We start from the raw sequence: 71,512 nt of genomic DNA on the forward strand, positions 1-71,512 counted from the left end.
GTGAATAAATGAGCCGGTTTTAGAAACTCACTGCTCTGCAGAGTTCTGTCGCTCTGCTGTACTTTCTCACTGCCTTGCTGTGTAACCAGGCGCTTTTTTGTGTGTGCGGGTTCTTAAGCTGTAAACCGACCAAACCAGTCTTTAAAGGCTGTCACACCCACTATGGGCTATAAAACCTCTCCTTGTGTCTTCTGTGTGAATGACAAGCTAGTGTTTATAGCATCAAACCCTCCCTGCAGGCATTCATGTTATGAGAAGTCTGTTTTACACATGTTATCCGAGCCCTCCTCCCTTCACATTGTACTATAACCTTTCACTACCATTCCCCTTCCTTTCCTTCCTGTGCTGCTGCACATTTTCTATCGATGTATCCTGCCTCGGGTCCCCTCTTTAAGACGGCCAGAGTTGAGCAGCTTTCCTTGCTCAGAGTGCCTCTCAGTTTTATGCTTCTTGAGCAAGCTCAAGGGAGGTCTTGGACAATTCCAGCTCCTCGGGCAGCGAAAGAGGGGGAGAGCTCTTCATCCAGCTGTCTCCCTGTCTCGGCCGCGCCACACCAGCTGTAGTTACACATCATGGGAGGCTGTTCCAGCTGACACTTCACTACATAAACAATAGATTTCTATTGACTTTCTCTTTATCTAAAACGCAACACACAAAACTCTTGTAATGCAGAGTGGATTAAGGCTGTACATGGACTCCAATACCTGTGTGACTAATGGAAACGTCAGTTACGCAAAGTATTGAAACCTGTCAAGTACTGGAAGTACTGGCATCAAATATCTGTATTACAAGTTCATTGACTGAATGGTTTCTGATTTAAACCTGCACTAAACAGTGTTGAATAGTGTATTAGATTACCATGAGAACCATAGATTGTACATAAATGATCGACACAGCTCCTGGATCCTGAAGTGCCTTAGACCTGCATTCTGCATAGAGGCTTACGGGGAAAAACAACCCTTGGGGCAAACTAGGGAAGAGAGTGGTTGGAGACTGCAGCACAACCCAAATTATCATGAATGTGTGTAATGAACTCCTCACTTCGTGTCCTTGATGGGGTCGCTTCGTAGACAGGGACCATGTCTACGACCACTTGCTGTCAGTTGGCTTCTTCAAAAAGACTTTGGTGCCTTGATGTGGTGATAAAATGATAAGATGGAGTCAGTCTGCTATCAGTTTGCAACTGAATGAGGTCAAGTGGCAGTTACAAGCAATGTGTGAAAATACTGAAATGAACTATAATAAACTGCAAATGTGTTACAATCAACAATGGGAACAGAAATTTCAAACAGCTCCAGAAGGACAGTGATCCAAGTGGAAAATGACCCGCCTGCTGGGCAGCCTTGCTTTATATAGGTAATATAACCAGTATAACGGTCATATTTTGTGTATGACAACTCATGAGTGGGTACTGTCCGTTGATTTTCTGTCAGGTCCCCCCCCCCTCGTTCAGCAAGTCTGTTTCCAAAATGACAATAGCAATGGCGGAAACACACGCACGATGCCTGACAACTGGACTTAAATAAACAATGGGTGGCGTCATGGTGGCGTGGTGTCCATCTTTTGTATACATTTTCTTTTGTGTAAATAAGTTCAAGGAAAAGAAAAACTCACCAAATCCCCTAAGCTCCATGGCTGTCCGTTTTAGGACCTTTCAGCTTCTTGTTTCCGCATTACAGCCCCGCAGCTAATATGTTTTAGTTCAGTTTCACTTTTTTCATTAATCCTTGATTTTCGTCAGTGCAGGCAGTTATATGATAAAGACTGTAATAGACCAGCTGTACACTGAGTGATTATTAAATATAGAATGTACAATGTTCCCAATGGTAGCACACACAGGAAGTGTCACACATGAAACACTAAACTGAGCAGCCACAGGGCTCAGCCAAACTGAGATTAAAATGGCTTGAAATCATGCTGTGCTTACTCCCCGAATCCTGCGACTTCCCCAGGATTCAGGGAGTAATGACTCTGACAAGCTATGAAAGGTGAACGACTGGATTAGCTGACCAGGTCACATGCTCTCACAGCTCATTCCTGTCTCTTCCTTCAAAAGGAGGCAACAGCAACAACAAAAAAAAACAAAAAGCCCATGGACAAACCGGAAGGTGGAACAGCTCACATGAGGATACAGCAGACTGCACAGGTCATGGTGGGTCATCATTAATGGGTCACATGATCGACTGTGGTGTAGGTCTAAGCAGCCGAGCTCTGCTGAATGACAGGCTGTTTGAGTTATGAGGCTAGCTAACCAGCTTAGCTAGCCACAAGCCAAAGCCTCTCAGGGAAAAGGAGGGGGGTGGGGACGCAGGGGTCAAGTGGAAGGCAGCACAGCAAGTACGCGTAACCATGCAAAAGCAAGCACTGTGTACTGTACATTGCTCAGTGACCCGTGCAAGAAGCGCACAGCAGGTGAAAGCAGCTGATTTTTGCCCAGAAATGCACAGAAACAAGATTTTGGTATTGTAGAGTGTAAAAGAGGCCTCACTCCTGGAGAGACTGTGAAGAAGAAAAGACCAAACACACACACACCTGTTGGGTGTGCAGCAGCACACGTGCTGATACGATCTTCGCAGCAGCTGCATCAGCAGCTAGAACAAGGGCTTCCACTGTGCCCTCTGAGACATGACTTTACTTGACTAGACTGCCACCGGTGCTTATACTCACTCGTCCAAGTTTCACAATATGGATGCTGATGAAGCACCGCAGGACATAAATCAGTGCTGAAGTACAAAAAGGAGGGGAAACCCAGCAGCTGAGTCTAACTGAGCAATGCGAAGAGATCATCATCTACAGCAAACTTAGAAAGCAAAGGGTTAACATGGACCATCCTCTCGTTTTCCCCTCGCTGCCGCTTCAAACCGAATAACAGAGCATTAGGTTCTGGATGGATTCTTGTTATCTGCAATCAATTTTAAATGGAATCCAATAAAAGAGAAGCTGACACAGCGACTAAATCAGGTTTGGAGGTGAGTGAGTGCAGATGAATCTACTGTCAGCTCTCTGCACTATAATCTACTGCAAGCCCACTGATTAGCATTTGGGGTAAGTGGAGAGGAAAGTAAAGTTAACCAATCCATCACTGTCAAGATGAAGCACTCAAAGATTCAGAGGGAACACTGATGGTCACGGGTCACCTTTGAAGTCTTTATTTTACAATATTGACAAAGCAGTTTGACTTGAGACACAGCAGTCCTCTCTCTTTTGTCTACTTTTTATTTGGATGAGCATCGGGTGGGCTGGTGGACTGAAGCTGGTGTTACATTTTACGTGAGCAGATTATTCAATCCAGCCTCCGAGCTTCTTGGCAGTACAGCTAAACTGAGCGTACACTCTTCATTCTTTGTTAAAAGGCAACACTCGTGCTGCTTTCGCAATTTTAGCTGAGTACAAACAGACGGCTGTTTCTGAGAATGATTGAACACAGATTTCGTACCCAGGGTTAAGTCTGCAGCTGGTTTTACAGGAACACTTGCACACTGCATAGCAGAGATGTGAGGCTGCACTCACACGCCCTCATCACTGTTCGGAGAAAGAAAAAAAAAAAAAAAAAAAGTACCCTGACGAGTTCTGGGTAGAGTGACAGAAGCCCTGAGGTAAAGATAAAGCCCTTTAGATAACAATCTTTCATTTTAAATCACAAGCTGTGCATGAAACTTCAAGGGGTTTAGACTGAGAGAGACAAACGTATGAAATCTAAGCAAAATTAAAAAAAAAAAAAAAAGTCAAAATCTTTGGCGCACAGATGTGCATTTGGTTCTTCTCAAATCCAGTCACTCTTTAACTTTTAATTCAGAAAGTTGTTTATCTTTTGAATGGTTTCCTCCTGCTGACCCAGAGAATCCAGCAGAATGCCCATAAACGTCTTCTTCAGTCCAAATCCATCCATCTTGTTCTCCAGCTTATTCATCATATTGCGTTTGCGACATGAAGCATGTGCAAATATTACTGAAAAACAAACCCGTAGAAAAATGTCAGCTGTAATATCACACTTTGAGGATCTGGAAAATGTGTTTCATTGATTTTGAAACATTTCATGATGTCACAAATGCAGTGATCATTATGCTCTGAAGAATTATTAGACATTCAATCACCCAATCCCCTCTGAAAGCCAAACTTACAAGTCAGGGGTAAAGTGATGGCCCACATGAATACCAAGATGCTCCCCAGCATGGAAATCAATATGCAGCTGGTAACCATGATCAAAATGATGAACGCTGAAGGTTTCTGCTTCTTAAAGTTGTTGATCGCAGCTCCGTTCTCCCCCACCCACACCGAAACCACGAACACGACCGACACCACGACTATGGCTATGAGCGTCTCCAGAGGTTTCAGGATCCTGCAAGGCAGCAGCATAGAACATATGAGGGCAAGTTTAAATAGCTTTGGCATACTGCTGAACTTGACGCCATGGTAACGACGTACAACCCTTGTGTGCAATATTCGTCTGCCCAACTCCAGGTCCTACCCCTCGGGTTATACCTCCTTATGTGCATTTTATAATATGTAAAATAACTTGTGTAAAGTGCGCTTTTCTACTGCTCAGCTTCACACGATTATGACACTCAGGTATACACAGACATACACAGCCAGTAAATAACTCATGTTCAGTCCAAGCATGCAAAAGGCCCACTTTCACTGTGTACATGCTGCATATAATGTATTTTGTCAGTATATTTATGTGATTTAAGGCTCTTTTTTTTTTTTGCCTTAATGTCGTTATGCTTGCATAATGACAATAAACAGTCCCGAATCTTGAATCTGACATGCAGCTGGAGCACAGGCGCTGTTCTTGTGTGCTAACTGGCTCCATCAAGTGGTCAGATGCTGTGTGTGCAACAGCAACTGCTGAGTGGATCAGATTGGTTTACAAAAATCAAATCTCAGATTAGTTTAATTGTACGAAACAGCAGTAGGGGCAAATCAAGAAAAATTTAGCGAATAAAAAGAATTAGAATAAAGTCAAAATTTCAAGATTAGAGTCGCAATTCTATTTCGAGAAAAAAGTCGAAATGTGGAGATTACAGTTGTTCAAGACAAAATGCCACGGTTGCTCTGCCCTCTGAGTTGGTGAAACTACTTCAGAATCAGTTTTAGCAACAATGAAGGGAATGATTTCTCTTTTGAAACAGCTTGTAATGGACAGTTCGTAGGGCATCGATAGTTTCAATATCAGAGCATGTATGTTGTATCACACGCTGGCTGATCACTAACTCATGTACACAGGCAAACGTGGCAGTTTGTCTTGAAACAACTCCATTTTTCTTAATGTGCCCCTAATACTTATAAGTGTGTGTACACTTGGGATGATTAATATTTTTCCACTGAAACTGAGAAACGCCCCTTGCTGTTTGCAACCTGATGCCACTAAACCTGTTTCATAAAAGAAAAATGGAAAAGTTGTGAAATGCAAACAAAACAAAAACAGACAAACAAAAAAACCCCAAACAACTCTGGTGGAACATTTCACACTAAAACTTAGAAATATGACTTGATAGAAAACAAGCATCCAAAACAGGTTGAGTTTGCCCGAAGTGTTGCTGTTAAAAGATTCAGAGAAGACAGTCCAAAAGTGTGGGGGTGTCACCGAGTTAGCTGTGACCTCTTCAGACCCTTGCGCAACACTGCATAATAGCACAGGAACACTTCTAAAAACTACTGATGAGAAATAAATTTTAAACTGGTGCATCCACAAATGCAAGTTAAAACTGCATATAAGCAAAACCAGAGCTGTCCTCTTTGCGCTGACCACATTCAAGATGGACTGGAAAACTGTGCTGTGGATATTCTCAGGGCTAAAGAGGAAAAGCAGAATCAGTGATGGTATCAAGGTGTGTTAGCGCACATGTGCATGCCTTCATGCATGTGTGAAGGCCCTGTTAACACTTAACGATTTAAATACTTGGAGCAACATATACTGCTATGCACATGATATCCTTTTCTTTTTCTTGTTTCATGGAAACTACAGACAGTGCAAAAGATGCCAAACCACATTCTTCAACAGCAGGGCTGCTAAACTGGCTCGTCGGCGGCTCAGATGTCTCACACACTAAAAACATTTAGAGCACTAAGGAACAGAAAATAGAATTAACTTTTGTGAGGCTGAAATCTTACAAATCCAGGATAGGACAATCTGAGCATTTATTACATTTTCAAAACACAATAACACTTCTCATTGTCCAAATTTGATATAATCACATTGTCTAAGGTTTAAATAAATCAGCAGATTGAAGCATTCTATTCTCATCTCCATCAAGACATCAAGATATCTCTTGTGCCTGTGCAGACATATTTGCTTTGTGATAGATCCAGCCTTGGCACGACGACAGTGATGCCACCAGGCCAAGTCCATGACCTCAGTAAATGTGGCTAGTGGCCTGCTAAGCAACTTAGTCAGGCTTTGTTGGATTACTGGCATCAAAAAAGCTCAAGAAAACTTCAGGAAACACGGCTTGATGAAGGTGGAAGCGGTTAAAATGTAGCATGATCAACTCATTGTCATATGCAGATGTTCGTCCTTTTATAGCAGAAAAGTTAATCTCCACAAAGTCCACAGAGGCTCTTTGGGTATTCTGTAGTACTTTTACTTGGAACTTTTCCTTTTGCAGTGACTTTTTCTTTTAATGTCTTGTTACAGTCACCTCATCTATACTTTGACGGTTTAGCTCTACTTCCTCATATTTAGCTCTATTGTTTAGTCAACATGGAGAGCTGATTTCTTGCTAATTTGTAGGAATGTTGCTCTAATCCTGAAAATCCTCTTCTTCTTGTAGGTTTGGTCTACAGGTATAATACTGAGTACACTGCACATAGTCCCTACTTAATCTGCCTACACTGACTTTTAATACTTCTTTGGTAAGCTTGCAAAAATGCCTTCAAACCGTACAAACAGTATAATATTACACTGATTTATTTTCTCCGAGTTATCATATATCATATACAATAACACTATAAAACAACTGACTTTCACAAACACACAGCACAGAGACTGTTTGCTCTACACTGAATGGAAATAGCATCACAGGGTTTTCTGATGTTAAGTGGTTAAGCCATTCTGTCCAACTTGTTTGAACTTTGACACGTCTGAAAAACCAGACGTGTCAAAGTTCTCCCTGACAAATTTTCCAGTGCTCACTAATCAGGAGACTGGGGGCCTCTGATTAAGTTGCTGTTTTATCACCAGTGCTATCTGCAATATAACAGCTGACCAGAAGGCTTATGGGGCTTTCATGACCACAGCAACAGTGTTGTGGCACAGCTCAGTGGACATCATTATTTTTAGCAGGCTGGGCTTTAGAAGGGGGGGGGGGTAGTGAGAAGCAAAGCCAGGATGTTTTAGATCAGAGATAATATATGTCACATCTACCTTGTATGTAGTTACAAGATAATAGACGACTTCAGAAAATTCCTTTGCATAGGCACGTGTCTGTGCATGGATCTTGTTTTAAGTTATTCTACTTAAGTCCATTCTCAAAATTGTTTGCAGATACCTGTTTCACTGTTTAGAGCAGCCCCCACAAACGCAGGCTGTTTCTCAACTATAGAGTTAATATATGTGCATTTTAACACTGCTTAAATTACATTCTCATTTAATGATCGGTCGTTGGTTCTGGCACCAAAGAAATAAAAGTTCATATTCAGAATATAACAATAGCAGTGCATCACAGTCATTGTACTTTATGCGAGCTGGGTAAATAAACAAAAAAGACGAAGTTCTCTGATATAACATTACTTACCCGACGAGGAGGAAAACGGAGGTGACCAAAGACAGATAATTAGTTTGATAATAAAGCAGGTTGCTGACGACTCTGTTGTTCCATTTCGTAAAATCTTTGTCTGGTTTTGCGAATCTATTTGAGCCCGGAAAGAAGTCGGTCCACGGTCGGAGCGGTGCCACCTCCACCCTAGCCATCACTTCTGCCCCCTTTACTAAATCTGACAGCGCACAGAATCTGACAGACAATCGCCCTTAACTTCAAACCAGAATCTCGCGAGACTTGTTGTTGCACGTTCGTTAAAAACACTGCCTGACGAAACCTCGCGCTATTGGCTAGTAAAGTGCCCGGTATGGAAACTCTTCCGGCCAGCTTTCACGAGAGATAACAGGACGGTGTTATGGGAAATAGTGGCGATTTATGCGCATATAATCTCCTTGTTAAGTTGTAGGTCAGTTTGTCTGTTGTTTTTGGTTACACATACGTTGGCATGGAAAAACATCAACGTGAAATGTTCACGAGAGCTGCTCAAGCGCAGGAGCATGCGTTCAGTGACTCATAGCTAGCTAGCTCGATAGAAGTAGTGATACACAACCAAGCAGCAGCCCGTGACAACGTGTCTTTTGTCTGTGCAGATGTGGAGCAGGTTACTGAGTCCTCGTGTGAGTGGTAGAGCAAGTTTGTGTTGGAGAAGCCTGTTTACCATGCAGCTAAAGACCAGCGAGTTCCAGTCCCTGTTCACTGATGGACTGAATGGATTGGCAGGTGAGGCACAGCTGCGGAAGGACACGTGCTAGCTGCACGGTCACTTAAACCTCTGAGTTTTCGCCTATTTGTGAAATGTTAATACCCGTGCACAATGACAGAGTGACTGACAACTTGATCACTTCCTATTAAAAATAAATGGGGACACTCGGAGAGCAGTTAAGTAACGAAGACCGCCCGTCGGTCTGTTACTTACTTTCTTATACAATTAATTATTAATGCAGTTTTTATTCAACATCGAGGTTTTTTATTAGGTACAGGTTTATTGTTTTAATGCATTGCGCTTCCATGGCGAGAAATTGAGTTTACTATACCGGAAAGAAGGGTTTGATGATGGTTCTTCTATGTTGATAGTAATAATTGCTTTATTTATTTAGTATTAAAACAGAAAGCTTGGAAATTGGGACCAAATATAAAACGGGATTTAAAAAGAAAATAAATATTAAGACAGAAAAAGCACTGCATCAGAAACGTATTATATTGTAAGAGCCAAAAAACACACGAAGCACTCTGAGAGCCCAAATCTCCACCAAGGCAGCTCACTCGCTGGACAGTAAGAAACACTTTTAAATAGCTCTGTGTAGCATTATTATTGTTTTGACCTTCAGATCAATCTACTAACCTTGAATGAGAGGTTTAAAGCCCAAATGGGACATGAAATTCTAAATCTTTATACAGTGCTAACCACACTTGTAAAAATCATAGTTTCTAAGTTATAAAGCTTTTTGTCAGTTTATGACCAACAAGTCATTAAGTTGACCTTGAAGACCTCAGTGGGTCTAAGCCAAAATTTAATGGATATCATAATTAATGTCAAACTTTTGAGCTATCGTGTTTACAGACAGAAATACACACGTGCATAAACAGTACCAGAAACACAAGCTCCTTGAACGAAAGCAAAAGAGAATTAAAAACCAAATGAGAATATAAAGCAGCAATAAGAGGGCGAAAGACAAACCAGAGAGATCAATGATGTCACAAAAGCAAGTTTATAAAAATGTGTTTTTTTTTAGTGATTTCAAGTAGTCACCAATTTTACCTTATCTCCTTGGGCAGATTGTTTTCGAAAGCTTGGGGCTGTGATGGCAATAGCACGGTCACCTTTAGATTTAAGTCTTGACTTTAGAGCAACCAGAAGGGCCTCAGCTGCTTTAAAAGTGACTAGTAAAATAATTTAAAACTTTTAAAACACATTATAAAACATGTAGAGAGGTAGAAGCAGAGCTGCTGCATTTTAATCTGGTTGGAGGCTAGACTGACTTTTCATTTATGCCAGAATGATTGAATAGCCTGTGGATGTTATTTTGAAGAAGCCGGGCCAAATAGGTTTTCAACGTTTGCGTGAAAAGTCACCAAGTTATAAGAAGCTGTCATTCCCTGATGTTGTCCCTCAACCTGCCTGAATAAATCCTGTTGATTAAAACAGCCATAGACCCTTTTTTCACATATTTTGATGGTATGAAAAGCAGAGTTGGATTTAAGTGGGAGTCACGTCAGTAAAACATGATAGTGAACTAATCAAAAACAGAACATACCCCAGAGTGACTGATTTAACTGATATTTGTGATGATGGCTGCATTTCAAACTTCACTTTAGCATCTTTGATGCAGTGCTTCACAGATGATGCAACTGTTCTTTCTCTTCTGTGTCAGAATGTCTGCTTCAGGACCAAAGCAGTGTGTAAAACTTGCCCCCTTTTTTTTAAAGGTATATTTAGACGAGAAAGAGATCGTGAGATGTAAAACTCCCTGTTTTATTAACAGACTAAGGATGAAATAGTTAAAATTTTTAAACTTATCAGGTGATTTGCAAGATAGCAAATACACTGCAGAGGTCAAAACAACCTCCAGGCACAACTTCTGAAAAGTTTCCTGAGTGTGTTTGCACGGTTTTTCCAGAGGTGTTTGAGAAACACCAGCATGAGCTGAGGATAGCTGGAGGTGCTGTGCGGGATCTGCTGTCTGGGAAGCGGCCTGAAGATGTGGATTTTGCTACCACAGCCACTCCAGAGGAGATGAAGCACATGTTTCAAACGGCTGGGATCAGGATGATCAACAATAAAGGAGAGAAGCACGGGACTATCACTGCACGAGTAAGAGGCTCTGCTGTGTAACGCTGATGAAGTCTTTCATTTGTCTAAATAATGCTAAAAGCTGTTTTGAACACAGTGTTAAACTTAACTGTCAGCGACTGCTTAACCAAACTTGCTGTCCTGGTATAGTTATGGTAGCTAATGTTGTTTGAAAGGAACAATAACTTTATTACTGATTTCTTAGAAAATGTATATTTTCTGTCTGTTTTTGTCTAATAGAAAATAAAATGCACTTAAGAAAATAATAAGTATTTAGACAGCTACATTTGAAGTGTACTCTATAGATAGATGCTGGGTGTCATTTTTAAAGATTCGCATGAGGTTCAGATTTTAGAGTTGGTGTTTATGGTAAATATGGGTGAAGGGGAGGTCATGTGAGTTAACAAGGCAAGAATTAGTGAAGCTTAAAAATGCATCGCAAATATTAGAGCTAGTTTGTCCAAATCAACACTTGTGATGATTCTTAAAATAAAAACCAAATGAAAAAAAAACAAGCCAGTCAAACAAGGTTTTAGGCTGAATGAGCTTTCTTCATAATTAGGATTAAGAATTAAATGTTTTAAAATTTAAATGAACAAATCAAAAAGTTCGTCTCATACAGTAGCTGTTTTATATTTTAAGGTAAATAACCTACAGAATTACAAACTAAAAGTGTAATTGTCCAGATTCTTCACATCTGTTTATGACCACGTGGTCATGTGAGGGTCAGTTATAATGGTGGAATAAAGTAAGTGTGCAAATATAAAGTAAATACGTGAGCAAAGATTGTGATGATTCACTGAGCAGCCAGCTGCATCATCAGTCTGATCAGTCAAATCTTAAATCTTAATGGAAAGATTGTAATGGTTGAACGGCCCTGATGCATTGCATAAATAAGCAGCCCACTAACAGGATGATCTTGATGAGTGTTTCCTTTATTGGGTGTTTGCAGCTGCACAATGAGAGCTTTGAGGTGACCACACTGCGAGTGGATGTTCAGACTGATGGACGTCATGCAGAGGTGGAATTCACAACTGACTGGCAGAAAGACGCTGAGCGGAGAGACCTCACCATTAACTCCATGTTTCTGGGTAATTTCCCTTCTTCTCCACTGAGCCTAAAAATGGACTGTACAAAGAATTGATAACACTGAGCTTCTTTCACCTGTACCTTCACCTTCACCCAAAATCTAAAAACCATTTTCATCTAGCACGTTTTATTTTTTTTTAATTATGATGTTTCAAGTATTGTACAGCTGTGATAATGGGACAGATTCACCATTTAAGAAATAAATCTGGTCTCCAGAAAAGTGAAGCCAAAATTAGGAATGTGTTCTTGGTGTTTTTCCTGAAATCTGTTAACTGATGCTTGACAGTGAGTTCAAAAGGAAGCTTAAGCCACAGGAAGCACTTGAGCAGGTTGTCCAGAATTTTCTTGGCAATCACAGAGCAGAGAACTTGAGTTTGTATTGAGAATAAACACATTAAAACAGTTTTGGAAGTACTTAAAATGTCAGAAATTATGTTGCTATATTGATATTTAAAAATGTCAAAACATCAGTGATGTGCATCTCAAACCTGCCATGCAAGCTTAAATTCGTTTTCATATGCGAAATCAATGTAAAAACAAACAAATTAAAGAGAACTAGAAGAAGAGTCGGTCTGAAGTTCCCAGTTTCAACCAAAAAGTATTGTTTTTGCATTCCAATTTTTTTGTGACAAGTTGTGTGACTCTGCTTCCTATAACAGGTCTGGACGGCACATTGTATGATTATTATCGTGGATATGAGGACCTGCAGAACCGTAAAGTGCGGTTTGTTGGCAGCGCTGAACAAAGGATCAAAGAGGACTACCTGAGAATACTACGATATTTTAGGTAACTTTCTCATTTCTTTTTGTATCTACTTGAGACTGTGAAGTTTAAAAAGCAGATTGTCTTCCTTGTTTGACGTGAGCCTACTAACCACCTCACTCCCATCATTTTGTCGCAGGTTTTACGGCCGAGTTGCTTCGGAGCCCGGTGACCACGAGTCTGAGACACTGACTGCCATCAGGGAAAATGGTCACGGACTGGGCACTATATCGGGAGAGCGAATCTGGGTGGAGCTAAAAAAGTTGGCGGTCGGGAACCATGCTGCTCACCTGCTACAGCTGATCTATAGCCTGGAACTGGCTCAGTACCTTGGTGAGAGAGGGAGGGCACGGCTGGGTGTCTTAATAATTAATAACTCCAGATAAAAAATGTTTATATGTTTATGTTCAGCTGTTTTTAAAAAGAAGAAAAGGTAAATCTGACATTTTAAGAGTTTTTCACATTATATCCAGCACTACCAAAGATGAATTAGAAAAATTAATTATTTTAAAAAGGAAATCATGATGGTTGCAGCTCAGATGTCAACATTAGTTTTTCCCTGTAGGTTTTTTTTATTTTTAATTTTATGTATTTATTTAGCTGACGGTTACACATACACTCATACTCATAGAACTGGTTATTATTTGTGAAATATGCTTTTTGTAGACAACATTTTTTACCCAATATGGTCAAATTTGACCTCTTTGTGTAGAGCATGGTATCCCTTTTGCCTTGGCACGGATCCTTCTTAAAAGTGGGCTGAGGGGATGGCAGTGAAATCATTGTTTTCTTAGCATAGGTCTGGACATAATGGATCAAATGTGCCAACCTTTTTCTTGCAATTTGCAGCTGTTTATAACTGGGAGAAAGTTTTGGTTTCCTTCCCTGAGATAAAGAGGATTAAGTGCCTCCTGATGTCTGTGGTCCTCTGAGCTCTATTATTGTCTCGTATCTAATAAGGTTCTATTTCCTCTGATTTAACTCTTGTTAAATTAGTATTTAATAGGATTGAGGGAGAAATCATTCTACCAAACATTTTCTGTCTTGTTACACGTCAGTTCTGGTCACTCCCTCCTGTCCCTGCTGCTCCTCAGGGTTACCTCCAGATGGCGATATTGACGAGATGAAGCGAGTGTGGCAGAACGCCAAAGACCGCTCTCCCAAACCCATGACCATCCTGGCTGCTCTGTTCCGCTCCCCAGAGCAGGTGGAAAAGATGGACATCCGATTGAAGGTGTCCAGAGAGGAGAAGAACCTGGCACTGTTTCTGGTCAAATACAGACGGGAGCTCTGCAAGAGAGAAGATGAGCCAGACAGCCTCAAACCTTTCACTGACTTTATTATTGACGTAAGTTTCTTCTTCTTCCACTCAGTCTGTACAGAGAATATTATTTCCAGACCAATGTGGTCACTGATATTAGTCACATATGTGTTTAAAAAGCCAGTTTCACAGACATTAATTAACCCTTTGAGTCTGTGAATGTTCCCTACCATAGCCTGTGTCGCTAATGTTCAAGAGTTGCCAGCCTGCAGCCGTCATTCACAACAGACTGCAGCATGTTCTCATCCGACTGTTACGGCTTTGTTTTCAGAGGCAGGAAGTATTTAGGAAATGTGTGGCATCGTTAACCAGAGCTGAACCAAAACCACTGCTGATCTTTGATGAAATATTTATCTTTGCAATGTTTGTAGAATAAAAAAAAAATAGTTTCCAAAACATTCTGGTAGTTATTTTTGTAAATGGTGCATATTTCACAAATCTTAGCTGAACCTTAGTTTGTGTTATAGCAGTATTTGTTTTAGCTGTTATTTTAAAGTTGTTTTGTTTTTTTATGTGGAAATGTCAACATAAATCGCTCTGGTGTTTAGATTTGCTAAATTGATTTGACACTAGTTTAAGCTTTGATCATTTTTCGTTACAACCCAGCTCATAAGCTGAAACACACCGGAGAGAGACTGACACCAGAGTTTATAGAAACATCAGTTTTATTTTTAATTAGTTTATAATCTCATCTATCAAAGCCAGCCAACACTGTGCACTGCCACTGCAGGAGAGCAGGGGGTAGCAGAGGAGCCTAGAACAGGTCAAAGAGCCGAACCAAAACCAGATCTGTTAGGGTCAAATACTCTACAGCAGGGGTAGGCAACTCCAGGCCTGAGTGCCGGTGTCCTGCAGGTTTTAGATCCCACCCTGGGTTAACACACCTGAATCAAATGATTAGTTCATTACCAGGCCTCTGGAGAACTTCAAGAAATGCTGAGGAGTCATTTAGCCCTTTAAATCAGCTGTGATGGATCAAGGACACATCTAAAACCTCCAGGACACCGGCACTCGAGGCCTGGAGTTGCCTACCCCTGCTCTACAGCTACCAAAACACTCTGCTAGTTCTTTCTGTAGTTAGTGCATCTTTCACAAACCGTAGCTCAACTTCAGTTTTAGTTGTAGCAGTATTTTTTTAAAACTGTCATTGAAGTTCTTAAAGACATAAATATGAAATTGTGTTTAGATTTGCTAATTAGACACATGATTCCACATTCAAGCTAAAGTATAATAGACAATTTCAACACTATAAAGCCTACATTATTGACATTCTACACTTTCTTTATATTTCCATGTATAACTAGACATACATGCTGGGCAGTATTTATAAGGGAATAGTATTGTCTTTTATATGTAGTTATTTTGTTTTCTTTGTTCTTTTTAAATGTACTTGAAGTTTAGTGCAGTAAAATTAACACATTTTAGGGACTAATTGGAAAAAAAAGTGTTGCCAATGCAAACAAAGGCAGCAGGATTTTACAGATAAGACATTTTATGAAAGTTTAACCTAACTTGACCGCAAAGAGAGATCAGAGGTACAAAGTACTGTGATATTTAGAATCCGTATATCAGTCGCTATATGCTTGTGGTCAGTACAAACAATGGTAGTAAGAACCATAGTTTTAAATGGCTCTATACAACATTATTATTATTACTTTGACTTTAAGATCAGTTTATTGGCCAGGGGTCAAATGCGACATATTTTAAATCTTTCTACAATATTTTCTATATGTTGAAACTACACACCGCACTTGTAAGTATTGTTTCTAAGTCATAAACGCTCCCGTGCTATGGAAATGTGCTTTGCTACCAGCGCGAGTAGTCGTGTCTTGAGCTGGTGACAAAACTAATTATGGAAACTAACAAACATACTGATTGTGACATGAAAGCCTCGTAAATGTCAAGATGAGGTAGATTTTTACAATGTTTTGTACACAGACAGTAAAGAGTATGACCATCAACAGGAAGTATCCTGAAGTTTAAAAAGAGCCATCAAGACATTTATGCAAATATAGCGAGTAAAGGAGGGAGTTGGTTTATTTCTGGTTTATTTAATCCAGTGACTCTTGCTTCATGTCATTCAATTAGTGAATGAAAATCAGCTGAACAAGTAAGAGTTTTAAGTTCCACCATTTAATGGTTGCAGCTTTCTTTAAAAAATAAAAAGTGATCGGTGCAGAGTCAGCTTAGGCCAGGAGGGCTGCCTGGTTTATAACATGCTGGTGGATTCCTGACTGTGAGCGAGGAAGTGAACATGTACAACACCTTGTAGGATTAAGCAATAATTGAAAGATGGCATGTTTACTGAATATATAAAAAGTCAGTTTGGGAGAGACAGTGTTCTGTTCTCACCATTTTTCTAAAGTTATTTTCAAAACCAAATTTAGTCGTTGTATCTTAAGCTGTCACTTTTTTTAGACTGTTTTTGTTCTTATATCTTTTAATTTAATTTTTGTTTTACTCAGGTTGACATTGATAAACAAAAACACAACCCTTCCATCACCAGAGGCACCACTGGATAAAGTAGACGGAGAAAGAACGAAGACTGGTTTCTCTGGTTTCTCACTGGGCTTGTCTCGCCTTATAGAGCAGATTTCTTTATTTGGGTTTTGCTGTGTGCATGTTGGTTTGACGTTGGCTGAGAGTCAGTTGGAAAAATGTGCAGCTGCATATTTTTAACCACTCAGGATTTAAGAGAATTTGAGTCAAAACGGTGGCGACAGTTTAAGATTTGTCTGCTTTTGTTGCCAGACCGCTGTCAGTCAAACCTGATCAGACCACAGTGTCCTGAACAGTTCAGCCAAGTATTTACTGTAAATGGTAAACCTTTCTTACTGTTGCTTGTGACTGGGATGTTCTAGAAAATCCCTCTGTGGTTACTTCGATTCACACACATGTCGCATCCTTTCAGAGTCGGGAGCTGGATTCCCAGAGTAAAGTGTGCGAGCTGCTCAAGTACAAAGGTGAGGAGAAGCTCCTGTCAGAGCTGAGCAGATGGTCCATCCCTCGCTTCCCCATCAGCGGGCACGATCTGAGGAAGCTGGGCATCACCTCGGGCAAAGAGATAGGCGCCACCTTACAGAAGCTCCGTGACATTTGGAAGAAGAGTCATTACCAGATGGACAAAGATGAACTGCTGAGTTATGTAAAGCTATAAACAAGCAGAGGAGCAGAAATGTTTTTGTTGTGTTTAGATGGTAATCACATGGATGCTTGATGCTGCGACTGCACTGCTCCTGGGTATTGTTTGAGCAGCCTGATGCTCAAACAATCAGAAAGGACGCTACGGTGAGTGAGACATGAAATCGGGCGGAAAAATGCTCTTTAGCCTGAGCCTGCAGCCTTGGGCCACTATTGTTGATGCTCAGCCAGTTGAATTCTCATCTTTTGCAGTAAACTCGCTCTGACCTGTAAAGGACGACAACACATGGAATAAATTCAGTTTATTCACAGTAGATGTTTATTTTCATTGTTCACATGATGATAGGAAGCAGAGGAATGTTTGTGTCTGTGGCTTTTTTATGTTGACTGTATTTCTGTTTTCTGTACAGATCATTTTACACTTCTACTAAAAGGTTGTTTTCATGGCTGCCCTTTTCTGCATGCTCTGTACAATAAAAGGTGGCCCCTGTGTGTGAATGCTAATGTTTCTGGCACTGTGAGAAATAAATTTTTCTGTGCTGGAGTGAGATTGCTCCTCCCTCCCACAGAGATGAGACATAAAACCCGCTGATCTCCTTTACTACCGCTCTCTGTGTATGAAGAAGCTCAACAGTTGTTCAGCCCGTGTCCCTCCCACCGTCGTTTTTACATTTCGATGAAATCGCCAAGAGTTTTCTGTATCGTTCACATGCCGCCTCTGCCGCTGGATTCACCTGGAGTGGTTATTTAATCCCCTCTGTGCTGCGCTTGGGTTGAACGCATGGCTTGGATCGGTGTAAATATCAGTAACGTCTCTTCGGAGAGTGCACTGATTGGTGACGATCCTCGGGATGAGCGCTTGGCGCAGGTGGAAATCGCCCTTCTCGCCATCATCTTCATCACAGCGGGGATCCTAAACTTTGGGATTTTGCTGGTGCTGTGGAAGCGCAGGAAGCCGCTTTCCAGAATGCGCGTCTTCGTTTTCCACCTGTGCGTCGCTGACTTGGTGGTCACATTTTTCCAAGTCTGCCCCCAACTCATCTGGGACATCACCGACAGGTTCATCGGTCCAGATGTGCTGTGTCGGGCGGTAAAGTACCTGCAGGTGGTCGGGATGTTCGCCTCCACGTACATGATCGTAGTGATGACTATAGATCGGTACCAAGCCATCTGCAATCCCATGGTAACTTTCCAGAGGCGCAGGGCGCGCTGGAACGGTCCGGTGTGCGCCGCCTGGTGCGTCTCCGTCCTCTGCAGCCTCCCGCAGGTCTTCATCTTCTCTCGGGTCGAGGTCGCTCCCGGCGTGTACGATTGTTGGGCGCAGTTCATCGAGCCGTGGGGACGGAGAGCCTACGTAACCTGGACGACTTTGGTGATATTCGTCCTGCCAATTCTCACCGTGATCGTGTGCCAGGTGCGCATCTGCCGCGCAGTGCAGCTTAACTTCCACATGAAGACGCACCACGTCGGGAAAGCGGTCAGCAAGCCTCCGTCATCGAGGGCCAGCAGCGTGGCAGGAGTGTCCAAGGCCAGGGTGAAGACGGTGAAGATGACCGTGGTCATCGTGCTCGCATACATCCTCTGCTGGACACCTTTCTTCACCGTGCAGCTTTGGTCTGTCTGGGACGACGAGGCACCCACACAGAGTAAGAAGACAGTGATCCCACAACACGCAAAAAGGGCACAGTCTGACATAAAAGTCACTGGAAAGCAAAAAAAAATTGTTATTACTGCAAGTTTAAGTGGCTACAAACGCCATCATGCTCAGGAAAACAATAGAGGAGGAAACTAGAATTTTCTGCATAATTGCTTTGAACTCATTCCACTTATACAATCCCGTTACACTTAATACATCCAGTAAATTACGTTATTTCTAACATCTACACCTTAAAATCTCTTAGTATTACAATGAAAGTGAACTTTAAAAGTGAAATTACGAGGGACGGATGCCCTCTCCACTTGAATGAAGTCACTGTAATCGACAGACAGTACATTAGGTCAAAGGTTAATGGTCCTTAATTTCACAAAGCATCAACAGATAACTTAAAATAGCCACAAATCTGTAAGAGACAACCAAGCCCAAATAAAGTGACTCTCATGTCCTCCTCCTCTATCTCCAGGTGCAACCTTCACCATCTTGATGCTGCTTGCCAGTTTAAACAGCTGTGTGAACCCCTGCATCTACATGCTGTTTAGCGGAAAGCTACCCAAAAGGGTGGTCAGCCTGCTTTGTGTAGGTCAGCCTGACCTGAAGGAGTCCATGCAGGAAGAAGCCACTGTGGTCAGCTCCATGTACATCAGCCTCAAGAGCCTATCGGACTGCAGATGAAAGCCCCGATGATCACACACTGATTACACCTCATTTCACATGGTGTGAAAGTACGGCTCCCTCATGGTAAAGACTGAAACTCTTCTAATAAGTGTGAAGGCAAACAGCCTAGCAGTGTAATGTTCCTACTCTACAGATGATCACTGCATACAACGCTTTCATACAGAAAATGCCAGACACACGATCTTGCACATCACATTTTGAAAACATTTTTCAAATTAAAAGAACAAAAACAATAAAAAAAAAAATAGCTGTGACTGAAATATGTCCTCAAGTACTGGATAAATTCACTAAAATCCCAAATTTGACATTCGTGGTGCTCAGAGGAAGAGTCTCTCTGCAAGCACTAACCTGAGCTTGAATATTACTTTGACTTTATTAGCAGGAAATGCTCAGATATGAATGGTCTCCAGCTGATAATAACTTGAGCAGTAGCGTTTTCGTCTGGCACCGTTATCAGGTAGGAGTTTTATTTTGTCTGAGACCAGCTGACGAGTAAAAACCTCGAAAGCCAATAATCACATCCCCACCAGCTTCAGTTGTGATTTGATTAAAAAGACTGTGGTGTATGACTCAAAATGTTGTTTCTGATATTTTACTGCGTTGAATATTTTCCACAAAAAGGTTGTTTATCAGCTGATCTTGTGAAATGTTTCACCTAAATGCGATTGTTCCCATGTCTGTGTTTAAATATCTCGTATGTCATCTGAATTAAATACTTCAAGCTCCTTTTACGCCCATGTGTACATACGATCATGTGTATGACAGTGTCCGACCTACACTCGGTGGCTGAAATAGTTAACAGGCGACATCAATAGTACTTATTTTCAGACACTCTGTGTTCAGTGCCCCTAGAGAGTCATTGATACATGTTGCCATTTTTCCTTTCATCCCCCAAGAATCTAGGGCTGTGATTTCTGATGACTTGTTTCTTTCTTCCCATCAGCACCGTCACGTTGAGAAAAGAAAAAATCCCTTTGGATTTAAAGCTCAACTGTTTATTTGCACTCGGAGGCCTCGGTTACACATACTTCTGTTTGCTCACTTTATATTTAGGCCTCAAATTTTCTGCTGAAGATCACTTAATAGCGTTTCCATCTTCCACGTGGAGGATGGAATGCAAGCGTATGTAATTATTCAATCGTGCGCTATATATTATTATGCAACATATCATTAGAACTCACGGAGAGCGAGGTGGGAAAGATTAGCAAAAACCCAGCATGCGGCACATCTTTCTGAAGCGAGCGGTTGAAGATGTGCATCTTCTGTGTGTAATTTGCTAGCCAGGAGAACTTAATAAAACATTTCTGTGAAACATCATTACGGCCACAAGAAATGCGCTTCTGTGCTTTCATTAGGCTGCACAGACAAATCCGACACAAATTGTCCAACAATAAATCTGCTTTTACCCTCATCAGCGAGCACCCAGCAGGGACTCGGCAGGGACATTTAACAGTAATAAGAACAACGGCTGCTGGGCGCTCGTGAGGTCATTAATATTTAAACCAATCAGCGCACCCCCTAAAATATAAATGGTTCTCTACACCAAGACCAAAAGTTCACCATAGAACTTGATAAATAAAAATATTGGCCACCCCACTTCAGTTTTCATGCATTACAGGGTCGCATTTCAGTTCTGCTTGGTAGTGTTTATAGTATAAAACACTATGACGTGTCCTTATTCTGGGATTATACTGACCACATACCCAGCATTCAATTGGAAATTACTTACAATAACTGACATAAAATAACGAAACACTGACAGCTCAGTAATGAAATATATAAAGGCCTACTTGTAACAATTGTGTGTTGTCTAGAAAACCTCAATAAAGTTTGTTTGTGCTGGCCTGTGCTCCCTGACTTCAGTTTCTATCATCACATTCATCCGTCGTCGAATCCCAAAGCTATATTAATGTTCTCCAGTGTCTCATGATTGGTCACAACATTTAAACTACTTGTACATGAGGGCATTAAAATAGACATGACTTGAAGGAAAAAAAAAATTATGCACCAAAGTCAGCACACATGTGAATGTGATTAACTCGTCTGTTCACTGTGTTATTCATCTCCGTCCTTTAAAAAAAAAAAAATCAATCTCCGTCCTTTAATGCGAGTATTGAGCTGATTATTCTGTCTGATATTTGCTACTTTTGCGTCTTCTTTGAGGAAGCTTGAATGTGCATGCGTTAACTACTCACATCAGCGAAAACGATAATTATTACGAAGGTTCACTTTTTTCAGCATCCTCCTGTCTGTCTCAGATGTGTTTCAGCAAGAGTTTTGCAGATGCTCAAAACATTCTGCGCATTAAAAACGTACCACGCCTGAGTGTTTTTGGGATATGTAGGAAATGAGCACATCTCAGCCATGTTGCTCAGCCTGACTGTAAACAATAGAGACAACTTTACCTTTGGTCTGTTAGAACAACAGAAATATTTCTGTGATCCAGCCCCTGGACAGGGCTCAGCACAAACAGTGGCCACATGAGGCCATTTTCATGTTTCCATGTTCCTAACAAGCTTGAAAGCCATTATTTGCTATGACCACTTTTATTCTTCAGCACAGTCTGAGCTCTCTTATGTAAGCTTTTCTTGTCTTTTTTCAGTGCTGTGTCAAACTCTGACAGTACCTTTCTGAGTTTGTAATTCCACCAATTTCGACAAGGTCCCCAGCACCACTGATTGACATGCAGCTTGATACCATGATGCTGTTGTACCTCTCTCTTGACTTCCCCAGTTAATGATATTAACAATGATATGAAATAAAAAGGTGAAATTTGGATCAATCACTCCATAAGCTCTTTTCAGCCCAGTGCTTTTGTAATTTGGCATACATCAGGGTTTTTTTTCCCGTTTCCCTTCCATTCAGTAATGGCTTCTGGACAACCACCCTTCCCCTGACACCGAAGTATGCCAAGTTTTCAGTTAATGGCTCTTTGGGAATCACCTTATTGGTGCATCAATACTATTTTATGAGTGTCAAACTGTGTTATCGTTGACACTTTTCATAGATTTATCTAAAGAAAGTGGATATTTTTTCCAACATAGTAACAAAGAGTTAAAAGATACAATTTAAAATTGGTTCTCTGCTAAGTTCTCTGTTCATTGCTTAAGTTAAGGAACCTTGTTTATTACTGAATGATTTGTAGGTCATTGGTGGTCTAAAAAGAAGCAAAAGCAAAAAAACACAACCCCCCCCCCCCCCCCCCGAAAGACCTTTAGAAAGCCTGAACAACTATTGCTTAAGACCACTTTAGAAATCTGAAGAAAATCTGGCTCCTTGGAAAAAAGCAAAAAGAAAGAAATGTGGGTTTGCTACATTCGGCTTTACTATAACTAAATCAAGCCTTATACGTGAAAGAATGACTTCTAGTCTCTTCCTCACAGGGAGGTATGCAGTTTACCGACTTGATAATGGTACATACCCAAAGCCAGGACACGTGTGTGTAGGTAGCACTGAAAAAACATACCCAGGCTTTCTGTCTTCACCCAGTCAAGCCAATCTTCCCTGGCAGAGATCTTCAATACGTCAGACAAAAAGCCTTAAATGACCCAGACACTTGAGATCCAATATGTCTATCTTTGTCACCACAATCGATTCTATCACTGAGCACAGTGTGTGTTCAAGAGGCATTTAAAATTTTCTTTCCTGCCTTTGTCTTCTTAAGGCTGTTGACGCCAAAACACGTAAATCTCAAAAGGTTGATTGAAGAAGGGTGTTATGATCGGGCCATTTACCATATGGTGGATGACAAATGCATTACTTAACAAACCACTTCATGTGCACAGAGAATAAACTGCTTGTGTCCTACAATTTAGAACAGATTTGAGAACAAAAAGCCTCAGAGATGTCACGAAGACACAGAACATATCGTCAACATTATAAAAATAATAATAAAAAAACACCACACTTAAGTGATACCTCATGTTCATATTGTGCGTGAGCACAAATGTGTCAGGGCGTGACTCCTGAAGATGTTTGAAACAGTTGTGAAACTGTGAGTGTGAAATAAAACTTGGTGGAAACCACAAAAACTTCAATTGTTATGGATTATGTCTGGAATTTAAACAGAACCATTTCCTTACTTTCTCCTGTCCTGATGCAGTGAGCCAGTAAACACAACAAACAGACAGAGCACGTGCAGAACAGTGTATACCTGAGATCTATTATAGCATCCAGGACATGTGTCCAGGCTGCTGTCATTAGAATACCATACATAATCAAACAGATGTGCATTAAGGTGCTTTACAATACAACACTTTCCCATCACATGTGCCGATGATATTTGAAATATGGGAAAATTGCATTGGATTATGTAATGGAAGGAAGAGGTGTTTTGATCCAGGTGTGTCATTGTCTGAGGGCTTTTGCTATTGTCCAAGCACGAGTTTCTAATTAAACTTTTAAAGAAAGTGCAAAGATGAATAAAGCGCTTTATAATTCATGTGCATGACCTCAGCTTGATTAAAATAAAATGGGGCTGTGACTCCATAATGGCTGCTAGTCCCAGGAATAGGTCTGTCTTCTTATTATGGTCCATGCCTGAGGGGCTGTGTCCATTTATCAGAGCGGCTATTAGGCCCAGATAAGACAGCTCTATTCAGAGGCTTGAGGGAAGCGAGGTCAGGAAGTTCCAGTGTTGTTAGTATACTTAGCCTATATAATATGTGGAATATGCAATGTGCAATGATATAACCTAATTTTTGTGTTTATAAGAAGCTTAATGTTGAATGTGATCCCATTATTATAACAAGAAAATTTCATACAGATAACAGTGGACTGCTGCACATCTTACTCAACTGGTCTGATGTTCTTCTGGAGTCTAAAAGGTGCATAACACATATTATTGCTGAATAAATGATGTATTCAAAATTAATTTGAAAATCAAGAATACCTGTTTATCAGAGTTAGTAATGTTATGGGCAGGGTCTGCCGTGCATCTCACCCTGTGGTACTCCCTCAGGACACTAAACAGATGAGAAAACAGAGTATTTGCTATTTAAGATACTGCACTGTTTATTGCTTATGAATCATATATAAAGAATTGATGGCACAAATCATCTGAACTCCTTTATTCCTTTTCTTCATGATGTAACCACTGATTTTATATAAAAGATGTGCAAACCCAATAACAATGCCCATTGGTTGTCAATGAGTGGCACTTTTAGCATTTTGGTCATCACCAGGTTAGTTTACAGGGGCCACAAATGACCATATTTGGACAAAGAGGGCCGTACAAATGTAGGTATCTGATAACTAATGCAGATGAACAGTTTAATTTAGTAACATTAAAAATTTACTCACCAAACTCACTGCATGCTTAGCACCCCACAGTAGGCCATATTATTCATCTGATAACTCCAATAAAAATGCTCCAAATGCACTGACAGCACAAATAGGATGCAAAGATTGAGTTCAGTGACTGGAATAAGCAGTGGTGAGGCCTAGCAGACAGGCAACTGCTACAGTTTCTTGTCTCAGCATGCCATAGATTATTAGAGAAGAAGAAGAAGAAAGTGTGTACATTATTGTACTTTATTGAGCCCCGTGGGGAAATTGCTCTCTGCATTTAACCCATTCACTCAGTGAAGCAGTGGGGAGCCATTGGGCGCCCGGGGAGCAGTGTGTAGGGACGGTACCTTGCTCAGGGGTACCTCAGGGTAGCTGTTAAGGGGAATCGAACCCCCGACCTTCCGATCATGGGGCAACCACTCTACCTACTGAGCTATCCCTGAGCATGTGCACCCCTAACCAGCATTACCAGCGTCCGTACAGTTGCTTTGTCACGTCTTTTTTGAAGGACGTTTATCCACAAAAGCCATTTTTGTACCAGGTTTTTTACTGCTGTGAACTTGTGCATTTTAACAATAAGCGAATTGACTCAATTCTGAATTCAGCCTCAAGTGGCCACTTGAGGAATTGCAACCTGTTGATCATTTCTTTTTTTCTTTTTCTTTTTTATCCCACTTGATTGTATTCTTTCTAACACATGACTCAGATGACCATCAGGTGGAATAAAGCAAATAAGTAAAGGAGATTTGTTCTTCAAGTATATGAATATGATATACCGGCCACTTTATTAGTTACAACTAGCTATCACTGGATTCGTCTCCTTTCATCTTCAGAAGTGACGTCGTTGTTTGTGCCATAGATTTAACAAAGTAAGTGGCCTGTATTTGTATAGCGCTTTACTAGTCCAACTGAGGACCCCAAAGCGTTTTACACAACCAGTCATCCACCCATTCACACACCGGTGATGGCAAGCTACATTGTAGCCACAGCCACCCTGGGGCGCACTGACAGAGAGGAGGCTGCCGGACACTGGCGCCACCGGGCCCTCTGACCACCCAGTCTTGCCCAAGGACACAACGACTGAGACTGTCCAAGCCGGGGCTCGAACCGGCAACCTTCTGATTACAAGGCGAACTCACAACTCTTGAGCCACGATCGCCCTGAAGTGCTGGAAACATTCCTCAATCTATTTTACTGAGCTCTGGTGACTGTGGAGCTAACCAGTTGGAGCTCAGTCAATAAGCATACATGAAGTGTTGATCTTTCTAAGTGTACTGTGGCTAATACTGCATGATGTGTGTAGTACTTTGAGGCATTTTAAACCTATAAAACATGTTTATAATTGGTGCTCTTTATAATTAGGTGGCCTTTTGGTTAAGCTTCACTTGTTTAACCCTGTCTTGAGATAATTCAATGCAAGAAAGAACAGTCTGTTTTGCTGTAATTATTTGTCCTGCTTTCAGTGTAAAATGGCAACAAAGAGGTTTATTGTGGCAGCAATAAAGGAAACGCTGCTGCGTCATAAACAGTTGCTGTTTCATGGCAGAATAAGGAGTAAAAAACAAAGCTACTGTTAAATTAACTGCATATAACATTTGCACTTTCTCTGGAAAGCCTGCAGGAGACTGCTGTAAACTTGAGCATTTTAACATTTGAAAATAAGTGAATTGACTCAATTCTGAAGTCAGCCTCAACAGAACCTTGGCAGCTTTTCAGCTTCATCAAATTATTTCAACATAATTCGTTCAACAGTAGATTTTTGATTGATTTTAAAAAATAATGTCTAAAATCTTAAAACAGAATACTTGTGGAAATGGAAACAACCGCAGCTCAGGACTCATTGTGAACAAACTGTATTCTAACACTTTTTAGACCTTGTCAGTCGTAGCACATCCTCTACTGAACACCATCAATGTAATTAATAGACAGTCCCTGAAAAGAATTTGATGGGCTTTGAATAAATGAATGTTCAAACCTTACTTCTTACAAATGAGATGGAGAATTCATTATGAATCTGTGATACGCACTGATCGTCAGCTTCATCTATTACACCGTTTGATGACTGCCTCGAATGCCCCACTGAGTTAAAGCGAGCACGGGTTGAATATTGATACAGATCTTGGCAAGATATAAGAGAAAATATATGATCAATACAAAGACAGCATGAGGATGTCAATCCTCCCTCGACCGTTGTAGACTTTGCACGAATCAGAGCGGTGGGATGGCAATATAATAAGACATGAATTCCAGATGAGCTCTTTCACACCTGAAAGCCTTCTCGCCATTAAAGGAACTTATTTTTTTATTTTTTTCCCTACACAGAGTGATTTTTCTTTTTTTTCTCACGACAAAAGAATAATCGCTCTCGCTTTCTTTTATCGTCACTCACATATGAGATGTATCCACTCTTTGTGCATTTTATAGAGCCACTTCCAGAACAGCGAAGAAGAAATGGCACTACTACCTTTTTTGCAGACACTAAATCAAATTATGTACCAAAAAATGAACAACGGTGACACCAGACCACAAGTTTAGCTTTAAATGTTGTGCAATTGTGTATGTATGTAATTCGGTCCCAGGTCTGTCTTTCCTATCAAGATGTCTTCATACTGAGGCTTCTGTGTTCTACTGATAACAGATAATTTCCCCTCATCTTCATATATATCATGATTTACTTAGTGTAAGCTGCTGCAGTAAAAAGTGAGAGGTCTGTATCCTTGTCATTGTTTTTCAGGTGTGTTGTCGCTTCAGAAAGTGTTTTACCTGCACCTCATTTCTTCACTCTGCATCGAGGTTGAACTGAACTGCTGTCAAGGGGAGGCGCATGCCCAAAAATGAAGCACCAGCGAAGCTAGATTGAAATAGCTGCTGCATATAAATGAACAGGATGTACTCTGTGGAGCAAGGGTTTGTGCATGGCTGACTGAGTGCTGCACAGCAAACATTGACTTACATTTAATGCTTGTGAGGACTGATGTTTTAAACAGAGTGTGGTGCACAGATTTTAGCTTCATTGACAAGATTTCTGCTCTTAAGTTTTCATTTACAAACTCTGTTTTTCAGCTCCCCAGTCTGAGCTCATTTAATCTCCTTATTAAGTGAGGGAGTCGATCATCACAGTCTGCAAGGTGGCTCTGAGACACCGCTCCCACTCACCCACTCAAAGCTTTTTCACACGGGTGTATTTGATAAGCACATTAACTGTGGTTCCCTGTCACTGTGCAAAAGTCCCGAGTCACCGTTCATTTCTTAATGTCTCTCTTGGTTCGTCGGGTTCAGTATCAGAGTAACTTTTGGCTGCTCCTTCAAATTTGATATTGAGCAAAAAAAAAAATGCTGACTTTTAGCCAAGTTAAAGGCTTCTTAGAAAAATGCAAAATTTTGTGGTTTTCCTTCTTGGCTGCTGTAGTCATCATTTTGCATTCTCTTCTATGTCTATTTTTAAGCAAATAAATAAATATATACAGTGGGGCAAAAAAGTATTTAGTCAGCCACCGATTGTGCAAGTTCCCCCACTTAAAATGATGACAGAGGTCAGTAATTTGCACCAGAGGTACACTTCAACTGTGAGAGACAGAATGTGAAAAAAAAAAATCCATGAATCCACATGGTAGGATTTGTAAAGAATTTATTCGTAAATCAGGGTGGAAAATAAGTATTTGGTCAATAACAAAAATACAACTCAATACTTTGTAACATAACCTTTGTTGGCAATAACAGAGGTCAAACGTTTACTATAGGTCTTTACCAGGTTTGCACACACAGTAGCTGGTATTTTGGCCCATTCCTCCATGCAGATCTTCTCGAGAGCAGTGATGTTTTGGGGCTGTCGCCGAGCAACACGGACTTTCAACTCGGACGATCTGATTTCCTCGTGTCAGCATTGTTCCCACATCATCATAATTAATGTTGTTCCAGGTTCAACATGGCAAGTGACCAATCACCTTCTTGTGACGTCATTCCTTTGCGACTTCGAAATACCCGCCTTCGAGTATTTCGAAATACAAGTGAAGAAGCGAAAAACCGCCGCCTGTCCGCCGAATTTGAAGTCAATTTAGGATACTTTCCTTTAATAAACGGTAAGCATTATACATATGTTCCTCACTTGGCTTGCTGTTTGTTTGCTAGTGATAGGCTACTTGACGACAGCATTAGCTAACCAGTGTTCTCTAGACCAGCGTTCCCCAACTTTTTGGGTGTTTCGTGGTCCGGGGGTTGGGTCAGGCAAAATTGCAGTAGCTTCCCTGATCATTTTACAAACATAAGTGAAGAGAATCTGGACTAAAAGGTAGTGATGGGCAGATGAAGCCCCATGAAGCACTGAAGCTTTTCATCCAATTGGTTCACCCCAACGCGAAGCTTCATGAAGCTTCATTTGCTCTAGCAGGACACCTACTGGACGTAAAAATAATAGCTGGCATGAATTTGAAGAGTGTGGCATTTTGCACACAGCCTGTAAATGTCAACAACAAAAGGAGTGTGTAAAACACCTATAGTGTAGTGATGGCAGTATACTGTGTATATTTATGCTGGCAGTATGGAAAATGATTATTTGCGGCAAAGTTCGAACCGCTTCATGAACCAGTCACGTGGTACAGCCGGGCAGCGAGGCTTCGGACGTCATCATTTTCAGCTCCTCCCATAAATGAAGCAAGCCTCGATACGCGCTTCGCGGAAACGCCCCCTCCATTACTCGACACACGCTCCGAAGCCTCGATACAGAACGTCCCATCACTACTAAAAGGCCTAGACTTATGGTTGTGTGCTGAATCTATGAATCAAACTATCACCTGGAAACATAATTAACTGGTCCATAGCTGTGAAACTGGACATGAGTTCTTGATTCTATGGAGATTAACAGTAATCCAGAAATTTACAAATTTGTCCTGGTACATCGCGTAAATGTTGTCCCTGGGACATCGCGTAAATGTTGTCCCTGGGACATCGCATAAATGTTGTCCCTGGGACATCGCGTAAATGTTGTCCCCGGGACATCGCGTAAATGTTGTCCCCGGGACATCGCGTAAATGTTGTCCCTGGGACATCGCATAAATGTTGTCCCTGGGACATCGCGTAGATGTTGTCCCTGGGACATCGCATAAATGTTGTCCCTGGGACATCGCGTAAATGTTGTCCCTGGGACATCGCATAAATGTTGTCCCTGGGACATCGCATAAATGTTGTCCCTGGGACATCGCATAAATGTTGTCCCTGGGACATCGCATAAATGTTGTCCCTGGGACATCGCGTAGATGTTGTCCCAGGGACATCGTGTGATAGCTTGTTAATAATGGAATGAAAATTTTTGATTGTTATTAACTTGTGAAAAAGAAGTGTAACAAATCCACATGTTATGTTCTTACACCCTTACAGAAACTGTGACTCCTTCACAATGTCAGGTAAATGTCAACTCATGTTGAATAATCAACCAATCAAGCCTTTTATTATCACATGCAATGTTACACGTACAACTGCAATGAAAATTTCACCCCCTTCTGACCATACATATATTGCTTAAACATCACATTGGGAAGATAGGTCGGAAACAGTTAGGAAGGTCAGAAAACAATTTAATTAATAGATGAGGGGAGAGGAGGAGAAAAAAGAACTACAACCAGACAAAGCTCCTAGAAGACTGAAATGGATGATGGTTGCAGCATGCAAAAAGAAAATGATATCTGTTGACTACAGCATATGCTTTCTCACAGATTACCTTGTGGGAGTAGCTGGACCAAACTATTGGTATTTCAAGTTTGAAATCCCTGTTTGACCAGACTAACATTTCAGATGAGGTACCTCTTGACATAAAAATCCTTTTATGTTGTCATAAAACTAATGTTAAATTCTGCTTTAAATACACTTTATTGTACAATTTACTTAATGAATCGTATTCCTTAGTTCTGTTTTTATTTATATGTATTTATTTATTTGTTTTATAAGGTAATAGATGGCCTAATCTATTTGCAGTGTGAGGTATGTTGAAAAGCTTTTTTGATCATAATGACATAGCATGTTTACGTTTTTTGTAATGTATTTGAAAACATAGGTGTATTTATGTTATTTTTATAGAATTTCCCTCACATTTATCCAATACCAAGCCAAATCACTGGAAAAATTTTGGATGGGTCCACAAGAGCACAAAGTGCATACTTTTTGAAGGTATGACTTGGACTGTGGTAACTATGTTCTTATCACAAAGGGTTTATAAGTTGCCACTATAAACAAACAGCATTTTCCAAAATTGAAGCCTTGTCAGAAGAACCTGAAAAATACCTTTCTGAAACCTTTTCTGTGTAAAGACTTGTTCAAAAGCAATGCACACAGATTAAAACATTTCTGTCTTGGCCAACTGATAAAGAACACCAAAAATTGAGTGGTGCGTGTTGAGTCTGTGGTCTTGATTTGTTTTGTACACACTATAGAAATTAATTAATGTAAACAAAAAATGACACTTTCTATATGTTTGTGTATCTGCAGAATTAATTACAAGTCTCACCTGACAAGCTTTCGCAGTTTTGCAGTGTCATTCTTGACAGAAAAACATACTTGTCACATTCTTTTTATTTCCAGAAAAACATCTTTCAGATGTATGAGAAATTGATTGGAGCCTGTCTGGAAAACGGCAGCCACTGGACCTTGTTTGTAAGTTGCACAGATTTTGCACTCTCTCTTGTGCATGATACTTTTCAGTGTCCCTCATTAGGAAAGCTCAAGGCCCAAGCCTACCATATCCATCTTTTTACAAAACAGTTTTGTGATATACCCAAGAGGACCATAGTCTATATGAATTCATTTGGCGAGTCGGAGGTCAGAAAAAGTGCGGTGTTGAAAAACTGGAGGTAATTAATTAACATATTTAACATAACATATTTAATTTAATTGAAATCATTACCGAACGTGGTTATTGATTTCTCTATATGCTTTTTATTTGTAATAACTGCGATCTCTCAACTCATTTGCTTCAGCAAGAGGCTACGCTGGAGAGTGGACCTTGTCACATGTGAGCCACCCACATCAACAGGATGGGAACTCATGTGGAGTGCATGTCATAATGGTACTGAAAACTATAGCTTTAACCTATATAAGTAATGTTTACATTTTTGCCTATTCAGTTTTTAAAGCCTTAGAGGCAGGATGGTAAAATCTCAATTTTTTTTGTAGATTGAACCATTTCAGCAGTAATGCTTTGCTTTGGTTGCTCTGTTTTTTTTTGTGTGTTTTTTTCTCGGGGGGGTTAAAAACAAACAAACATTTCTTTGTTAATCTAATTCTTTTTGCTCTTTTTTTTTTTTTTTTTTTTTTTCCTTCGTCAATTATTAGTTTGCCCAATCTCTCATTGACGGTAAAACACAAGTGGAGGAGTACAACACTGAAGTCACAAAGCTCAGGTCCCGACTTTGCCACTACTTATTTTCCTCAATAGGTAAAGATAAAATTAGCCGCCTTCTTTTTCTCTAACATTGGAAAATGTAACTTGTACTTAAACAAATTATATTTTGCAGATCGAACTAGGAAGTGCAGTCAGTGCTGGTGTGTGATTGCAGCCAAAGACCGGGTACACTATGACATGTCCTTAGCCATATAGATTGTTTATATAATGGACTTTGTTCATTTGTTTTTTGTTTGTTTATTATTTCTTCTTCTTCTTCTTCTTCTTCTTCTTCTTCTTCTTCTTCTTCTTCTTCTTCTTCTTCTTCTTCTTCTTCTTCTTCTTCTTCTTTTTTTAATTCACAGGTGCAGTGCCAGAAATGTGGTGCCTACAAGCACATGCGTTGTTCAAAGTCTGGTTGTGGCATCTGTATCTTCTGTGAGAGTAAGTCACAATATAACTAAACAATGTCCAAAAATGTTTAAAGTGAAATTTTTTTTCGTAATTTTGCCTTTGCACACCAGGACTGTGTTATTAAAGTGGATGTTTCAAGATCCAGTTTTTACACAAAACTATTTTAGACATAACTGTGTCGTATTGTGGGGATTTCTCTTCACAATTAAATTGATATAGTGCTGTTTATATCATTCTTCTTTATGTAACAGCACAGTGCAGCACAGCAGAGGGAAAGGAGTTGTGCAGCATAGTAGGTGGCTATACAGGAGGAGCAATAGAAGTAGCCAGTGAAGAATGTCATCAGGGAAAGCATCAGGCAGCGAATGACAAAGGAAAAGTTCCTAAGGGAGAGAACATCTGCAGCAAATCGACAAGTAACAGTGAGATAGGAAGACTGACAGTCAGAGATGAAGGTACACAGACTGAAGACAACGAAAAAGAAGCAGAAGTATACAGCACAAGTCTGAGTACAGATAATGCTGCTGCTGATGATGTTGACAGGATCGATGCAGATACAGAATTCCAAACTGATTCAGAAGGAACTAGTACAGTTTACAGAGTGCATGGTCGCTTATCTGTACCAAAAAAGAAAACCTACACAATAACAGAAGACGAGATCAAGCGCAGAATCAACGCAGAGAACATGTCAGTTCATGTTTTCAGAGGTTTGATTGGGGTAGGTATACATTTCGTGATTTTGATGTCACCTGAAATAAATCCGGGTTACTCGTATCAATGAAGTGACAATGTGGCTGGAAATTGTGCATTTGCTGCAACATATACACAATTACACCATGTAAACAAAAGCATTTAACTTTGTGCGCGTGTGTGTGTCTCTCTCTGCTCTTTTGGTGTTTGCACTTTTTCTTTTTTAGGGCCGTAAAGCCAAACTGCCCGCAATGATTCTTGACAGGCCTAAGAAGGCCAAAACTAAAGTAACAGTGTTTAGTGTTCTGAGTGAAGAGGAGGCTGGGGAGCTAGCCCTCGGGTTTGCCGGAAGATTGGCCTGCGATGTCACAACAGACATGGTCTGTAAAGGCATCGACCATTCAAGTGCTGATATGACAAAGTAAGTTAGTAAAACAGTATGAAAGTTGTATCTTTTTTGGTATTATTTGTCATTTCCCCGTATTTGGGTTATTGGTGTAACATTGTTAATCTTACTTTCTAATAACAGACAGACTCTTCTCAAAATCCAACACAACCTTAAACAGGAACTGACTGATTCCTCAACCTTCAGTTTGCTGACACACACCTTTGGCCCCGCTGCACTGGATTCTGTCATTTCATTCCTGTGTGAAAAACTTGATCTTGTCTCTTAAATAATGAAACCTTTTGTGACTTTTGTTTGTTCTGTAAATCAGAATCTTGAAAATTGTTCACTGTTGTTCTAAGTTTGTGTTAACTATTTGGCAAAAATGATTGGTTCCTAATCCAAACAGCATAATGACTGTTCTAACACACATCTTAAAAATGCTACAAAGAAAGAAAATTATCACATATGTTTCAATATGAATGTAATTGTGTCACACTCGGTTTGTAGTAGCTTTCCTGTTTTATTTTGAGTTTTGGTATGTTTACACTGTTATTTTTGTTTCCCGTGTGTTCGTCTTCCCTTATTAGTTTTACTGTATTTAGTTAGTCTGATTTAATAACTTATAATTATTTACTTTCCAGTGTGTATATATGCTCCTCGTTTGGATTATTGTTTGTTTGAGTTCTGCCTGTCTTTTCTATTAAAGATTTGGACTTTTGGACTATTAGTGGACCTCGTAGGTTTTTATTCTGTGCAATTGGTAATTGACTGGGTTTAATTTAGTGGCCTGGAAAACAGGCCGGAGGGGTCTGGTCATTTTAACCCCCTAAGACCCGAAATCTTCCATGGCATGCATTTTTAATTTCTCTTTGATATTTGGGCCGATTGGAACCCGATGAATGTAAAAAGAAAGAATTACCAGGTTTTGTTTGTTTGTTTTTTTTTACCTAATTTTTGTTTCTGAGAAAAATGAGAGCCACATGAGGACATTCATTTGAAATTTCGATAGAACAGTTGCAGTATAATGTCCTCGTAACTGTATATCAGGCGCTTGTTGATCAAGATTTAGTATTTTGGTCTAAATAACCCAAAATGTGATGTCCACATGTGTGGATGCCAGGCTGGAGTAAAGTGTTAGAGCTATTTATACCTATGTAAACTTTTATACACTGGTTTTTACCTGTCTTGTTTCAGAAAGGTTTAAAAGGGTAATGTCCACAGTTTGTTTATTTATTTGTTTGAATTCCACATATTTTATTAAAGTAATTGAGCTTGAACACAGAAAAAACTGAATCAAATAATCATAAAATCAAATCACTTGCACTATACTGAAGTCTAATCTACTCTGAGCTAATGCCGGTTTCCAACACTAATGATCGGGTGAAGGAGAGAGATGAGGGTGTGCACGGCCACTGGTGCTCTTATCCCTGTTCTTTGTGATACAATCCAACAGGAAAGCAGTCAAACCCTTGGACATTAGCCAAGTTAACGTTCACAAATATATACACACAGAGGAACTCTGAGCCCCAATGTCAGCATTAGCACAAACATGCCACTTCATACCAAATCTCAGTGTGAGGTCAGGTGTTAGTCTCATTCCATTATTCTGGCTATATTTTCTTACTCATTACTATTAAACTTATACTTAAGACTAACTATTAACAAAATCACACCCCAATAACTCTGTTATTACACTTTGTATTTAATCATAAAAAGGCTGGATGTTGAAACCTTTTACTTCTATTTTGTATGAGCCGGGGGTTCTCAACAGCTGATACTCTATGTCCAAAAAGTGACAGGTATCGTTTTATGGAGCAAAAAACTTAAGAGCGCATATTTTATAAATAATACCAACAATTACAAATGCAGACCTTTAATAGTAATAAGTAATCCTTTATTTATAATGCATAGCAATATAAAAATAGTAACATATGAAAATATTACAATGGGCACAGATGAATTTGTATCAAAAACAGCAACCAAGCCAAAGTAATGAATAACACACATAAATAACAACTGCTTGAGAGACCAAACAATTTCTTTTCAACTGTTCCTTGGCAGAAAGTTAAGACAGCTATTCAGCTTTAGGTTTCAATAAACAGAAGTAATGGATGCAGTCCCTTTGAAATGTCACACAAAAGTCTACTTGTGCATATACTTAGCTTTAACTCTTCTCTTTTTTGTTTTGTATTCCAAAAGGTTTTCATTTTCTCCAGAGGATGTCTCTCTTTCAGTGGTTATCGACTGTTCACATTCATTTTCACAGACTGCTGGAATGTCGATGCTGGCCGAACGTTTCTTGCTAGAATACAATGGCCTAATTTTGCGTGCATTATCTGTCGTCTTTATTTCGTACTGGCATATACTTTTGCCTACTTGTTTTGTTTTTAAGACATTTGTATGCAGTTCATCTATCATTGCAGTAATGCCCTCTGGAATGAATGCCCACTGTTTAACTGTGTCTAAAACAGCATTTAGTTTTCCAACCGCATCTTCTGTGCATTTTTTGTCTGTGCTTTCAACTACAGGAGTGTCATTCAAAGTTGATAGAGGACTTTTCAGAGAGTTTTTCATTTGTTTAAAATGGCTACAAGCCACCTTCAGGCAAGCACATGTGTTATAGTGAGAGAACGTACAACAAGTGCACTGAAGTGTTTCAGCGGATGCAAAAAACCACAGATTTCCAAACAAACTTGGCATTTTTATCACTTTCAAGTCCTCACAGTGTACAAAGTAATGCCTTTCTTTCACTGCAATTCTTGCCAAGGTAGAAATGTCTGTTTCCATGTTTGGATAGATGTCATTGTCAACCTCTGCTAATTTTGCAAGTAACACTAGATGCTTGCAAAGAAGTCCTCGTAAGCCATATGTACAGTTGCAGTAGGACTCAACAGGGCAGACATCATACACTATGTCTTCTCTTGACTCAGATGGGACTTGATATGCATTAACTCCATGGCTGTTCTTGACTGTAATTTTAAGAGCCCAACCACTTTCCATCAGTCTTGAAGCAGAGTCTGAAACTTGAGACAAGGTGTCAGCAAACCCGTTTTTCATGCGGCCCACATCTTGCAGGGTTTTTATGACTGGGAAGTAGTCGTCGGCCTTCCCTAGGAGCACTTCAATCAGATCATCCAGACGCCTATTCGTGTAGCCAGATAAAAACTGGTATTTCAGGCGGTGGAAAAATCTGAACAAAAGTTATTTGAAATGATTAGTAACTGTAATTGAAGGAATTTAAAGTTTTAATCAAGACTGTATTATTTAAAAAAAAAATTGGAATACCTATTGCACACGTCTTTTATAAAGGAATGCTCTGTGCCGGTTTAGCTGATTTAGGCAAATCCACCTACTCTGTTTTTTGTTGTGATAACATAAAAAACGCTGCTAGAATTTAAAGGATTTGCCTAAAACCTGTTCTGGCAATGACATGAAGAACCTACTCAGTTTAGCCTCTTGGACTAAAGCATAATATCTTTTTTTCAGCAATACAATCGAATGAGGTCAAAATAATAAATCATACCTTTCAATCACATTGTTTGTTTCAGAACGAGCGTGACTGAACCGACGGCTGTAGTCACACCACATGTGGCCAATGCCTTCCCAGTGCTTCTGAAAATACTGGCACACCAAAGGGTATTGCTTAAATGTCTGGCAGAACTCTGCTGATGTGGCTTTAAAGTCGTCCTCCTAAGAGAATTGGATGCAACAGAATATATTTCAATCCATTTAACAGACCTATTGAAATCTTTAATATTATGTATTGAAGCCCTTTTCCTTTTATTGAATAACATTAAGAATTTTAAGTTATTAATAATATGTCGTGTTTTTGTATTAAGAAGCAATTATTTCTTCCCTTACAATGGCTAAGAAGGAACACTAAACCTATAAGCATATTTGGTTTCAGCATCTGTCTGTGAAAGAATCCCACTCACAAGTTCTACTGCACAGTGGGTGACACAATGATGGTCTGCACAGCTTAAGTACTTGTTTTGATAAGCAAGATAAGAAGCCAGTTTTAGAAATTGTTTCAAAAATCTATTTTGTATGTCTCTGTAACTTCTTTTAGCAACTGAAAGTTATTATGCTCTTAGTGTAATCAAGAAATCAAAATGTGAAATAGACAAATTACACTTACAGATGTGCAAGCTTTCAGCTTACAAAAGAAAGAAATGATTTCATTTCTCTTTTGGGTGTTAGAAAGCCCATGGACCCCGGACTCTGATTTTGAAAGCCATCGATTAACAGCCTGTGAATGTAAGAGAAAAAAAGTTAATCTGGAGAGAGAGACAGAGGAGCAGCTGTACAAAAAGCATAAAAGAAAGCTGACGTCCAAAAATAACTTTGTCACTCACTGGACAAGAGGACCTGTGCATTACAGAAATCAACCAGGCAAACATATTTTTAAATGTCAAAAAGAGCTTTGAGAAGCAGCCACCAGAAGATGAGTGCACTGTGGTCTTAAATGGATGGACATAGTCACTCAACATTTTATCCCTTTATATTCATTAACCTGAGTAGGTGAATATCACAATGAGGCAAATCATAACAACAGGACCCTGTTGTAAAAATGTGTTTCAGGTGCATCTTAGACAACGTGAAAAGAAAACAATGTGGTTTACCTGCAAGACATGGTACCAGCATAGAAGGATAGCTGACTCTGGAAAAACCTTCTGCAAAGCATTTATTTCCGCAAAGTCTTTGTCAACCATAAATGCTCTACAGAAAAAAAGAAAACACTAAATGAGATTAAACAGTATGAAAATGTTTTTGCTATCTCAAAGCACCACTTCAATGCCAAATTAAACATTTCAACTCACAAGTAGATATATAAAATACTGCATACAGCCTATAGGAATAACTTTAACAACTGGAAAGGAAAGTTTTTTGCAGCCCATGCTGCAGCTATAGCATTAGATTCTGGCATGTTATAACTTTTTTGAAAAGGAATTATTTCAAAATTAATAGCTGTCAATGTATTTTTAACCTCAGGGAAGTTGGGAAATGCTCACAAACTATTCCAAGAACAGTTTCCAGGGTTTTCTGACTTTCGTTGCTGACAATAGCATAGGCCACAGGGACTCCATGCCCATGATCATCTCTTACAACAAGTGTGAATAAGGGAAATGAATACTGGTTAACGCAGTGCATGGTGTCAACAAATACTAACTGTTTTGCACAGTTCTCCATGTTTGATTTCATTACAGGTGTCTGCAAAACAATCATTAGTTCTTGGTCAGATGTGTATGGTTGATAGAAGAGAACATGTTCTTGATGTTTTCCATTAAGTAAGGTATGTACACTTTGACTGTCTCCACAGTTAAAGTGCTTCTTCCTCATCATGCAGGTTCTAACACTGTCAATGTCACGTGGTGTGACAAAATGCTCTCTGTTGTGAAGATCTGTGTCCATGTTCTTTGGCCCATTTACGACATTCGGTTAGTATGATGGCTGGCTTAGTTCCAAGGGAAAGCAGTTCCTCAATCTTCCTCCTCAAATCACTGGAAATATTGTTGAAATGTGCGTCTTTTGGGTCCGAAGGATCATGCCCATCATGCTTATCATATGTACGCTGCACGATGACTGTGTGGTCTTTCCAACATTTGAGTACTTTAAATGAAACATAGGCCTTACAGCCCACTGCTCTGTAGCTGTTTCGACTTTTTTCCCCAGCTCTGATGCAGTTGAATTTGTAATAGTCTCTTTTCCTGTCTTTACCTGAGGCAACATTTAAACATTTATAATGTCCATGAAGGGTTAATGAGTTCAATTTTTCTAACACAACACTGAATGGGTCCTCCTGGCATTGTGACACGTGCACACAAAGTTGTGTGTCTTTTCCAGTTCTTTTTTTTTTCGTCATTCAGAACACTTCTTCTAATTATATCGTCCATTTCTGGTGGAAAAATAACGAAGGTTTAATTAGTCAATATTCATTAATTCATTTTAACTTGTTTTGGTTTTTTTTGCAATACTAATATATATATATATATATATATATATATATATATATATATATATATATATATATATATATATATATATATATATATATATATATATATATATATATATATATATATATATATATATATATATATATATATATATATATATATATATATATATATATATATCTCTCTGGCAACTTTAACGCGATGTCCCGGGGACAACATTTACGCGATGTCCCGGGGACAAATTTGTAAATTTCTGGATTACTGTTAATCTCCATAGAATCAAGAACTCATGTCCAGTTTCACAGCTATGGACCAGTTAATTATGTTTCCAGGTGATAGTTTGATTCATAGATTCAGCACACAACCATAAGTCTAGGCCTTTTAGTCCAGATTCTCTTCACTTATGTTTGTAAAATGATCAGGGAAGCTACTGCAATTTTGCCTGACCCAACCCCCGGGCCACGAAACACCCAAAAAGTTGGGGGACGCTGGTCTAGAGAACACTGGTTAGCTAATGCTGTCGTCAAGTAGCCTATCACTAGCAAACAAACAGCAAGCCAAGTGAGGAACATATGTATAATGCTTACCGTTTATTAAAGGAAAGTATCCTAAATTGACTTCAAATTCGGCGGACAGGCGGCGGTTTCTCGCTTCTTCACTTGTACTTCGAAATACTCGAAGGCGGGTATTTCGAAGTCGCAAAGGAATGACGTCACAAGAAGGTGATTGGTCACTTGCCATGTTGAACCTGGAACAACATTAATTATGATGATGTGGGAACAATGCTGACACGAGGAAATCAGATCGTCCTTTCAAGTCCGCCACAGATTTTCTATGGGGTTGAGGTCTGGAGACTGGCTAGGCCACTCCAGGACTTTCAAATGCTTCTTACGGAGCCACTCCTTTGTTGCCCAGGCGGTGTGTTTTGGATCATTGTCATGTTGGAAGACCCAGCCTCGTTTCATCTTCAAAGTTCTCACTGATGGAAGGAGGTTTTGGCTCAAAATCTCACGATACATGGCCCCATTCATTCTGTCCTTAACACGGATCAGTCGTCCTGTCCCCTTGGCAGAAAAACAGCCCCATAGCATGATGTTTCCACCCCCATGCTTCACAGTAGGTATGGTGTTCTTGGGATGCAACTCAGTATTCTTCTTCCTCCAAACACGACGAGTTGAGTTTATACCAAAAAGTTCTACTTTGGTTTCATCTGACCACATGACATTCTCCCAATCCTCTGCTGTATCATCCATGTGCTCTCTGGCAAACTTCAGACGGGCCTGGACATGCACTGGCTTCAGCAGCGGAACACGTCTGGCACTGCGGGATTTGATTCCCTGCCGTTGTAGTGTGTTACTGATGGTGACCTTTGTTACTTTGGTCCCAGCTCTCTGCAGGTCATTCACCAGGTCCCCCCGTGTGGTTCTGGGATCTTTGCTCACCGTTCTCATGATCATTTTGACCCCACGGGATGAGATCTTGCGTGGAGCCCCAGATCGTGGGAGATTATCAGTGGTCTTGTATGTCTTCCATTTTCTGATGATTGCTCCCACAGTTGATTTTTCACACCAAGCTGCTTGCCTATTGTAGATTCACTCTTCCCAGTCTGGTGCAGGTCTACAATACTTTTCCTGGTGTCCTTCGAAAGCTCTTTGGTCTTGGCCATGGCGGCGTTTGGAGTCTGACTGTTTGAGGCTGTGGACAGGTGTCTTTTATACAGATGATGAGTTCAAACAGGTGCCATTCATACAGGTAACGAGTGGGGGACAGAAAAGCTTCTTACAGAAGACGTTACAGGTCTGTGAGAGCCAGAGATTTTCCTTGTTTGAGGTGACCAAATACTTATTTTCCACCCTGATTTACGAATAAATTCTTTACAAATCCTACCATGTGGATTCATGGATTTTTTTTTTCACATTCTGTCTCTCACAGTTGAAGTGTACCTCTGGTGCAAATTACTGACCTCTGTCATCATTTTAAGTGGGGGAACTTGCACAATCGGTGGCTGACTAAATACTTTTTTGCCCCACTGTATATCCAGCCCTGATATATTTTAGTTTAGTTTTTAAGCAGAGATGATAGCGCACTGATCACTTTATTACAGAAACAGCTTCATGCGCACTGCCTTTATATCCAGCCACACACACAAACCAAACCGCTGCACACTGTTGTAGACCGTCCTGTTTAACAGAAACTGTAGCAAAACCTTTATTGTCAATCACTCACAGTATTAGACTCCCCACAGCTGACCTCCCGTCCATCTCACAGCTTGATTTTATGACTGCTTTGTTGTTTTTATATTTGTCTGTGTTTTTTCCCCCGTACTCCAGTCAACTCTATTGTGTGGCTGGTTGACTTAATCTTTGCTGTGCTTTTACTGTTCTTAATACGTCCATAGGTGTAGTTTGTGCTGTTGTGTGATTTTGTTTTGGGGGTTTTTGCACTTTCTGAACTCTTTTGAGAGTAAATTTGACCCTTTCACAGCAGCTCGTAAATCACACAGAATGGCAACATATCTTCTGCAGGGATTATTCTGCTTACTAATGCATTTGGTACTTACTGTGACAGGGAATACATCTGCAGATGTTTATGGTTTGCATGTATAAAACCCCATTCCCTCATTTGGAAATTCTCTTTCTGCCTGAATGTAAACAACATAGTGCACATTTATGCAGGGCAAAACCTAACTGAGTTCAGAGTGCCGTGGGGCGTCATTTTACATGCACGCCAAACTCTGGCTGCTGGAAATAATGGAACTCCATTTGCATGTTGACCTAAGCTGTGGCTACAGCTGCTGTGTAAACATTTTTTATTCAAAAACTAGAAAAAACACTTTCTAGTTCCCTGATAAACAGAAATACTAAACACTCTGTGGCACACCTTGATGTTTTAATTACTAACAGAGCCCAGGAGGGGACTGAGAAGAGATGTGGAAAATGGAGATATGTGTGGGAAAAAATACTCAGAGAGGGAAGAGCGAGGCAAAAGGTTAGCCTTTCAGAAGTATAACTAACTAACTGATACACTGGTGATGGACACTATACTACTGCAGGATGGTTGATATCTAATTTAGATTGACATAATGTCTTGTTTTTCATCTTTGCTAAAAAAAGAGGAAGGAATTTTTGTGTTCAGATACCTTCCAAGGATTGTGTGACTCTGGACAAAACTTGAAGTACACTTGGACAGGTGTAGCGTCCTCCCCGATTCTGTACTACCCTTTAAATGGCAAGCTGAGCTGTGCGTAGGCCCGTACAGACAGATGTAATTGTCAGAGTCAATACCTCCTCACGTATCCACACCAAGCTGCAAACTATTGAGAGAGACAGAGCAGCTGGACGAGGCAACGGGGAGCATATAGATTTCCTCTTTCTGCTGAGGCTCCTTTATGGGTTTTCAATAGGCAAACCTGCTATGGGTTTACTCAGAAGGGCAAAACTGGGCAAAAGGGGTGACATAGCCTACATAGGGCTCCCACCTGTGGGCAATCCATAGAGGGCTTGCCCTTAAGAAAACGGTAATGGTTGTCTAAAACTGTTGTGGTGCCTTTCAGATTTCAGTGGGAAAGCCTGCTGTGGATTGCCTACAGAAAACACTCATGGGGGCCCCAAGTGGTAAAACTACTGTGGGGCCTGCATGTGTCAAACCAAAGGGGACCCCATGCAGGTCTTCTGTGGGTAAGCCCACTGAAAAGTGGATTTACTGGGGCCCCAAAGGGCAAAACTGCCATGGACTCTTTATGAGATCACCCACTCAGCTTCCACATGGGATGACCGTGGGTTTGCTCTGCCCACACAACTACTCTCTGTGCTCCCACGTGAGAATGTTTGCTGGGAAGCAACAATATAAGAAACTAACCACCAATCATGCAAATAAATCCCAGCATTTGATGTGTGGCTGCAACACAACAACAGGAGAAAAAAACTGCAGAACGGACTTCACTAGGGAGTCATTCTTAACAGCAGCTGTTTGTGGGGTCAGTGCTGCTCTTATCTAATATTTGTGTCACTGACGATGTAACTGTGGTCCATCCAGTCTACTTTAAAGCAACACCTAAAGCTTTTTCCACTTTCAGTCTAAGGCTAATCCACCTTTTGCACTGTTCCTTTGTACATGACAATAATCACTGTATTTTTTACATCTTCCATATTTTAATCAGTCTTTCAAAACTTTGTATTAACAGAACTGTAAGGGTAATCTTCTACAACAATGCCTCTTTTTAGTCCTCAGACCCAGCTATCAGCACGCACATCCTTAGACAGGAAATATATACAGAAGCAGTCCAGCTGTTCTACACTGAAAGAATCCTATCTCACTTTGCTTATTACTAAGGAAGTGTTCCCACTGCATGCGTTTTCCTTTCAGTGGATGTCAGCAACTCTATCATGCATTGTTTCAGAGACTCGCTGTGCCACATTCGGGACACATACAAATGACTCATCTTTGACACAGAAGACTTTTTCTTTAGCTTTGTTGTTCCTGCTGGTAAAATCATTTATTGTTGTCACGATCTGTGAATAAAGAGCTTTCCACGGGAGCCTTCTGTTTAGCTTTGTAAATACAAAATTGTTTTTGATGTGATTTTTCTGGCTTGCAGCAACATTTTTGTAGGTCATGAATTTTAAAACAGCACAGTTCCCCCTCCAAACAAAAAACAACTAAAAAACAGTGGTTACTGTGCCAGAATATCACACCAACTTAAAACTGATGGAGAATTTGTTTATTACTAGAGACAACTGCTGTCTTGCAAGGAGTAGAAAAACAGTACATAAAACCGATGCCTGCGTTCAGCCACGTGAACTCAGGCATGGAGTAATAATAATTATTTAAAAAAAAAAAGTGGTTGTGTTGTAATGTATTGAGAGCTGACTTGTTGTATAGTCTGATGGCACTAACAAGCATTCCTAATGCTGAGAAGGCTGTGCCGCCGCACACTGTGTACAATATAATGATGTTCCCGTACAAACAGACTGCTCAACTACATCTACATCGGATACAGCTTCTCTCCACAGAGGCTTACATTTCAAAAGACTGAAGTCCACATAAAGCATTTTGGAGGCATAACTTACTTGACCGTCATCCAAGAGACCAGGTTTTGATTGCATTTTTTTTAACTTACTTTACACATGCTTTTTTCATAGCTTTGTTCTCTAAACCTTACCAGTTAACAATAATACAAAATCAAAACACTGGGCCACTCATTGCAAAAATCTACTTATTTTAAAATATATCTATTTCAAATATTTTGCCTTATAATCAGTTCAAAACTATCTTTTGTAGGCCGAATTTGTACAAAAAGAGATACAAGAGACACTGAAGTCAAAGAATCCTGAACTGAAATTTCCAAAACAAATTCCACAACAAAACCATGTTGGTAGAATTACAAGTTCCTGAGAGGAAAAAGCTTTAAAGTCTTAAGGCAAATCCAGAGAAGACTTTATGCAATTTGTAGCAGACTTGGCCTGGTGATCCTATGATGGAGTTATGTTCCTGAGACCATTAAGTTTATTTGATAATGCATCAAAAGAAAAACCTGTACAAAACCAAGGTTGAATCCCTTCAATATGACTGCAGAGTGATGAGACTTGCTTATTGAGGTTTCTGTGACATCATCCATACATTGCTCAAGAATTGTCCACCACCAGTCATGAGGGGAAAATGCATATTCTGAATGCTTTACTGCTAAGCGGTTTCTGGAGTTCACAAGCAGCAAGGTGAAATTAAGTGCAGTATTATTTTAGGGTGTTGAGGTGACTGTTGTTGTGATTTGGTGCTATCACAACAACAGTCGCTGTGTATATATAAACAAACGACCTAAATTGAATTATTGCACCAAGAACCTCCTTGTGATTGCTTTGGTTTCTAGCAGATTGGCACAGCTCAGGTAACAATGTTACCTCTTGATCTGAAGTATCATTAAAGTTGAGAAAAAATGAATGCTGGATCAACATTTAAATACCTGATGAAATGATTAAACCTGACACTGTCATGTCCTGGTGATGACTGCCAATAAGGATTTTTTACTCCTAAATATTCATACTCCTTGAACTTCATCACATTTTGCTCCATTACAACCATGATCTTAAATATATTTCATTGTAATTTTTATGTTATAGGCCATCAAAAAGTTGGGCATAATTGTTGAGCAGAAGGAAAATAATAAGCATTTTTGAAGATTTTTCACAAATAAAAATCTGAGAAATGTGCTGTACATTTCTATTCAGCACTCCTGAGTCTACATATTGTTGAATCACCTTTCACTTCAGCTTTTGCACATTCTTCTTTGCCAAATCGCTTCATTTCAGTCAGTTAGAATAGAATAGAATAGCCTTTATTGTCATTGTACAGAGTACAACGAAATTGGAGTGCCACTCCCTTGGTGCAAGTTTCAATAATAAATATAAATGTAAAATATAAAAAGTACAAAAAAAACAATCGTAAGTACTCAAACAATAGTATGTACAATATATACAGGATAGCAGCATTAATATAATGACAGTATGAATAGCAGCATAATATAATGACAGTGACGGTATGGAATAGGTTCAATTGTTTTTGTGCTTATTTACTACGGTGATAGCTCTGGGAAAGAAGCTATCCCTGAATCTGTTTGTCCTGGTTTTATGTGACCTGTACCGTCGGCCTGACGGTAATAGTTCAAACAGTTGGTTGCTGGGGTGAGAGTGGTCCTTGATGATATTGCCAGCTCTGCTGAGGTACCGAGAGTTTGCAGTGACCTCCAGGCTGGGCAGAGAGCAGCCAGTGATCTTCTGGGCTGTGTTGATGACCCTCTGCAGTACTTTCCTGTCTGCAGCTGAGCACCCTGCATACCATGTTGTTATGCCGTACGTTAGGATGCTCTCTATGGTGGCTCTGTAAAATGTCACCAGCAGCCTCTCCTCCAGGTTGTTCCTCCTGAGCACTCTCAGAAAGTGGAGACGCTGCTGGGCAGTTTGAACTGAGTGTCTGTGAACAGCAATCTTCAAGTGTTGCCAGAGATTCCCAATAGGATTTAGGTCTTGACTTTGTCTGGGGCACGCTAACACGAATGATGCTGCCATCACCATTTTTTACGGTGGGGATGATGTGTTGAGGCTGACGCCCCCACCCCCACCCACCCGATCCCACCTGCCAGATATGAAAACGTCCTGCATTTATAGTCTACATTACTGTACCCTAGAAATTTCATCTGTCAATACACAAGTAAGAATTCACTTACTGTTTTATTATATCTGAATTGTGCAAAATGTATTTTATGCATATTGTCAAACACTACATTCAGTGATGCATACTGTAGACTTATAACTGTCACTATCAGATGCTTCTTAAATTTAATTTACTGAAATTAGCTTTCTAATATAACTGAGAATTTAAGTGATGGAAGGATTATATTAGCTGGGATGATTTAGGGAAAGAGAGACAAATATTAGGGAAAACCCCCAAATCTGAGCAGAACATGCTCCTTGCATATTTTTTTTATATGCATAAGCAAATGGCACTTTAGTGGCACTCTGAGAATTCTCCTTTACATACAGGCTGTTCACAGCTCTGATCCAGACCAGGTGGAGGCAAGTCGTGGTACTAAGTAGGAGTGAATTCATCAAATGTGATTTTAAAATAGTAATGATTTGATAAATTAAATAAGTCAAGTGGCTTTACTGTCATTCCAACCATGATTTATTTATTTTATTTAGGACAGTGCATGTTAATGAACATAAATGTAAAAAAAATTACATGAATGTAAACATACCAGATTATAGCCAAGGGCTAATTTCCATCTGTTGTCCTTAAGCATAAAAAATAGACATAATAATTCATAAAAATTCATCATTCATTCATAATAAAAACGCCATCACCAAACTTACACATACACACCATTCTGTTCCCAAATAAAACATTAAAACTATACAACTCATACATGATCACATACTTGATTTGTCCATAACCAGTTTTTAACCTTTGCCTTAAACAAATTGAGTGTAGAGCATTCTCTAATGGGTTGAGGAAGACTGTTCCACAGATGGCCTCCCTTGACAGAGAGGACGTTCTGCCCAAATGCTGTCCGTCTGTGGGGACAAGTCTCCTCGCATTGAAGCTCGAGTGGTCCTGTCTGAGCTTTCTTTATGCCTAATGAACTGCTTTAGTGGTGGTGGAGCAAGGGTGTAAGACTTTATATATTAAACACACTCTTTTAAGTTTCACTAAGTTATTGAAGTTCAGTAATTTATGTTTTTTTAACACATGACAGTGGTGGTGGGAAGTCGGTTTTTTGTCAAGTAGTTTTAAACTTCTTTTATAAACGTTTTCAATAGTTTTAAGTGTTGTTGGACAAGCAAGTAACCAGGACGTCAAACAATAGTCCATATGTGCAGTGGTACAGAACACAGTGAAACAAGACAACGTTCCTCCAAGACCCTGGTGCTACATATGACATATAACAGACAATAAACACAGGACTACATAAAGTGCAAGTGTGCCAAAACTGCAAAAAACCAAAACAAAGACAGTGCAAGACCAGACAGAACAGAACGATAAAGACACAACAGTGCAATAGAAATGTGCAAAAGACTGTGTATTGTGCAAAAAACACACAATAACATGTTTTTCCTTCTAACTGATGTCAAGGTTTTTGTTGTTATTTACAGGCCAGATAGAACCTAATATTTAATGATAAAGTTCTAAGGTTATAATTTGATACATTTTAATCAACATGACTGGAACATTTCTTCTGGCCGTAGATAAAGAAGTACATGTCCTGCTGATCTTTAGTAGTGATGTCGGTGCTGTGTCATTATTAACCGTCAGCTGAAATACCACTGGATCACTGTTTATCTTTGGTCATGAATTCAACATTACTTCAATATTAACTGCAAATGCAAAAGGGATTAAGAATTTTGGTTGGGGTTTAATGTTATTCTGGTAAATTTAGTCTAACAGTACAATCTAGATTTAATATAAGTTTGCAAACTATCAGTATTGTACCAATTTTACCTGTATACTCACTTTTACCTTGAGACCATTCACCATTAGGCTGGGGAATACAGACTTTTCCTTTGGGCCTGTATTCGTTGCCACTACAGTGTCAAACGTCCAAAGAGACGTTAGAGTCCATTGGTTAGTGCTTACACAGGAAATGTTAGCATTGTTAGCCAGTCTTGCAGTACAGCAGTACATGTAGCTTTGGAAAGTCTCAAATGATTTGGCATTTATCTGTTTCACACACGTTTCACAAACCATCAACCGCACGTTACATTTACAACTGACAATACTGACTGACATAATCCCAAAGCCATAGATTTGATTGTTATGTATGCGTAATTCACAGATCTGTCTTTTCCTCTAGGCCATGTGACAAGACCTAAACATAAACTGACACATAGCCTTAACAAATGCTGCAGTGTTGCTATGGCAATAACAGGAAGGATTATGATTGTGAGCTAGGGGTTTTAAGGTCAGCAATCCTTGAACCCGAATCTAATGAAAACACAGAGTACGTCAGTTTCTTTGTCTCCGGAAGTGTCATGTTGTGGACAGAGCTCAGTCGACCAGGCTTGCATATTTCTGCTGTATCTCTAATAGCAAAGCATTTACCTTGTAGTGCACTGTGTTTGAGCTTTACCATAAATGAGCTTTTTACACCATCAGATAGCTTTTCACAAGCCCTAATTTTTCAACTCTAAAACCGTAAATAACCCAGCATGAATAATTCAGCTGAACGATATGCATAGCCACAGATTAATTTTAATGAAGTCAGCTTGACTAATGAAGCTGTCATCAAGTGCTGTGTCTGCCTGGTCCAGATACACAGGGAAGCATGGAAACAAGCCCAACCCGGCAGAGGAAATCGATGGACGGCTTTTTAAGCCAACAATTTTATGCTGGTGAGCAGCCTACGCTCAGACCCTAAAAGTCAATAAAAGACACAATTAAGGTAGTCGTTATGTGCACTGGAACACAAAACACCACTGTCTCATTAACTGCCATCAAAAACTACAGATGATATCGAGTCACCGCACCATACTCGGCAAGATAGAATTTCAGGTTCAGTGTCAGCCGAGAACTTTGCAAAAAAACAAAACAAAACCCCAAAACAAACTCTATTATCCAGTGAGAAAACAGTGGCTTATTGTTTCTGAGAAGTTCCTCTTGGTAAAAACTAAGCATCATTTGCAGAGTTCTTGCTCTAAACCCACACCAATCCCACGTACACTACCGTATCCTACCACACTGTTTCAATTCAAGGGAACTTATTTTTTTTTAAACGTTTACAAGTTTTGTAAAACAAACAAACAAACAAAAAAAAATCATCTTACCTTTTATTAGTGCTATGGTCCTACCTTTGATGCATGTTCCAAACTGGGGCTGGTTATTTTCTGTAGACCACCACGTCTGAACATTTGATATTTGCACAAACATGCAACATGCAACATGCATTAGTGTCATATTTTCTAAGAAAGCTGGATTGCTCACTGGCTCGCCTTAGTAACTTAAACAGTGATAGTATGTACATGCAGTGGTTGGTTGGTTATTTTTCAGCATTTTATCAAATACAGCATAGCCTAGGCCAAACCATACACAGCACAGACATGGTGTTAGGACCTTTGGTAAATGGTCCGTGACTTTACACCAAACAGCTTTGGATTGCCTCAAGCAATTCACAGATAATTCCACAATTGCAGCCCTCATATTCTGATTCACCTGCTAATTTTATTCCCACAGAAATTACCTTAACTTCTGCTCTTCAAAGACACCAAGAACAGTACTAGATCCACTGTAGCCCATGCTGGTATCTGATATTTATTCTTTCAGTAGAAATATCCAACATTATTTCTGTGTATCACAATTATGTCGCTGTTTTCCCAGTTTAAATGGGGTAACAGTAAACATAACCTGGGTAGCAATTATCTTATCCAAAAGCTATAATTGCTAAAACCATTTAGCAATTATAGCTAGGTCTGTGGATTATTTTTTTTTTTCATTTCATGAAGGCAAGCCAGCACTGATGATTATCTCTGTAATGGCTTTGATGGACTTTGCTTTTCTTCCAATTAGCATTGACTGCATGGACCGCAGTAAACTGCCGAGCAGAGATTCATGACAGAAGATGATTTGTGCTGCACTGTAGTATTATCGTCATCAGCTCAACATTTTAATTTGTCTAATTCTTACTAATGACTAAATACCATTAGCCCCTAATGTACTTGTTTTATGTGTTTGCGTTTATTGTCAATTGTTTAGAATCAAACTTAATAAGCTGGTGAAAGGATATCTGCTTAGTATCAGTACGTTAACATTATTATTGTGAGTAGCAGCGCGCTGACATTAGCATTTAGATGAAATCCCAGTTGCATCTACATCCAGCCTGACAAGCTGTTAGCATGGCTGTTGTCTCTTGTTTAAATGTAATTTCCATTGCTTTGAATGCACACCATACATTTGCAGTGGGTAGATACTCAGACGGAGCTCTACAATCAACATTCCTGCTTCTGATCACACACAGTCGATGAGTCAGTAGACATGTAAAATTGGCTCGTCTTTCATGTCAACAGTGGGCTTGATTCAAAGCAATCTGCCTGCGACACTCACCCTGCATTGCTGTATCTACTTTAATGTTCAAAGCACCAGGCAAACTAACATGGCTGAGAGTGTGCTTTCCTTTGTAGAAAAGTACAAATTTCTGTACTAGTCTTTAATAGCTCAGTGGCTTGTGGAGTGAGTGGATTTGACATGATATAGACAGATACACAGACCTGATGCTTTTTCTTCTTTCTTGTTTCTTGAAGGTTAATCCTATCTTTGCAAAACTAAACACATTGGAAAAAATAATTTTAGAATCGAGTGATAAGATGTACTGTATTGAAATCTGATACTTATTATTAATATTCTTCACTGTAGCTTAATTAACACCAGACACAGCAGAAAACACATGGCAGGTTATGTGTGTGTGTGTGTGTGTGTGTGTGTGTGTGTGTGTGTGTATATATATATATATATATATATATATATATATATATTAGGGGTGCAACGATATTCGTATCGATATTGAACCGTTCGATACAGTGCTTTCGGTTCAGTACGCATATGTATCGAACAATACAACATTTGTAATTTATTTTATCAACTTTCCTTCTGACGATGCTGTCTGTGTGGAGCGCTCAGTGAATCTGCGTTCGACTACTCCGCCTAGGCTGCACTGTCGAGCGCAGATCCACTGAGCGCTCCACACAGACAGCATAGTCAGAAGGAAGAGCGCAGGGCAAGCTAGCGTGACAGAAGTTAAGCTCTCCTTGCAACATGGCAAATTGAACCTCCCCCACCCTCATTCAGATCTGGCGTTTGGAATTATTTTGGTTTTCATGTGACGTGTGACCCTGAAGGTAAGCGAGTCATGGATTAAGTAAAACAGTATGTTGGATGTGCCATGCAATGCTCAATTACATGGGTGGGAGCTAGCGTGTTAGCGCAGTTAGCTCGTTAACGTGTTGGCTGTCTAGCCCCATGCACGGGGCTATCAGGGGTAGCTCGTTAACGGAGATTTGCCGTGTTGTGGCGTTAAGGTCATTTTAACGAGGTTAACCTGAAAGCACTAGTGGGAACACAACGAATATGACTGCACATTTACGCCGACATCATCCTAGTGCAAAGACAAAAACAACAAGCATGCATGCTACAAACTTTACCCGAGTCATTTAGACAGCCGTTAGCACAGGATTCTCCTTATGGGGACCTGATATGTTTAATATGCTGCTGAGAATATAGCCCAGAAGAAGCGGATAGTATAGCTTTTATTTTGGAAAGAGCCATTTCTCTGTAATAAACTCTCTTTTCCAAAGATGAGTGATTCCTCAATCAGATACAGGGCTCGCAAAATCGCTAGCCCGACGTCCTGGGGCTAGAGATTTTTCCAGTCGGGCTACCAAAATCTATCTCTTCCCTATCGTAGGAAGGAAAAATATATGTCAATGCTTTTGCATTCTTTCAGAAATGTAGCTGGGTAATTATGTCATTGGCATCGGTGAGCCACTGTCAATATGTGACATATTGAAATCGCGTTTGAATTTGCGCTTGTTTTTTTGCTTTCACTTTGCAATCGCGCGAACTGTGTATAGAGAGCGACAGCACTGATCTGTGAGTGATGATAATTTGTGCACCAATTCCTCTGACATTGTCTTATTAATCGTTAGCTTACTACGCAAACATGACAAGTGAAATCTCCCGCAGCAAGCTTAAACGTGAGAGGTTGATCGCGCAGAGAATCGCTGAGCTTATGTGAGTGCGTGTGTAAAAGCAGCAGGATATATATTTCAGTTCTGCTGAGCCAAATAAGACAGGTCAGGGTGAAGAAGTGACAGCCAAAGAAAAGCTTACCACAAAACGGAAAAGTTATGACAAATCAGACTATAAGGCAAAAAGAAAGTGCAGCTTTATGGTTTCATGGACAAAAGAATTTCTGTGGCTGCAATATGACGAGCTAAATAACCAGGGCTGCACATAAGTGGTCCGCAGGTGCGCATTCGCTGTCAAAATAAAAAACACGCACAAGGGTTACGGTTAAATTTAAAAACTGTACTTTTGAGTTAAAATATATATTTATAATTTTAATAAATGACAAATTAAAAAGGCATGAACATTTTATTTTGTATCGAAAAAATATCAAACCGTGACACCAAAGTATCGAACCGAACCGAACCGTGAATTTTGTGTATCGTTGCACCCCTAATATATATATATATATATATATATATATATATATATATATATATATATATATATATATGAATAAATGTTGGCGCAAGCCAGAAAAATCACATCAAAAACAATTTTGTATTTTAAAAATATAATATAATATTACATATTAACTATTGTTACTGAGACAATACAATTACCCAGAAGGAAAAGCTAACAAAAATGATTATGTGGAAAGGTCGAGGCTGAGCGTAATAGCAGTGTGCTTCTTCTCTGTCTATTTATGCCAGTAGAGAATTTATTTTTCTGTCCTGTTCTGCATACTTTATATGCAGCTACTTCCGTTATTAAGTTAGCAGTTTTTACTTAGTGCTGAAGGGAGTTTTTCCCATATTTGTACTCTGCACACTAATGCTGGGCTCGGCATTAGTGATTGTGGAAAAGCAGAGGACATTTTACAGTCTTTCCTACATAACCTTTTGGGCAGAATACTTCCAGCAGACTGTTAAACCTTTTAAATCAATTCAGTACAATCTGCCTGGAAGAAAGGTCTAGAAGAAAAGACGTAAAATTGAATTAGCATTACCCTTGGACATGTTGACTTTATTCACTTTATTGGTTGCTGGAAATGGGATTGAATTCCTTTTATCAGCTGATGTACCCAAATCTTTAATCTTTAATAATTGTATACACAGTCATGGTCAAGGATACAAGTCAATTTGATTTTAAGCTGATGATGCTCTTTTGTATCATTTGTTGAATCCCACATGTACACTGACCAAGGATTGAATACTAGCTGCTGTAATTAAAATCCATTTGTCTTAAACTATAGAGAGCAGTCATCTCAGATAAAGCATAGGTCAGCTGATCGCTGCAATGCCCCCCCCAAAAAAGATAAAGAAATATCAGTGCAAATTATTTTGTAATTTCCATGTCTCCCTCTGCACTGCTACACTAGATCTTAGTGTTTCCCAATCTACCAAATTCCACATCAACCCCTGAGTTTAATTAACAATAGTGTGAATTAATCTGAGTCATTATTCAATATGTATTAAAAAGTTGGTGCAAAGACGTACAAATAAAAAAGAATCAAGCAGTAATGAAGAATCCATTTCTGAAAATCTGATTAAAATGTACTAAATGTTTGAGAGACATATGGATATAAAAACTTTCAACAAGGCTTGGAAGCAAGAGTGGAAAGAAAAGTATAAAATAACAACAACTCTTTAACTGTTCAGAAATGGGAAAATGCAGTTAGGTATTGCAATTAAAGGATGAATACAGCTGTGCATGTCTACACATCTGGTGATCAAAGCTGGTTCTGATCGACTGCAAAGATGTAGCCATGACAGATTCTCTCTTTCCTTTATGCATGTTAGTTAGAAGAGGAAGAGGCCATTCAAGACATACAAAGCATGGTAGATGACCAAGAGACCAGCATCAAGTAATCAATGAGGGGACACTGGTTTATATGGTTTAATAAGCTCAGACAGCAAAGTTTCTACAAATTTCGCTCTTGTTTTACTGATAATTAGTGAAAAGAAGCCAGACTGGTCGCTAATTAATGCAGTTTTAAACTTCTGGCTGGATTCTAGCTTCAGATTTCTTGTTGGGTCAAAGAGTTTGAGTAGACGATCTACAAAAACACAGCACCAGCATTTACACTTTAATGGAATGGCTTCAATTAGCTTTGATACAAGACACGGATATAAGATAACAATCAAAAAGAACTCCACTGGCTTTGATGGTTGAGTTTCCACACTTATGTGGCAATCTCCTGACAAGTTACGAGGTTATTACTTTATTATTCACTTTATTACTTCTTAATTACTCTTAATAATAAACGAACTCTATAAAGTGTTAGGAGTTGTTCTATACTTAAAGTTTCCAGGGGAAACACTTCATTGGCTACTTTTCTGCTTACATTTAACTTATTCTGTCTAACTGCTTGTTCCACCATAATGCTGCTGCTGGCACCTTGTTTCACACTTTAAATGAGGTAGTCTGTCATCAGTGACGGTAAGTTATTGGAAAAGAAGGATGGGAAATGTTAGTAATTTACTTATGCTTAAAAATGATGCTGCCTGCAAGCGTCGATATAATGTTATGGTTTTTTTTAATAATGAAAATATCATTACTGCAAATTTTCTTGAAATGTCCTAATTTTGAGGTTGTGCTGCCCACCCCTGGGTACACAACCAGTTCAGATCCTGCTATTTCCCATGTTTTTGTGTTGCTAATTTTGTCATGAAAGAATCTGTATTCTTTGTTTTAAATGTTTCATCTTAGTTATACTGAAATATTTACTGTGACAATGATGTTAGCAAAACAGAAGCATCAAACGAGCCTTCATATGAGTAAGTGTATGGTGAGCTTCAGTTGTACATTGTAAAAAAATCACAGGCGTCACTATTGGTAACTTAGCTTTAGCTCGCTAATCAGTTAACAGCCAAGTAACCATATGTGCTCTTCATGTTTTAATCATGTTTCTAAGCCTTTCACTTATTAGAATATCAGTTATAGCAAGTTTCACTCTAAAGATAACCCGTCACTAGTTAGTTTACTTTTTTCTGCAAATGTAATTAGATTTTTCCGAACTGGGGGACTATGCTAGTAACATGTAAGGGATATTCCTGGATCCTCACCTTATCCTGGTCCCAGGCTGAATTATATCCCATTGCTTTGTGACAAGCATCGTCTCATTATGAAACAAAACTTGTACTTCATGGCTCTGAATTACTTTTTGGAGTTTTTGCCGTTATATTTGGTAAGACCTGTTCTGGATGTTGTTGTTTTGCTTATTCTGACCTAAATTAAACTCCATCAACCTTTAGGAGCACTGTTAAAATATTTTGGAACACCAACAACCACAGGTGAGTTTTTCCTGCCAGATGAATATGGACCAGCCTGTCAGATACTTTTAGCATTCATTAGTATTTATTAGTATTAAATATGACATGGGTTTTTTAATCCATTGGTCAATAACAAAAATACAACTCAATACTTTGTAACATAACCTTTGTTGGCAATAACAGAGGTCAAACGTTTACTATAGGTCTTTACCAGGTTTGCACACACAGTAGCTGGTATTTTGGCCCATTCCTCCATGCAGATCTTCTCGAGAGCAGTGATGTTTTGGGGCTGTCGCCGAGCAACACGGACTTTCAACTCCCGCCACAGATTTTCTATGGGGTTGAGGTCTGGAGACTGGCTAGGCCACTCCAGGACTTTCAAATGCTTCTTACGGAGCCACTCCTTTGTTGCCCGGGCGGTGTGTTTTGGATCATTGTCATGTTGGAAGACCCAGCCTCGTTTCATCTTCAAAGTTCTCACTGATGGAAGGAGGTTTTGGCTCAAAATCTCACGATACATGGCCCCATTCATTCTGTCCTTAACACGGATCAGTCGTCCTGTCCCCTTGGCAGAAAAACAGCCCCATAGCATGATGTTTCCACCCCCATGCTTCACAGTAGGTATGGTGTTCTTGGGATGCAACTCAGTATTCTTCTTCCTCCAAACACGACGAGTTGAGTTTATACCAAAAAGTCCTACTTTGGTTTCATCTGACCACATGACATTCTCCCAATCCTCTGCTGTATCATCCATGTGCTCTCTGGCAAACTTCAGACTAGGGCTGCCACGATTTGTCGACTAGTCACGATTACGTCGACTATCAAAATCGTCGACGACTGATTTAATAGTCGACGCGTCGTTTGAAACTTTGTACGATCACAAAAGACGCAGGAATAAGTGGCAGGATTTAAGAGTGTAATAACGGACTGAAACAGAAGATGGCAGCATTGCATGTACAAGGATGTCAGCTACCGTTAAACCCCGAAGAAGAAGAAGAAGCAGCTGTGTCCCAGAATTCATAGCGCGGCCCAGCGCAGTTTCCAACAATGGCGGCAGCTGGTTAGTTTTAATGTTACTCTTATTATTCTTTCTGGGTCACAAAATAACCGTTTAACATATTTTCAGGCGAGAATGTAGCTGTGTAAACCTCAAATATCTGCTCAGTTTATCAGGACACCACATATTTTCAAAAGCGCTCCGACGTTTTCGAAGACATCTGTTACCCACTAGCTCGTTAGCGAGCCGGGGGCAAGGCTCACTAGCGCCGTGAGAACACCGGACTCCCTGCAAATCGTTTTCAAACCCACCGCCGTCTTTCGCTACTCAGGTTAAATATATATGAGTCACTTAGATAACTTAAAATGTTATTGTTTGGCTTTTTTTTTTAGTATTTTATTTGTTCCTGAGTAAATCAGTTTGTCTGAGATTAAAGTTATAGTTTTTACACAGCTGAATAAACGTCAAGCAGACAGCTGATTATCAGAAGTGTGAGATGCTCCAGAATATACTCCAGTGTCCTGTTATATTTTAGATAGCAAGGAGTTTATTAAACTTCACCGAAACAATCCGCAAATTTCATTAAAATTTAATAAACTATCATCTTGTCTTTATTTTTAGTTAGCACAGACCTTAAACACTTAAAGCTGTAAGCTAATGATAGTTATATAAGAGCAGATGCTGCTGGTGCAATAAGCTGTAGTTTTGCGTCCAATGGATGATGATCTGATTAGTCGACTAATCGCAAAAATAATCGGTGACTAGTCGACTATCAAAATAATCGTTTGTGGCAGCCCTACTTCAGACGGGCCTGGACATGCACTGGCTTCAGCAGCGGAACACGTCTGGCACTGCGGGATTTGATTCCCTGCCGTTGTAGTGTGTTACTGATTGTGACCTTTGTTACTTTGGTCCCAGCTCTCTGCAGGTCATTCACCAGGTCCCCCCGTGTGGTTCTGGGATCTTTGCTCACCGTTCTCATGATCATTTTGACCCCACGGGATGAGATCTTGCGTGGAGCCCCAGATCGAGGGAGATTATCAGTGGTCTTGTATGTCTTCCATTTTCTGATGATTGCTCCCACAGTTGATTTTTTCACACCAAGCTGCTTGCCTATTGTAGATTCACTCTTCCCAGTCTGGTGCAGGTCTACAATACTTTTCCTGATGTCCTTCGAAAGCTCTTTGGTCTTGGCCATGGCGGAGTTTGGAGTCTGACTGTTTGAGGCTGTGGACAGGTGTCTTTTATACAGATGATGAGTTCAAACAGGTGCCATTCATACAGGTAACGAGTGGGGGACAGAAAAGCTTCTTACAGAAGATCTTACAGGTCTGTGAGAGCCAGAGATTTTCCTTGTTTGAGGTGACCAAATACTTATTTTCCACCCTAATTTCCAAATAAATTCTTTACAAATCCTACCATGTGGATTCATGGATTTTTTTTTCACATTCTGTCTCTCACAGTTGAAGTGTACCTCTGGTGCAAATTACTGACCTCTGTCATCATTTTAAGTGGGGGAACTTGCACAATCGGTGGCTGACTAAATACTTTTTTGCCCCACTGTAGTTAATTTGGGCTGTGGTGAGGTGGGTGGTAGGAAATGTCTTTAACCTGGAGTCAATCCCAAATCAAATTCTGAATGCCCATAACACCTGGGGCAGTTCTGCCTTGGTTCATTGGATTAAATTGGAGTCTCTGTTCTTTATTTACCTATTGCCACGGGGAATCCTCATATTAAAGCTCCATTGATGATGGTTTTGTTGCTCAACGCACACATGCACTCAACTCAGCCAAACAAACTCAGAGCTGATTGAACTCTGAGATATCGGTTCCAGAGCAGCCAATCACAGTTGCTGATCTCAAAGTTAATCAACTCAAAGTTTATGATAGGACTCAGTTTGTTGAACATGCTTACATGTTACTTATAAAAAACAACAACAACAACAACAAAAATACTGACCTGAATACTACAATTCAACAATAATAACTTTATAGAAAGAGGAGACTGAATGAAGGAAAGTCGCGATTACAGATCTGCTCCAAAGCCTCCTGTTAGGATCCTGATCACCACAGAGGACAGATCGCTGCTGTAGTGTGAGGACAGGACAGTGATGGACGCCTCCGTCCTGCTGCAGAGCCACAGGTGTCATACAGAGGAGACCGCTACTACATCACCACTGTGACCAAGACAAAGACCAACCTCTTCCTCTGTGTAGCCACGCTGAGGGATCAGCCATGTGACTGATGACGAGATCCACGTGCATTATAAACAAGAAAGAAACTGAAAAGAAACTCAACAAACCAGAGGAGTAAAGAAGGAGACAGCAAAACCAAATGAAAGTCTATTGAGTTCTAGAAGATCATGTTGATCATCTTCAAGTGTTTAACTCTTTAAAAATAAATCAGGGACTAAAATCAAAAAGGCGATCTGAGAAATCTGGAGATTTTTTTGTGCACTCAAAGAAATTTTTATAAAATGCAGTAATAGTGACTGATGTGTTGTTGATTAGTGGTTAATAAAGGGGTGAAAAGACCTGAGGGATGGAGAAGAAGAAGAAGCACATTCTACTTTTGTATGAGGTTGTTTTAAACATCAGTGCAGCACAGATTCTTCCTTCAAGGGAAAAACAGATTTAAAGGGTTTAGGGGTGGAAACAAAAATCAGCAGCTTTCAGTTGCTTAAACAGGACTCGGCTTCACGTTAGGATGCACTTTTCACCATCGCTTCAGTTTTTCGTTTTTTTAGTGCCTTTTGAATGGATGGTCATAAAAAGAAGTCTGAGACAAAGACTCATTGTTTCTTCTAAAACAATCTGAATGATCACATAAAAGCTTTAGTATCTGAGGTTTTCACTAAAACAACCCTCCTTGTGTCTGTTGTGCATATTTGTGTAGCGCTGACATTCCCAAACGTCAGACTGTCACGACTCATTTTGAGGTGTGAAAACCTTCTGCTGTCCTCCTTTAAGCACAACACTGGTCATCACAGCAGCCTCGGATGATTTTTGTTGATTCATTTTCATTTCTCTTGATCTTCTCTCCTCTTAACAGCTTTACCGCTAAAGTCAGAGGATCTTCATACTCAGCAACACGCTGCCATCTGCTGTTCAAAATGAACAAAATGTCTGATCTGCTGTGGGTCTCTGAGCAGCTTCACTGGTTCTAGTACTGGGTGTACGGGTCACTCGGCCATCCTGCTGCATATGCTCCACATCTGAGGGATTCGGGTTCTTTTCCGGGATCAGATTTTAATTTTATATAAGATATAAAACTATTTAAAATTCAAATCCTCCCTTAGTTACACTGCAAGAGGTGTAGGCTGCTGGGGGCTTCTCTCGCACTGAGCTTATTTTTCTAATTAAAGTTTCTTCCTGTTAAAATGACGTTTTTTCTTTCTACTTTCACCAAGTGCTTGTTCATAGAAGGTTGTCTGATTGTTGGGTTTTCTCTTTATTACTGTAGGGTCGTTACCTTATAATATAAAGCTCCTTCAGGCGACTCTTGTGATGTGGTTCACTGGTCCACAGACTGTCAAATTCATATTTGATTCGTGAGTTAACATGTGAGTCCGTTTTTTACATTTAAGACTGTCACAGAGAAACAAACACAGCATCAAATAATTACAGTGACAGTGTTTGAATGTCATTCAGCTGCCTCAGTTATTGTGGTCTGCTGTCAGTTATGCTGTCAGACTATTATTGTCCTTTCAGTGACGCTCTAACTGTTTATATTATAACTAACAGCTGGGATTTTTATAACAGGAAAAATCAAAAGGAAAATGTTCTCCACAGCCACAGTGTTGGAAAACACTGTTGTGTCAGTGATCTATTGCAAAATCATCCATGAAAAGGAGTTCTCACCTGTGGAAAGTCGGCGGCTCACAGCCTTATTCTGGCATGAGTGAATGTTTTAGTTTCGATGATCCTTTATTTTTATTTTTTATTTTGATGTCTCACCATGACCAGTGATTTGACATTAGTTTTAGTTCGTCCGCACAGCTTTTTAGAGCCATTGGACAAAAACCTAACGTTCTTTTTTCCCCCATTTCTTGACCCATTGTGGGTGACATATAGCTCTAATTCATAGCAGCACTGAGCCCGACTCTCAGTGAGAGTGTATAAACTGAACTGCAGTGCTTTCAAAGAGGGCTTGATCGATTGTGTAGTGACATATTTTTCTGATTGTTTTTTAAGGCCTCAGTTACATCCAGGACGTTAGTGAAGACCTCAGACCTTTTGGGGGTGACGAGGGAAGTTAATTTGACCTATTGCTCTTAAATATAAACAGCAATATAAATACACATTTATCTTCTTTTGTCTCGTGTTGTAGTTATAATTGCTGCAGAAAAATAAAACTATTAATTCTTGCTGCTTGTTTACCACAAGCTCATAGGTCAGATTATTCTGTAGTCGTTCATTTCACAGACTCCAGATGTTGAGCAGCTCCTCCTTTTTTCAGTCAGTGTGCAGCCGCTCTCAGAGACGAATAGAAGTAGATGGTTTTAGTCCACGTCAAAAACAAAAACTGTGGTGCAAAAAGAAAGCGTAAGCTTGCCATTAAAGGGTGATGTGAGGAGCAGCAGAAAATGAATTCAGCTCAAGCTCAGCCTTCATCATTCTTCTCTGCACCACTTTCTGCTCAACGAGTGTCTGTCAAGTAATAACGTGTACGTGTCTCCTCGGCTGCTGAGTTCGTTATTTGCATCCATCACTTAGAAGAAAAAATTTAAACGGGCCATAAAAAGACAAAAGCCTTCATTTGTAGGGGGACATTGCAGGTTAATAAACCAGTTTCAGTGACAAGTCATTAATACAACATACACAAAACACATGTAGCTTTTAACGTCATCGTGTATGTGGCAGCCGTGCCAGCCTCAGTGTCATTTTTAAGGTTTCTGAGCATGCACTGGTGTTCAATTTCTTTCTGACTTTTACGGGGAGACCACAGACTTGTCTCCAGAAATGAAAGTCTTGGAGCTGACATTTAAAGGCTCAAACTGTCTCAATACTGACCCCTCTAGGTTACGCCCACACTACTGTAATACTGTGAAGCCAGATCTCATCACAGTCAAAGAATCCACCGTTTGCTATGTTCCAGTGAAACTGTTTAAAGGCAGAGACAGCTTTTACAAACCGAAGATCGCAAAGAACCAGGGCTTTGAAAATTAAGTGGATGAGCACATTCACTTGTTGCAGGAAAAGAAGGTGAAGAAATGCAGGAATCACAGTTTTTTTCTTCAAAGCATTAAACGTGTTGAGGATCCCAACCAAGATATAAAGGTGAGCCAGCCACTAAAAATCGCACTCACGGAGACCCTGCCTGACACTTAGGAGAGTATGTTAAGGTGTTAATAGAATAGAATAGAATAGAATAGAGAATAGAATAATCCTTTAATTCTCCCACAAGGGGAAATTTGGTTGTAACAGCAGCCAGAAACAAACAACAAACAGTACACAGAATAGAAACATACACAAGTTTTCTTACATATTTACATTAAGGATAATGGTTACTATAAACAGAGTACTGTACAGTTATTAAATAAAATAAAATAAACTACAGATAAGAGGCAAACCAGGTTGTAGTGCGAATCGGTTGATTAAATTATTGCATTTACAGCGCAGATGTAAACATCTATGATTGTTGGGAGCAGTTTTGATTGTACAGTCTGACAGCTGCAGGGAGGAAGGACCTGCAGAAACACTCCTTCATGCATCGAGGATGCAGCAGTCTGTCACTGAAGGAGCTCTGCAGTTCAGCAACATTTACATGCATGGGGTGGGAGACTCTGTCCATCAGAGATGTTATTTTGGCCACAGTCCTTCTGTCTCCCACCACCTGCACTGGGTCCAGGGTGCATCCCAGAACAGAGCTGGCCTTCCTGATGAGTTTATCCAACCTCTTCCTCTCAGCTGCCGATAAACTGCTGCTCCAACATACAACACTGTAAAAAATGACGGATGCCACCACAGAGTCATAGAAGGTCTTTAAAAGCGCTCCCTGTTAAGGGCTCCTTTGTGGCCTGTAGCCTCACAGCCAAACAGATTATAAACAACCTCAATCCTGCTGTGAAATTTGCAGATGACCACAACCTTTTATGCATCCATATAGTATCAACATACAAAGCATCAGCCAGCGAAGAGATCTTCTCGGCAGAACTGCCTATGGATCCTCAACAACAACAAAAAAAAGAAGAAGAAAATGTTGTCTTGGCTGAGTAAACTGGTTGGCTTTACAGCGCCATCAAAAACTTTGCAGAGATTTCATGGTGTAACCAACCAACCCACACATAATTCTAAAAATAACATTAATACATTAACTTTATGCTCTTTTTTCAGGTTTGATTTACTGATTTGAATGAGCATTTTTAGTATGCAAATGTTGGGAGACAAGCATCAAGAAAGCAATTAGGGCACACTGTTTCATGTAGCTAATTAGCTCAGGTAAGAACGTTGGTACAAACTCAGCTCTTGTTTTACTTTAATGAAGAAGCCAGAATGGTTGCTAACGGTTTTAAATGTTTGTCATGAGTTCTAGATTTTTAATCAAGCAAAAGAGTTTGTGTAGCACATCTAGCAAAGCCAAAGAAAGGGCATGAATTAGAGCATCGGCATTACACAGTGATGGAATGAGTTCAAGTCTCTTTGAGTTTCCAGAAATATATTTATATGCTTTACATTAGAGTTGACACTCAAATCCTTGCATGAATCCACACCTCTGCTTGATCTAACAGTGACTGCTTTATTAGCATTTAACTAGAAGTTTGCATTTATCATTTTTATGGCTCTGTAAATTCAGCTGTGTATTCCTCTTTGCACTAATGTGTTATGGAAGGAGCGACTCTGTCATGGCTTCAACTTTACAATCTAAGAATCGGCCTTAATGACTAAATATCAATTTTTAAAGAGTATCACAGTTTTGTTGTTTTATAGATTTTATTTACACACTTCCTTCCAATTTTGTTCACGGCTTCTTATGGAGCCTCAACACAAAAGAAGAAAAAAGGGAAGTTATTCTCTAGGCTATGTGAACTGAACATATTGAGAAAGCATGCACACAGGCCCGCAGCAGAGTGAGACACTGAAATATGAAATACAAAGAATTTGAAGCACATTGGGGCTTTTGATCTGTCATAGTTTTACATCATTTATTTTTTTGTCCAGTTTTGGACTTTGTCACAGTTTAGTTTTCAAGTTTCCTGTTTTATTAAGTTAGCTTCTATCTATGTGCATTATGTCTAGGTCTACTTCCTGTGTTATTAGTTAGATGAAGTTCAGCTGTGTACTAACAGGTCTCTTATCATCATCATTAGCCTCTGCATTTAAACCCTCGGTTTCTCTCAGTTCATTGTCTCGTCATTGTCAATTCCGCATGTGAGTTTCAGTTCAGTTCAGCCAACGCTTCAGGCAGTCTCATGTTCTGTTCTTCCTGCCTTCCTAATAAAAACTGTCCACATGCTTCACCAACCCGTGAGTCCTGCGTTTAGGCCTTTTCTTCCTTCTCTCCACATCGCGACGTTCTGACATTTACAGGATAGTCTATTCTTTTTTCCTATCATTCAAGTAAAAAAAATTTGAACTGAGACAATATCATTACAGTTTTTAATCTTAAAATAATTTTTAAGTTCTTTAAGTTTGCATAATAAATGATCTAATCGCTCCAACACACATGATTACACCTTGAACCACACACTGAACGGCCATACAGTAATTTCAATTTCAAACTTTTTTTTGCAGACTAAATGCAACACATTTAAAATCTAAAAGGCTATTGCACATGTTAGCTGCAGTAACGTGTACGGAATTTCTAGTTGGCTTAAAAAGTAAGCAGTGATTAGCAGTACACTCTTAACACACTTCTTTACGCTGTCACAAATTCTGCCTTTACCATTATAACCATTTACAGTTTTGACTGTTAAAAAGATGTCAGTTTAACTACATATTTAATATTTTGGTTGTTGAGGTTTCACAGTTGTGTGGACTGAGCTGCATTAATATGACATGTTGTGTAATATTGTCTATACATATGAGTGCAGGGCGGAATATTGGACACTCCATCAAAGTCTGAAAAATTATGAAGTGCATTTATCTTCATGTATGCTGCTGTGTAGAAGGAGGACTGCTCAATGTCACTACCATAAAGTTTACCACCCAGCATAGGAATCTTAAAATGCTACGAGTCAAGAGTCCCTCCACATCAAACTGGTCAAAATATTCAGTCTTTTACCTTAAAATGGACCATGGCACAGTGACGGGTTTCAGTATTCAATATCACTCAAAAATGTTCAAATTTAACTCAAATGTAGTGACTGTAGACTAATTATCTGATCTTTCTTACAGTTTGAAACCGTTAATAGCTTTGGTGCTGTTCTGTAGTCTTCACATTCCCTCCTGACTCTTGCCAGTTTGTCCAGAAGGTGTCAGTGCTGTCCTTTAGTTAATGTTGTGGATTCTGACGACGATGAGGGGATGATGATCATTTACAAAATGAGCTGTGGATAATTGTCTGGAAAATGAATGATTAAGCATGATATTATCTGGCCCTCTTGATCTTCTGCCATGATCTTATAACACAGGACCAACTGAAGAGCTTATTCCTGCTGTAACGCGCTGTGCAGCAAGCTGTATAAATGTATATGTGTTACATAATGTGATGAATCTACCCTGCTGCACAATTACACTCAATGCAGAGTTTTTACAGAGTGACTGCAATCTAAAAAGTTCATTATCTCCTTCTGCATTGCAGTATCCCCATAAAAGAACACATAAGCAATGCATTGTAACAATACAAGGTAATGATATAAAACTTCCTCTTTACTGAAACAGTTCAGCCGGTGTGATCCCCAGCCAGAGGATCAATGAGGGCTCAGTAAGTCCTAGCCAGATCGATCCCTTTATCTATGTTGCACTAGGCATCTATCTGCCATCAATCAAAGAGTGGTAGACACCTCCCAAGGTCAGAGCCCCAGCTGTCAATGATACACAGGATTCGGCACTTTGTCAACAGGCAAACGCACCAGTCTGTCAGATACATATTTATCCAACTGCAATAATATACTGTACTTAACAGGTAAAGAAGGTTACTGACTAAAAACAGCTAACTGGTGAAGTAAGAGTTAAAGAGAGTTATCTGAACTAATAAGTGAACTGTAGACCTGGGTAGAGAGGCTCAGAATAATCAGCTCCTTGGATAGATACAGGAGGAGGTCTCTGCTGCAGCTGGCAGGCACAGGCTGCCACTTACTGAACATTATTATTCCAGATTATTCACAGGGCTGCTTTCAGCCAGCCACAGACTCCAGTAAGAAAACTTGTGCGGATCCTTTGCTGACCGACCCAAATGTACATTACAATGCACGCAGACAAAATCAGTAAAGAAAAGCTTTTTATTCACCGGTCATTAATCGGTCCTGTTTGGCTGATGAGCTGTGAATAATTCCTTGTCATAAATAAGCCACTGATTGTTTTTTTTTTGTTTTGTGTTAATGCAAAAGTCATATAGCATATGAAGAGGCAGGACTTATAGAGATATCAGTGCTCACAGACCTGGCACTGGCAGATGTACTGCAGGATGTGCTGAATCTTTGGTGTCTGGAAGTTTCACAGCTGTTCTCAAAACCTCTGGCATCCTCCCAGCCATCCTGCAGCATAACGACAAAGAGCCCGATCAAGCTGCGTGTACTGCTGCTGTAGTCAGGAAATGGCTGTGAAGTAAACATGTGTGTAAAATGTGTGTATGTCATTGCCTGCTTCTTGTTCTTTGCTTCCACACATGGTCTGTATCCCATCTGCGCAGTAGCAGGTTGAGGTGGTGGAGAAGGTCACATGTTGTGCATTGACATCGTCCCTCTGGGACATCTTTGCCTCGGTTGTTATCACGTCTCAACTGTCACGTTCCAAGCTATAAATCTCCTGGAAAATTCATAGTGTTAAAGATGAAAACAAAAAAAGTTACACACACAAAAAAAAGCATTCTGATGTACACCCCTCCCATCTGATGAGCACAGGTTTGTGCCTAAAAATAGTTAGAATTCAAACCCTACTCCCCCAGGTGAAAGCCCTCTGGTCACCCACTGTCACCCCTACATTTATCTTTCTTCGTGGACTTGTCACCTGCTCTGAAAAGACCCATGACTTGAGTCCCCTGTCACATACTCGATTTTTAAAGCCAGAGGAAGTGAAGGAGCTATTGCCATTACAATGTGCTGTAAGGTTATGATGGATTTTTTCTCCATCACTAAAACAAGATGCCAGCTTTGCGTCAAGTGGTAACAATTTCTAGAATATATTTCTGGTCAGGCTTAAGATAAAATCCAATAAAAACAAGCACGGGCTGAAAAAGTTAACTTATATGGCCCAGTGTCATCACATTAGGCTTTCTGTACTATTCTCCAGCTTGGGGAGCCTGGAGGCCAAATGATTGCTATTGGGGAGAAGTAAAGCTGTGTAATGCTGCAAAGACTATGGGGGTTATTGGTTTGGAAACCCAAGAGAAATAATCAACACAGTTTATATTTGCATATATATTTCACATTCGTGAAATGAAAGGTTCTATAAATGGGGATTCTGGGGGAGTTTAATGTAGTTTAAAAGGACAGGCCATCTGTCTTGTGTTTTAATGTGTAAAATACAAAATTTGAAGCAATACTTTAAAATGTACGAAGGAATACTAGGGTCACATAAAGAAAAAAAAATACATTATTGATCATTTTGAGTATAAAGTTGAATTTTCGAGAAAAAGTCCAAATATGCAGAAAGCAGTTGTTGTTTCAAGCCCAACTCCCACGATTGCTATACCCTGTACAAAATGCCCTGTGTAGATGGATCAGCTTATACTGATCACCACACTGTGCTTTTGTGCTTGAAGAGAAATAATTTCATTCCATGTTGCTAAAAGTGAATCTGAAGTACGATTTCACTAACTCAGAGGGTATAGAAACCGTGGCATTTTGACTTGAAACAACTAACCTCCACATTTTCTCAAAACAGAATTTCGACTTTTTTCTCAAAACAGTATTTAGATTATTTTCTCACAATAGATTTTTGACTTTAATCTCAAAGTTTTGACTTTGTTGTCAAAATGATCAATATATGTTTTTTCTGATTGTGGCCCTAATGCTCCGTTGTATAAATGTTACTTGCCTTAAAAGCTTTGTTGAAAGGAATAAAAAAACCTGTCACATTGGTGTGCCACTTGCATGGTAATTTAGCTTAGCATCAACTGGTAATTAAAAAGATTTCTAGTGTGGTTTTTCCAAAGAACAAATTTGCAGTTAGAAACTGTTATCTCTGTGCGACCTAAGGTAAAGCTATCACCCCTCACCCCATTTTTATTCTGTTGCTGGGCTAAGCTAAGCTAAGCTAACCTTTGGTATTTTTGTCAAAAGCCACTTTCATATCACATAAAAAGACAGTGAAAACCTTTAAAGAACTGTGTGTTGGACCCTTGCAGAAACTATCAATCATCTTAACTAACCAAGTAGACTACAGTCCAGGAGTCGCATAATATAAATTTCAAAGCTGTCTAAAGATTCGGACCCAAATCCAGCATTAGAACTGACTGGAGCTGAAGGCTGGTGTGGATTGAGTTGTGAATCGGGCAGAAGAGCAACTAGCGGAGCGAATGAAAATGACAGCTTCATGCTCCTGTCACCCTGACGGAGGGAAGACAGATGAGCCGCTTTTTCCCCGGCAACCCTGGTCTCCATCCGTCATCTCCTTTTAAACTGATTTGCCGAAGAGAACATGTCTCCGTCATCAATTACAGCGGATTTCACCGCAACAAAGCTGATCAGATAAAAATATTGCAGAAGTTCGCTCTCCTCCGGTGAACACGTCAAGCTGCCCTCCCTGCTGTGAAGTCGCATGAATAAACTGATTTCCAGGATTTTTAAAGTTGTTGTGTAACAGTGTGCTACAGAAGTCGTATTAGATTTGTTTATGCATGAGCTATGATTTCCCTTCACTTTAACAACACTGAGCCAAATCAACCGCGTGTATTAGATTATCTCCAGCAGGGCATTCATCATTCCTAGTAATTGATGTGCCACTTTCATAGCCAATTACCTGATAAGCTGTTGATCTGACGTTTTTCTGACTGTGTAAAAGTCACTGCATTAACATTTTTATTTCATATATATATATATATATATATATATATATATATATATTATTATTATTATTATTATTATTTAATATCTTATCACTCCCTTTTGCATTTTAAACCTTAAAACACTTACTTAATGAATTAATATTAAACCTGACTGTCTTAATGTTTTTGTGCTCAGTTTGGATTCAATTATAAACCGTAATTAAAGGATGTAATAAAAGGTGGTTGATGACAGCTCTTTAGGTTTCTCAGAGATCTAGGACTGAATTGGTTATACCATCTTTTGCAAAACGTTCTCATGGCTGGATGCAAAATCAGGTTTGACTGACTGACTTTTTAGCTTTTTAAAAAAAAAAAAAAACAACAACTTTCATCTCTCTTGGTGGCCTTAAAAAACACTAAATTAAACAACACTAAATAAGCTATACTTTATCTCAAATGTTTCTGAAGGATCAGTAAAAAAATAAAGCTAAAATAATGCTTTTCCCCCAAACGATGCAGTCAAAACAGGAGCCTTTTCTCTTTATGTTTTTAAATGCAAGATTAATAGAATGATCCAGGTTTGACTGATCCTGGTTATGGTAACTGGACTCCTTTAGTTTTTCACATTACAAAGTAATTAAATGTAACAAGTTTCATTCAATCATCCAAGATGACTGTATCATGGTCAATAGGGGTAATTTTATTAATAGGAAACCCTGAACTCTCAACTCTTTTATTTTTACTTTAATCACAAAGTTTTAAATAAAATACAAAAATATAACAAGTAGTATTCTTCTACAAAGCTAATATTTTTTCGGCCTCTAAGCAAATAGGATAATTATATGAATACAAGTCAGATGCCCAAACCACCTCAGCTGACTCCTTTCAATGTGGAGGAGCAGCGGCTCTACTCTAAGCCCCTCCCAGATGGCCAACCTTCTCACCCTATCTCTAAGGGAGAGGCCAGCCACCCTTCAGAGGAAGCTCATTTCTGCCGCAATCTCGTTCTTTCGGTCATTACCCACAGCTCGTGATACTTAAACTCCTCCACTTGGGGCAGGAACTCATCCCTGGCATTGGACCATCCCTCCTTTTTTCTTTTTGTTAAGAACTGTTAGAAGGCAGTGATTATTTCCCAGTATATGGCAATAATAGATTACATATGTAAACAATTCCTACCTAACTGAGATGGCAATTCCATTTATATAGCGCATTTCATTATCAGTAAAATCAATCTGCTTAACACAGAAGATAAAAAAAAACAGAACTCCTCTCTCCGTAATGGAGCTGCATCATGTATACATTAAATAAAAGTGCTCCTAAAAGAGGTCTGCCTTCTGGATTTATTGCTAACACAATCAAACACAATTGCTTTAAGGAAGCAAAGAGAAAAAATGAGTTCGACCCAGCTGAAATAATCATCCACGTATAAAGTACATGCCCTAGAGCTAACAGAGTAAATAATACGTCCAGTATTAGGTGTACAGAGAGACAAATCTAAATTAATCCCACAGTTACACAACATGTTGTATCGCTAGATTCCCCCCCTGCAAAAAAACCTGATTGTAGCACAGTAATATCCTGTATACTGTTATAATAAGGCATGTGTATTTTGGAGAAGAGCTCATAAAAAATCCAAAGTTTCAGACCCATCCATCTCTCCTACCAGAATCCCATTTGCTCAGAACACATAAATAAGGCTCTTTGAATAATCAGATCTGCGCTGTTCTTTATTGTGCCTTTGGGAAAACTAGTTTCCACTAAGCCCAGTGGATTTAAGCACTTTTATATAAAAATACCACAACATGGAGGGGTAACATTAAGGTTTCAGAACACCAAAGCACATATTTTCAAAACTTTTTCGCTTCATTGCAGGAGAATCTTTGAGCACCAATGGTCCTTAAGATGACCAAGTGTTTTAATACCAGATGATGAGTTTGTCTTACTTCCGTACGTACATGTGTCACAATTAGATTGTGGGAGATATTTCTTACAAGAGATGCAGTATAGACAAGACATTTATAACTTAGAGGCTGTTTAACGTGAGCAGCACAGGCGGGACTGTAGATTCATACCAGCATCTCTGACTTTCAGCAAAACATGAGCACAAGTGGAGAAAAACTAAATGTGACAAATTTGTTGTTGGAGCAAAAGAAGTTGAATACAAGGAATAAAAACAGAGACACACACACAGAAAATCACAGACTGCAACAGTCCACCATCATCGTACGATGTTTCCCACTGAGTGAGGACACGTGATCCAGTGGGTAGAGCAGAGTGGGCCTCGCTGCACTGAAGTGATCAGACTTGTTTGGGCCCTGAACTGAATTCACACAGCAGGATCAATCCAAGCTCGATTACACAAAACATTTAAATTACACTAATTTGTGTAGTTTAATATGTTATGATAATATTACACTGAAGTAATTGCCGTAGAAATTCGATTATTTAAGCCCTCGTTTAGTCAACAATGCCTAAAACAACAGTTAAAGTAAAAACGTTAAAATTGAGCTGGGTGAAAAGTTTGGTATACTAGCCAAACTATGTTCCTTGTGATCAAAGCATTGCTACGTATTAATTCACTGGA

At 39.6% G+C, this 71,512-nt stretch overlaps 5 protein-coding genes across 5 annotated transcripts; 3 read left to right on the forward strand and 2 right to left on the reverse strand.

The window, feature by feature from the left end:
* Positions 1–3,126: 3,126 nt before the first annotated feature.
* Positions 3,127–7,978, reverse strand: arl6ip5a (ADP-ribosylation factor-like 6 interacting protein 5a). Its single transcript, XM_085455807.1, has 3 exons — positions 7,737–7,978; positions 4,122–4,339; positions 3,127–3,948 (listed from the first exon to the last, which is right to left on the reverse strand). Exons 1-3 carry the CDS (start codon positions 7,910–7,912, stop codon positions 3,788–3,790), a joined length of 555 nt encoding a protein of 184 aa, XP_085311933.1. The 5' UTR covers positions 7,913–7,978; the 3' UTR covers positions 3,127–3,787.
* A 65-nt stretch (positions 7,979–8,043) lies between these two features.
* On the forward strand, positions 8,044–17,354 carry trnt1 (tRNA nucleotidyl transferase, CCA-adding, 1). Its single transcript, XM_085455805.1, has 8 exons — positions 8,044–8,166; positions 8,351–8,480; positions 10,379–10,572; positions 11,504–11,642; positions 12,300–12,426; positions 12,542–12,735; positions 13,497–13,750; positions 16,635–17,354. The coding sequence occupies exons 2-8, from the start codon at positions 8,351–8,353 to the stop codon at positions 16,878–16,880; spliced, it is 1,284 nt and encodes a 427-aa protein (XP_085311931.1). The 5' UTR covers positions 8,044–8,166; the 3' UTR covers positions 16,881–17,354.
* A 77-nt stretch (positions 17,355–17,431) lies between these two features.
* avpr2b.1 (arginine vasopressin receptor 2b, tandem duplicate, 1) lies at positions 17,432–21,039 on the forward strand. Its single transcript, XM_085455806.1, has 2 exons — positions 17,432–18,510; positions 18,985–21,039. The coding sequence occupies exons 1-2, from the start codon at positions 17,646–17,648 to the stop codon at positions 19,191–19,193; spliced, it is 1,074 nt and encodes a 357-aa protein (XP_085311932.1). The 5' UTR covers positions 17,432–17,645; the 3' UTR covers positions 19,194–21,039.
* Positions 21,040–29,788: 8,749 nt separating this feature from the next.
* LOC146708918 (uncharacterized) lies at positions 29,789–34,073 on the forward strand. The gene is made up of 12 exons (XM_085455810.1): positions 29,789–29,884; positions 30,426–30,458; positions 30,555–30,644; positions 31,056–31,127; positions 31,236–31,324; positions 31,437–31,539; positions 31,806–31,908; positions 31,988–32,040; positions 32,220–32,298; positions 32,520–32,986; positions 33,186–33,379; positions 33,488–34,073. The coding sequence occupies exons 1-12, from the start codon at positions 29,834–29,836 to the stop codon at positions 33,630–33,632; spliced, it is 1,479 nt and encodes a 492-aa protein (XP_085311936.1). The 5' UTR covers positions 29,789–29,833; the 3' UTR covers positions 33,633–34,073.
* Positions 34,074–35,214: 1,141 nt separating this feature from the next.
* LOC146708919 (uncharacterized) lies at positions 35,215–39,219 on the reverse strand. The gene is made up of 5 exons (XM_085455809.1): positions 38,334–39,219; positions 37,969–38,065; positions 37,485–37,595; positions 36,870–37,036; positions 35,215–36,536 (listed from the first exon to the last, which is right to left on the reverse strand). The coding sequence occupies exons 1-5, from the start codon at positions 38,756–38,758 to the stop codon at positions 35,489–35,491; spliced, it is 1,848 nt and encodes a 615-aa protein (XP_085311935.1). The 5' UTR covers positions 38,759–39,219; the 3' UTR covers positions 35,215–35,488.
* Between the last annotated feature and the right edge of the window lie 32,293 nt (positions 39,220–71,512).

Source organism: Copadichromis virginalis, linkage group LG5 (genome assembly GCF_057382275.1).
Source record: "Copadichromis virginalis isolate Kocher_CV1m ecotype Utaka linkage group LG5, C_Virginalis_male_GT1.1, whole genome shotgun sequence".
Classification (NCBI taxonomy): domain Eukaryota; kingdom Metazoa; phylum Chordata; class Actinopteri; order Cichliformes; family Cichlidae; genus Copadichromis; species Copadichromis virginalis.

Bases quoted from the DNA above. Each gene is read 5' to 3' on its own strand.
- avpr2b.1 (XM_085455806.1), top strand. From the start codon at position 17,646: ATGGCTTGGATCGGTGTAAATATCAGTAACGTCTCTTCGGAGAGTGCA. The intron at 18,511-18,984 runs GTAAGAAGACAG...CTCTATCTCCAG, and splicing joins CGACGAGGCACCCACACAGA to GTGCAACCTTCACCATCTTG.
- arl6ip5a (XM_085455807.1), bottom strand. From the start codon at position 7,912: ATGGCTAGGGTGGAGGTGGCACCGCTCCGACCGTGGACCGACTTCTTT. The intron at 4,340-7,736 runs GTAAGTAATGTT...GCTGCCTTGCAG, and splicing joins TCCGTTTTCCTCCTCGTCGG to GATCCTGAAACCTCTGGAGA. The intron at 3,949-4,121 runs GTAAGTTTGGCT...TTTGTTTTTCAG, and splicing joins CATCACTTTACCCCTGACTT to TAATATTTGCACATGCTTCA.
- LOC146708919 (XM_085455809.1), bottom strand. From the start codon at position 38,758: ATGGACACAGATCTTCACAACAGAGAGCATTTTGTCACACCACGTGAC. The intron at 38,066-38,333 runs GTTAAAAATACA...TTTTTTCTGTAG, and splicing joins CATTTCCCAACTTCCCTGAG to AGCATTTATGGTTGACAAAG. The intron at 37,037-37,484 runs GTAAGTGTAATT...CAATTCTCTTAG, and splicing joins AGCTGAAAGCTTGCACATCT to GAGGACGACTTTAAAGCCAC.
- trnt1 (XM_085455805.1), top strand. From the start codon at position 8,351: ATGTGGAGCAGGTTACTGAGTCCTCGTGTGAGTGGTAGAGCAAGTTTG. The intron at 12,427-12,541 runs GTAACTTTCTCA...ATTTTGTCGCAG, and splicing joins AGAATACTACGATATTTTAG to GTTTTACGGCCGAGTTGCTT. The intron at 13,751-16,634 runs GTAAGTTTCTTC...GCATCCTTTCAG, and splicing joins TCACTGACTTTATTATTGAC to AGTCGGGAGCTGGATTCCCA.
- LOC146708918 (XM_085455810.1), top strand. From the start codon at position 29,834: ATGTTATGTTCTTACACCCTTACAGAAACTGTGACTCCTTCACAATGT. The intron at 29,885-30,425 runs GTAAATGTCAAC...TTGTTTTATAAG, and splicing joins TGACTCCTTCACAATGTCAG to GTAATAGATGGCCTAATCTA. The intron at 33,380-33,487 runs GTAAGTTAGTAA...TTCTAATAACAG, and splicing joins TCAAGTGCTGATATGACAAA to ACAGACTCTTCTCAAAATCC.